Source organism: Calonectris borealis, chromosome 3 (genome assembly GCF_964195595.1).
Source record: "Calonectris borealis chromosome 3, bCalBor7.hap1.2, whole genome shotgun sequence".
NCBI lineage: Eukaryota > Metazoa > Chordata > Aves > Procellariiformes > Procellariidae > Calonectris > Calonectris borealis.
The window spans coordinates 96759804-96828351 of NC_134314.1; the positions used below are offsets into that span (position 1 = coordinate 96759804).

Sequence of the window (68548 nt, forward strand, 5' to 3'; positions counted from 1 at the left end):
ATCAAAGACTTTAAAGACAGAAAAGCCTTACCAGTTTTTATCCACTTCTTCATTTTGTCTCCTGAAAGGATGTTCCTCTTTTTTGTAAGTTCTTTGTTCCAGCATTTCCCAGTTTTCCTCTGACTGACCTTATATGCTCCAAGCGTCTGATTTCAGTATCTTCTTTGCTTCACTTCTACACTAATAGATTTCTTCATAAGGTGCTCCCTGCTATTTGGACTGACTACTCCTTTGCTTACTCTTCACATAGTCTTGTTCCTCTCTCTTCCCAAAAGGTGGGTAACTATCATTACCCTCATCGTACAGATGGGTTGCGGAAGGAAGAGACATTAAGCTAGTGGAGACAGGAACAGATATAACAGCTCCTGTCCACCAGCAGCGGTATTCAGACACAGCTCTGCCACCTCCCAGCCCCAGCCGCATTATTGCAGCTGCAAAGTGCTATGCACAAACCACAGCCCTCTAACAGCGGGCTCCTGCCTCACTTTCCCTAGCAGCTGAGGCTATGTGTTGCCCTCTGCCTCACCGCTGTGGCCACTCTCCCATGCCACAGTCTCACACACCACTCGTGTGCAAGGGGAGCACTCCGTTTTGCATGAACCCTTGTGGCGGATACATCCCCAGCACTGGACTCTGTCTCATAAGTTAGAAGAGAAGATGCATGAGATGTTTGCCTTATTTCTAGCTACACCTCTGCTCAGCTGTGAATGTAGGACATTTACTCTTTCGCTGGGTAAAAAACTGGCTGGACGGCCGAGCCCAGAGAGTTGTGGTCAATGGAGTTAAATCCAGTTGGCGGCCGGTCACGAGCGGTGTTCCCCAGGGCTCAGTACTGGGGCCGGTCCTGCTCAATGTCTTTATCAACAATCTGGACGAGGGATCGAGTGCTCCCTCAGTAAGTTTGCAGACGACACCAAGTTGGGCGGGAGTGTTGATCTGCTCAAGGGTAGGAAGGGTCTGCAGAGGGACCTGGCCAGGCTGGATCGATGGGCTGAGGCCAACTGTATGAGGTTCAACAAGGCCAAGTGCCGGGTCCTGCACTTCAGCCACAACAACCCCAGGCAACGCTACAGGCTTGGGGAAGAGTGGCTGGAAAGCTGCCCAGAGGAAAAGGACCTGGGGGGTGCTGGTTGACAGCCGGCTGAACATGAGCCGGCAGTGTGCCCAGGTGGCCAAGAAGGCCAACGGCATCCTGGCCTGTATCAGAAATAGTGTGGCCAGCAGGAGCAGGGAGGTGATCGTGCCCCTGTACTCGGGCACTGGTGAGGCCGCACCTCGAATCCTGTGTTCAGTTTTGGGCCCCTCACTACAAGAAGGACATGGAGGTGCTGGAGCGTGTCCAGAGAAGGGCAACGAAGCTGGTGAAGGGCCTGGAGCACAAGTCTTATGAGGAGCGGCTGAGGCAACTGGGGTTGTTTAGCCTGGAGAAGAGGAGGCTGAGGGGAGACCTCATCGCGCTCTACAACTTCCTGAAAGGAGGTTGTAGTGAGGTGGGTGTTGGTCTCTTCTCCCAAGTAACTAGAGATAAGACGAGAGGAAATGGCCTCAAGTTGCGCCAAGGGAGGTTTAGATTGGACATTAGGAGAAATTTCTTTACTGAAAGAGTGGTCAGGCCTTGGAACAGGCTGCCCAGGGAAGTGGTTGAGTCACCATCCCTGGAAGTATTTAAAAGACGTGTAGATGAGGCCCTTAGGGACATGGTGTAGTGGGCATGGTGGTGTTGGGTTGACGGTTGGACACGATGATCTTAGAGGTCTTTTCCAACTTTAATGATTCTATGATTCTATGTCCTGACCCCCATTTATCCCCCCCTCATCCCCAGTACTGCTGGAGCACTGCTGCGGGCTAGAATTGGACTGCATGGACAGATGGAGAGACTTTCCATCTTACAGCCTGATGTAGTTTCTGCAAGACCTGACTGAAAGAATACACCAGCATTAAAGGGCTTGTTTTATCCCAGCCCAGAGTTCATGGGAGGCTCTTCTTGCCCTCAACATCTCCTGTGGCACCTTTACCTTTTTCTGAAAGTAAAGAGTGAGATTATTAAGACAGAGCTGTGATACAACTGCATTGCAATGAAAATGCATGAGCAAACCGACACCCCTTGTAGTGCTACTCTGCAAAGCTCTCTAAGGAGGATAACAGGTTCAGAGTCCTGCTGCGTGAGATCTATCTCCTTGCATGATCTGTCCTTCAGGGCACAAAAGTCGCCACTAGCTACTCATGGAAGGAGAAATAATATTCAAAATGAAACTTTCCGTGGGACTTGCAGCACCTGCACCTCGCTGCCAATCTCTCCATGCACCTTGAGTTCTGTTCTGTCTCAAGAAAAACAGTGGTTAAACAAAATCCATGAAAGCAAACATTTTCCCAATTTTGCTTTGTCTGTGTGCTTGCGTTGATGAATCATTCATAAACTAGTCAATCATTCAATATTCATAAGCAGGGAGTGAAGATAGGAAAATCAAGTGAAGGAAACATTCCCAAGCTTCACTCGTCTTGCAGGCTGATCCTACTTGTAAATTGCTGCTTGCTCCAGGTTTTGCTAGTCTTTCAAATGTGGCCATCTCCCATGCATACCTTTTCTGCAGGCTTTAATAAACATTGAAATAGTAATGCTAATATTTCAGTCATTATCATTCTCAAGCTCATTAAGTTTCAGATACGAGGTTCAGCTGAGATGAATGAGGCAGTTCATGCATCTTGCAGGGACTGGGTTATTTGTGGGTTAAGGAAGACATTACTGTATTGGTTATATCCTGCTCATATTTTGAAGATTTTTCTCCCAATGGCACAGGCAAGAGACTAAAATTTTATGTGTTTATATATCATGTATCTTAATGGAAAATGAGATTCTTGGACAGAAGAAGAAAGCATCAGGGAAAAGTACTGACTTGCTCCAAACGTGCACAATTCAACTTCTGTTTATAAATCTTGCCAGTTAGTACAGATAAATAATCTCCAAAATGTAATTTGTTCACAAATGGCTCACTTTCATTCCCAGTCACTCATGAGGTGCGAATAGTCACATGGCATAATTTTTGTTCTTGGACTCAGTGACTGAAACTTATATGTGAGATATACCTCCAACCAGGAGACCAGTGAATGACAAATAACAAATAACTCATTTCCAGAATGTATTCTTGAAACATTTACAATTTGCAGACATTTTCATAAATTCCCAGCAGCCAGTGGGATATTGGGGAATAATTGCAGTTGCAGTGCCTCCGCAAATAGCCATGAATCTCATTCAGGAGGACAGAGTAATACCAGTTTTCTCATTATTCAACCAGCTGTACCACACAATAACTCTGGAGCGATCCACTAAATTCCAGAGGCAGGTTGATCGTCGTTGGCAACGATGTGTAAAACAGTCTGGGTTAAATTATCAGATGCTGGTTCAATTTGCAGAGGTTGAGCCCAGTTCCCTGTGTTTGGAAGATTAACTAGCAAAGCCAAATTCAAACACTGCCAGATGAAGCCTAGAGCATTTCACACTCTCAAGGGAAAAGGAGGTAGCAAGGCCCTTCAGAGTTGAGCCTGCACAAACTGGGAGTAGAAATCATTAGGAGTTGGGTTTGGAAGTCTTTTTCTGCATACATCTCCACTTACATGATGATAGAAGCCCATCATTTTTCAGAGACATTCTTTATTCTATAGAAACACAGAATATATATTTTGCTTTTTAGCCCTCCTACATAGGGGGAAAGAGTCCCTAATATGCTCTCCTGCTGAGCAACATTAACACAGAAAATACAGACCCTTAGGAAATAAGAAAGGTTTGAACAGCAACAAAGAACAGATGTCCAACGGAAATGAAAAAGAAAAAAAAAAAAAAGAAAAAGAAAACCTTCACTTACAGAAGTGATTGTAAAAATATGAATGTGTTATTATAAAAACATACACACACCAAATCCTACTCCCACATCTATCCCACAAGAGGTAGAGGCAGCAGGATGCTCCCAGTGTTCGTATAGCGCTTCCAGAAATTCACCAGAGGCTGATACAACAGCAGTGTTTATTTAATAACAGAAGCACTCAACCAACGGAGCTAGGCAGGGTAATTAGCACAGAAACAGCTGCAGTCACAAGGGGAAGGTGGATTCATGGGAGAATGTGATGCTGTGGCTGTAGTGCTCCATGGGACCCCAGGAAGTGACAAGATAAGAATTACACCTTATGAATGTAGAAAAAAAAGTGGCTGGGTCTTTATTTACTTGGTACATCAAAAGTCACTTTCCTAAAGCAAGTGGAGCAGGTGAGTGGACTAACACCACCATGACATCTTTTGGGCACTAAAGATAGGTGATGAAGATGGAGAAAATGGCCTGTTCCCCCAGCTATTCCAGCTCAACTCTGCTGTAAAAACGGCACAGGAAAGAGGATGGGATGCTGAGAGGCACTTCTCCTGAGGAGATAAAACAGAGGGCGTGGGCTGTCTCTGCAGGTGAAGGTGAAAGCAGGGAAGCCCAGAGGGTATCTCACACCAGCTGGATTAGACTTCAGAGGGTGCCTGTGCCTTTCCCAGCACACTGCATAATTCTCCATTTGCTGAAGACTCTGCACCAAGCTGGCCTAGGGGGAGCACTGAGGTGATCTCGGAAATACTCCAGGCTTTTCTCTGCTCTCATCACCACCAGCAAACACAGCCCTCCCTCCAGACCCATCCGTCTTTGTTAGTGGAGAAGTAAGAGATACCTCAGGCCACCCAACCATGTATGCACATTTTCCAAGCCAAAATTTTCAGAAGGGGCTCATGAATTTTGTGTTTCATCTTATGAACACTTTTATTGTAATTGTCTGAGATCCCTCCAATGCCCAGTAACTGTGATCTGCAAGTTCAAGAGGTGCTTGCCCTCTTGCAGGTTTGCCTATAGAGCCTGGAGAACTGACGCAGCAGTGGCAGATTTGGGGCCAGATACTTGGCTGTTTTGAGCTGACATTAAGCTTTTTAAACCAATGGCACTCCCCAGTTTACATCTTATTAATGGATGCAACCTTGTTAATTTTCTCAGTTTTCTCCAGCAAGTGCATCTATTATACTGTGACAAGGGGTAGTAGTAAAAGCAGACTACGTAAAACGCCGCTGCATCTTTAGATGTTGATATAGTTGCAGCTCTCTTGTCCTTATAAAAGCAAGCTGCTAAAAATGGTTTGACACTGTATATAGTTCAGCTATACAGTAGGATACATCCCTGGGGGGACTCTCATTCTGGCTGCTCTCACCCAAATAACTGTTTTCACCTCCAAGAAAGAGCCATTCTCTCCACTCGGTAAGGACACTCGTTAGCGGCCACTCGGTGAGGACAGTCACTAATATGGCTGTGTATCCTGCCTGCCCTCCTGCCGCAGAGCTGACCTGCAGACAGCAGGTTTCATATTAAGTACCCCAATGTATTCAAGCCCAGGGGATCATATAGTCCATACAGCATGCAAGGCTCAGATGGTCTTAAGATCTGGGATGGACCCACCCACTGGGACCATGGGGCTTGCAGAGAGCCAGAGAGCAAGGTCAGAGAGCGGTGTTTGTTTAGCTTAATCTTTGGCGTTTATTTAAGAGAAGATAAATTCTTTTACAAGCAAAACCAGGGGAAACAGAGAATGAACCCATGCTGCTGTGCAAAGCATACTACGTAATACAACAGCTACCTTTTCAGGTCTTTCCTTTAAGCTGTCAAGATAAGGATGCCATGAAATAGTATTAGTGCCTTCAAAAAGTAGCCTGCATTTCCAGTGGGGTGTGGATCTCTTTCATTATGCATTAAGGAAGAAAAGAGAGTGGAAGATTGTTGTAACTGAAGTCACCTTGCTTTGGGATTAATTTGCAAGTTATTATTTACCCCTACTCTGTGGCACTGCCTGCAGCTTCCTCTTGTGGTTCAGCAAGAGAAACAGGGACTGTGAAGAGAGCAGGAACTTTATTATGGAAGGTAAAGCAGTACGAAAGCAGAAGAACCTGAGAACTCATCATGGCTCACACTACGCTCTATAACCAAAAAAAAAAAAAAAGCTTAAAAAGGTTCAGAACAGTACAAGGAAGGAGCTGATCTGGCTTGAAACAAGTGTGTGCCCATGTAATAGACCACCAGCTTGTGGGACACAATGCAGCTAGCGATGGACATCACAGCCATGCCAAAAGCTCCAAGCTCTGAGCATCCTACCACACTCCCAGAAAGAATTCGTTCCCTCCCAGAGGACACCACCACCTAAACCAACTGGAAGCAAAGGCGCGCAGTTACGGGCTTGTGAAGGGGCTAGCAACACAGCAGGCGTGTCCAGCTCCAGTGATCTACTGCTCACACCACTGCTACCCAAAACTTTATAGAAGCTCGAAACTAGCTTTGCTCTGAGGCGCTCCATTTAACAGATAACAACACACTTTGACCCCTTTAGTCTGGACATGGTGTGGACAAAACCATTAAAAAGATGTTGAAAGCAGTTCAGAAACCGTATGCAGAACAAGAACTGAATGGGCACAACAGACAATTTTTTGAGGTGATTTGTCTGCATCAGGGAAAGGGCCCATCAGTGAGGCGGGGAGGAGGAGGTTTAAACTGCTATTGCTCATACTGTGGAGAAAGGGGCTATTTTTCCAAGCTTTTCATGCTGCTGTCTTCCGTCCTGGAAATCTTTCTGAGATATTGTCTTAAGCATTGCGTTTCTTAGAGATGAAGGGGAATACTGAGGGAAGGAATGGTGACTGAAGAAATTTTTCTAAAGTCCATTGAGCAAAGCAGCACTAGGAAAAAGCAGCAACAAAACCCCTCTGCCTTCTAGCTTCTTCCTTAATAATTCTTATATATATTTACAAAGGGGGAGAAACAGCAGTCCAAGGAAGATTAGCCTGAATTCTAATCATAGAATAGATAAGGGTTTTTATTTTATTTTTCCCTAAAGAAAAAATAGAGCTTGGTACTTTAAAAAAAAAAAAACAAAACCAACCAGCAAGCTGAATCTGCTTTGGTCTGAAGAATAGAGAAGTGCCACTGTGCCACTGCAAACTTGAGCAAGGAGGATATTATTTGGGGCACCATAATAAAAATGGGCAACTTAATTAAAGCATTGCATGTCCCAATACAGGTATCCATGCCTGTAGCTCGCCACCCAGAACTACAACACGCGTCTGAATGTACCAGCTCCAAAGGGTTATTCAGCAATTCTTCCTCACTTCTCCCTTCAGTTTTCATTTCCATGTTCCTCAGTTTTTGTTCGAGGGGCTTTCATTTCTCTCTCCATTGTTATGTGCTGCGTGCTGCTTTGGAAGTTGTCAAAGGGCACCTGGATTTGCCATCGCCCCTGGCAGGCAAGCAGGAAGCACTATACCGCTGGTGTATCTGAAGTAGGTTTTTTCCTCCGGTGGTTTCTCTCCTCTTCCTTTGCACATCCCCAGAGCGCCCTGGCCCCGCTGTTTTCAGACAGTCCCCAGCAACGTGCCTGCCCTGGTTTCAGCTGGGACAGAGTTAAATTTCTTCCTAGTGCTGTGTTTTGGATTTGGTATGAGAAGAATGTTGATAACACACTGATGTTTTCCGTTGTTGTTAAGTACCTTGCCAGTCAAAGACATTCAGCTTAAAAGAAAAAAAAAAAAGAAAAGCGAAGCATTAGGAGGGAGCACAGCCAGGACAGCTGGCCCAGATGGCCAATGGGGTATTCCATACCATGTGGCGTCATGTTTGGTACATGAATGGCAGGCGTGTTCTAGGAAGCAGCGATCGCTACTTGGTTATCGGTCAGCACAGGTGGTGAGCAATTGCACTGTGCACCATTCTTTTTGTATATTCTATCATTATTATTATTATTTTCCCTTTTCTGTTCTGTTAAACTGTCTTTATCTCAACCCATGAGTTTTTCTCACTCTTACTCTTCCGATTCTCTCCCCGTCCCACTGGCGGGTGAGAGAGTGAACGAGCGGCTGCGTGGTATTTGGCTGCCTGCCAGGTTAAACCACGAGAGTGCCCTACACCATAGTACAATACCTCGAGTGCTCACACTCCTTTGGGAGAGCTGAGATGCATCTCCTCCTCTGAGCAAGTTACAGGGCAGGGCTCTGCTCCTTTTAGGTACCCACGCTGTCCAGTTCAAGCCACATACGTGCACTCTACTGCAGCATAAACCTACCCTTTATTACCTGCCAACTACAGGATGCTCTGCCTGATGCTCCCTTCTTCGGTAGGCTACCCCTGCTTCGGTAGCCCGTAGAGCCTGGTAGCCCCTAACACGCATGTCATTGATCACTCTTTCCCTGGGGGAGAGCACAACTGGATGGCTGTATTTGCTTGTCTGTCCTAGGCTGACTTGTTAGTTTTTTAATAAACCTACACAGACCATTTGAATTCTGAACCTCGACGAGCATATACATGGACTTCTCCTTCCAGTGATTGAAATGCAGGTGTTTATTCCACCTTGCAGGTGTCAGCAAAGTCTTATAACTTGCACTCAGACAACACAAGGCAATGGCCTTCATTTTTTTCTTTCTTTGTTATTAATGAGATAGCTTCCTCTCTGGATATTGTGAGTGGCAGGAAATAGAGACCTGCCAATCAAAACGTTAGAAGGACATTGTCAATGTCACGCTTCATCCTCAGCTCTCCATTGGTTTGAACACAGAAACAATGTCCAAATTACAATCCAACTATTTGCAAGGTGAGAACACAAGGTCTACCCCCTGCACACAGAAGCCTGAAAAACCTCAAGCTGCTGTTCTCATCCAAAAACATCAAAGAATACAAACTATTTAAAGTCTTCTCATGACAGTTTATCTTTGTAAAAGTACCATCTTGAGCATCCTCAGCCAACAGCAGGCCACATCCTGTTCCCAGTTAAATCAGTGTTCAACTTCTCATCAACTTCTCATCAACTTCTTCAGTGGAAACATTTGCTGGTGGTATTCAGCACCTTCTGAAGTTGTAAATATTTGTTCCTAGGGAAAGAGCGGGGTAATCGCCATCACTACGTATGTAGTTCAACAGTCTTTGAGGTTTCTTATGCTTTCTAGATTAATGGTTAAATGGGTCATTTCCGTCGCAGCCTGTTGTGCAGTAAGGCCACCCACATCCATTTTCACAGCTTCATAGACTTGGACACATGGAGAGGAAAGTATTTATTCATGAAAAGAGGGTCAAAAGCCATATTCAGTGTAATGCTCTGGAAACATGGATGTTATGTGGCATGCTCTGACTCTGGAGCAACCAACACACTCAAAGACTTGGATTTTCTCCCAGGGGCAGAGACTCATGTTAGGGCCATGACATTACCGGCTACCTCACTCCCTCAAGGGGAACCACTGGAAAAAGAAAAGAACAGAGCGCTGCAAATGAAACGGGCCAAAGGAGATGTGCATGCATTCTCCAAAAGCAACAGCATCTGATCACGTGCAGGCTTTTACAAGTATGTTCAGAAGCAGCATCCCCCTTTGCCTCTTGATAGCAGTTGCTGTCATCACTACAAGATTGTGGCAATAGGACTAGTGAGTCTCTGATGATTCCCAAGCATCCTGTAGGTTTAGATATAGAAAGGAAAGTCTGGGAGTCCCTGATTTGAGCACAGCTGAGGAGAACAACATTTTCTGTGGAGTTTTTGTGCAGTAAGGTAGAAAAGGTACAGCTCAACCATTATGTGCTCTGGCTTAGTCATATAGACACTCCTCTTTTTCAGCCTATGCTGAATAGTTGCTTCTGTGTTGGCATTCAGGAAATAAAATTGTTCTTTTAATGAGTCCTGGCTTTGCAAAGTTGTGGTGCTGCCATGTTTTTGGTGTTCAGTTTACACACCATAGTCAGTTTTGCAGCCAGTCCTGCTATCCCCCAGTAGTTTCCACAGGCCCTACTGGGGACATGCAGAATTTCTCAACTGCCAGCCTGAGTTATCATATGCTATAGTGTAGCCATGAGTACCCTGAGATGGTTGAAGTGACCTGTGAGGTAGCAGCTTTAGGATATGAAACATTATTAAAAGTAATGATATTTTTCTTAGCATCTACATTGTTCAGATCATGTGAGTCTCAGAGAGGTGCAATTATGACCTTCTTCACACCTGAGTTAAGTCTTGTATGGCTCTTGAGAACAGATTGCAATTCCTAACACGAATGCAATCTTTTCCATCCTGCTGCTGTACACCCAAGCCTCCACAGCTAATGCCCCCCGGGGGGTATGGGCAGGATCCTGTCAGAATCACCCTTGTTCCTGTGGGGTTTAGTTTGTTAGCTTTTTCCTGAAGAAGAGGCACAACATTTTTTAAGTCTTTATTCTATTTTTTTAGAATTCCCTCTTTAAAAAAGTGACTCAGCATGTCACCATCCTGCAGGCGTGAGTTGGTAAACTGTTCATCTCTGCTTTGGCTCTGGGAAGCTCTTAAGACCATTCTTCCTTTTTCTCCCTGACCATCATCTCCTCCCCTAAAGGGATTTTAGGCCGCTCTCTGTTCTCTTGTCAGTCAAAGGTGCTGCACAATGTGGTGCTGTTTACTGTCAAGCAATATCTCCCCTCTCTTCGATGAGGCCCATGTCTCTCCTCTGTCCGAGCTTTTATGATTTTTTGTCTTCGGCAAATCACTAGCAAAAAGCACAGGCACTGTTGTAAGTGAAAACTGGAAAGAATTTGAACAAGTCATTTGGGCTGCAGCAAAAGACACAGATCTTGAAAACAAGCATCTGACCAAACATGTAGGGATTTTAACTGCTTTGCATCCTGCTTTCTGTCAAATCCCAGTTACACTTCCTTAAAACAAAAAGGTGAACTAGAAAAATACAGCACCCTGGCTTTCTGCAACAACAAACAGAACAAATGGCATTAGCAATTAAGTTAAATTTATCTCTAGGTCAAGGACTCTTATTTCCCGTGTAAATCATATCTCCTCCAGCAGCAGGACAATGCTCCTCTGAAATAATATTATCAATATTATTACTGATAATAACATTGCACTTATTGATCAACCTCAGAGAATTTTCACTGCACCCAGTTCCTCTATCAGAAAACCACAAGCAAGGAAAAAGCATGTTAGAAGGATTGTATCATCAAAGCAAACACTGGCAGCTTGTTTCCTGACATCTTTGTGTTTTTAGGTAGCAACTGCTAGCTTTTACAGTATCCTGACTGGTGTGGCACAATTGTCCTTTCACTCGCACCGCAAATGGGCGCTAGAAGAATTCGGGCAGAGCGCACCCAGCCTGACCACTGTGTTGGCTGGCGATTCCTGCCCCGCACTACCCAGAGAGCATTTCACAGAGGAAATAAAGCAGGAGTGATGAAGGAAATGCAAGGGTTGGCTAGGCTGGATATATCTGAGTCGGAGAGAACCAGAATGTTCTGAGTTTCAATTGAACTGCAATGGAGCAGGGACTTCCCGCATTATTTCTTCAATGAAGTCACTAGTACTTACTGCTGGGCACTGAGAACATAAGTGCAAAAATGTACCATCTCACCTCCCCTGCTCCTATGCCTGTCACCTTCCTGGATTCTCAAAGACAGAGACAAAAAGCAGTACAGCAGCCCTGCAAGGCTCACAAAGCAGAAAGGAGCATTTTACCCCAATTCTGTGCATGGAGCACTACTTTCATTGCACTGGGCTTTCATACTGTTTTTCACCTAACACCACCTTGGGAGAGAGGGCCGTGCAGAAGATGCATGTAGGTCCAAGCCTGACCAGGATTTTGGGTCAGTGAGTCAAGTTCACACTAGTTTTATGGAGCCAAGCTCTGATCCAGAGTGCCTGGCAGTTTTGGTTGTTCTATCAATTTATCTACAGTATCAATAAGCGTCTTCTTCTCATGCTTGCTATTTCCATCTCTGAGCACCTCATGCCATAGCGTATTCCTCCTCAGCTCATGGGAAAGGACAATGAACACTACCCACTTCACCGAAAGGCAACAGAGGCACAGAGAGTAGGAGTACTTCCTTTAAAGTTAGACATTTACAGGTTAAACATGGTAGATACTTACACGTGATCTAGACATCCTCATCTTCTTTTCTGGAAAAAAAGAACACAAGTACTTTTAGGGCACTGTAGATCTCTAAAAGCTCAAAAGTTTGACTGATTTTTCCAATTCTATCAAATGGTCTGATACAAGATATTATCTTCCTAAAAATCCTGCCTCATTGTGTGGGTATCTGATAGAAGATGTTTACCAGGTGAGACAGGGGTCTTGAGTGGAGCAGAAAAACGTTGCCCCTGGTGATTTTCCAATGACACCGAATAGCCTTCAAGCAGTCTGGGAATAAGCCAGTTCCTCCTGGTTTCCACAACAGCTCTAGATACAAGCAGGACCTTACACTTCTTCTAGACTTTCTGGGTTAATTCTTCATTGCTTGGCACCAGAGATGGTCTTTTAGAGCAATGCAAAGTGACACAGCCCCACATACACTGCATCTGTGGTTCTGGGAGAAAGACAATCTTGCCCTGACTTATAAAGGAAGTCAGGAAGGATGCAAGTTGAGCCTAGAGAAAATCAAGGGTGAAAACATACAATATGGAATTTGGAGTGGAGGTTGATGGCACCATGTTTCCACTCATTTTACACACTGAGAAAGAAAATACAGAATGACTTTGTGCTTGCCTCATACGTTGATCAGAACATCATGAGTAACCACTGTGCATGATGATAAATTTTGTTGCCTCCACTCTGACCAGTCACTTGTAAAGCTGTGGACTCATTGTGAAAGAAACATTAGATCAAGCTGCTAAAAAGTGAGACAGTTTAAGGGCAATTCAGAGTCTATTTCGGCAATGAATATTCATGATCTATCTGGACAATTTTACATTCATGCTTAGATAATGCAGATTTATGCTCACACACAACAATGATTTGTGAATATTTATAGGTGAACACCTGGACAGTATTTGACACAGCTGTGAATATTCATTACATCTGAAAGAAGAGAAAAGCTCTACCTGAAGTTTGAACTACAGACACAAGAAGCTAATCTTCAATATCCATTGTGCTTTAACGACAATATATAACAGCCAAAAATAGCATAAAGGAAAGAATTAGAGGTAGGGATCTGATCACTCAAAGATCAGTAAAAAGCCAGGAAGCTTCTCTGAGCTGCTCAAAAAATTCCCATTGGATTAGTCTTCTGACACAAATTAGGTTTCTGGTGCAGCACTTTTTCTATATGAAAAATAGCTGGGCTTTTTTGTTTGGGTTTGGGGTTTTTTGGTTGGTGGTGGGTTTTTTTTTTGCCTAAGACAGTGTTTTTCAGACAAAAAGACTAAAATATTTGTCAGGATTAAAAAACACATGTGTATGTGATTGGATGTGTGTGCCCACACATGTGTGTCCACGTTTAAGGGGCCTTTATGCCAAGCTAGCATGTGCCTTCAAGGTTCATGTTTAAGCCTATGCTGCTCCAAGCCAGATCCACTGTGCTTGGTCCTCACCAAGAGGTTCTCAAAGCCAGCTGAGATAAGACCCCGGATGATTGCCTGAGGCATGTGTGAGTCCTAAGAGCCTTGGTTTAGCTTGAGACAGGAGAATCACAGGAAAAGTTTTTGTAATAAGGGGATTTCAAGGCAGAGATATAGATGGGGACTCCAGGAAAGAAAAGGTGGTAGCAGAGAGGCTCAGGTCAGGGGAAAGGCAGCTGCTAGATTCATACGTGCTTATTCAGATGAATTGTCCTCTTAGGAGATGAGAGGAACCTGATACTGGAGCTCCCTCTAAGGGAAGGAAGAGCCTCTAGCTGAGTGTTCTCCCAGGCAGGGGGAAGACAGAGAGACCTTACCATCCACCAGGCATGACAGCAGCCAGTGATTTTGTCTCTGCTGACAAGCCTCTTGTGTAAATTCCCAGTCTTAATGCCAACTTCTAAATTCCTCTATATCCAAGCTCTAAAACTAACCATGATGTCCCCATTTATAAGATCACCAAATTTTTCCTCTCTATGTTATTTCCACTGCTGTTTAGCTCCTTCTATGTTAGCTCATGAATGCAGGAGGAATTAAACTCTGTCTCTCCATGCCCACTGGAAGCAAACAAAGCAGTGATGGCCAATTCAGAAGCTCGCTAGCAGCCAGAGCACAGAGCTTGGGCTGTGACTGGTCACATTTGGCCATGCTTTGTCACATTTCATCCTGCCTTGGAGAGGGACTGCACACAAGATATTGGGCAGCAGAAATACCGTAAATGCCATCACCCTTACCTTGATGCTACCCAACAAGTGTTTTCTACAGCCTGATGTTGTCTGGACTAAGCTGCATAGCAGACTCTTTGACCTAAATTCATTGAGACATCTGAAAATTATAGCAGTTGAAAATAAAAGCATCTCCAGGCCAGTAAATAGCCCACTTCTTCCCATTTCTTCAAATTGTCTCAGCATCTGGCAATTTTCTGCTGAGACCGCCTCGCTGTGAGAGGAAAATTCAGCTCTGCTGGGACACTCAAATGGATGGCACGCAGCAGTCAGATGTCAATGTTGGGGACTCATTTCTGTCCCAGGCAGAGATGAGCTGCCTTGGCTCCCCTCTGCACCTTCCTCAGGTTTCAACTCTCATGCTCCCTACTCACTCCAGTGTTATCTCTGCTTGCAATGAAATCAGACAACCTGAAGAACTACCCCTTACAAGTGTCTGTTCTCAGCTTGCGTTGAACAGATAGCCTTTGTGAGACATACTCTGATGGACAGTATCCCCGCGGTGGGCTGTGGCTAGCTCTGAAGTCTAAAAATGGATGGGTGAACAGCTTTGCCTTCCTCGGCTCCAAAAAGGGTTCCTCTCAGCAGCAACTGGAAATGGAGCAACGGTTGGTGCTCTCCCAGCGCCGGTGGGACTGACTCTCTCCTGAGGCTGCGGCACAGCCATTCCCCACACAGGGCATTGATATGGTGGGGGCTGCAAAGGAAGGCTGGGTCGGCTGCACCAAGATTTTACTCAGAGTGTGAGTAAAATCCTTCAGGGCGTGAACCCTAAAGGATTAAACAACTGAAAACAAATCAAGCGAACATTTATCATTTCAAAGCCTCCTGATTTTTTAAACGCAGTCTCATGATTACAGAGGGATGGTCTCATAATGTCTGATTAGTCAGCATTGGAAATAAAACACAGTTTGATGAATACGACCTTTTCTGGCCAGTTTCTCCAGTTTTTGCCTATGTTGTAGTTTCTATCAACAGAAACAGAAGAATTTCTCTATCGGACAACAGTTCCTTTTGCCCAGTTTCTAGCAACCACCACCTGAAACTTCAAAGGAAAAGTAATGTCCTTCCCCTACTTCCTAATTTCTGAATACCCATTGGATATGTTATTTGCCTATTCTCTTTCCAAGCCCCTTTTTGCTTTAAAAAAAAGCACAAACAAAAATACAGAAAAGGTGAAACTACAGTGATGTTTGGTTACCAATACTCCTATCCCTTCTTTGAATTTGTGTGTAGGTTTTTAATACCTCAGAGCTGAGACTGACTTTTTCCGTGCATCAGTATAGCATCTGCTGCAGTGAAGCTCCAGATAAGGACAGAAGTTGCTCATTGAAAAATAATTAATAAACAGCCTACCTCTGGCAAATAGACTGTTTTTCACAAATGGCTCTACCCATCCTTTGAACCCTATTGCCTATCTATCCCGTGGCAGTTAATTCCATGGGTCTGTTACGTACTGCGGAACAAAAGTATAGGCTTTTGTTGCTTCAATAAGTGCTGGCCTTTAGTTTTACTGTACATTTTCAGTACTTCCTGCCATGAAGCTTACAATGGGAGTCTTCATGTTGCTTCTGTTAAGGCATTTTCTTCAATAAAGCCCTTCACCTGACACCTTGCAAACACTGCTTCCTCCTGATCACTCAGGGTCAAGCCTTCAGCTAGGCGTAGAGTCCAAGGCTTGGTGGAAACCTTCTGTTGAGATGCTGCATTCGACTGTGCAGTGCTGTGTGCTAGTCGTGTGGGTGAAATACAACAAACACCGGCAAGCAGTGAATACTGCTATGCTTAAATGCTAAGAGTTCGCACCTGGCAGCTCTTTTTCTATTTATTTTTCTGCTGTTCTTCTGTCCATCTGAAATGCAAAGAATTAGCAACAACATGCAATAAGCACAATATCTTTAGAAATAAGTGTAAGGGAGGCGAAGGGTGAATTCTCACCCATGATCTTATCTTTTATACAAGCTTGCATTGATCTCTGGGGATTCCTGAAGACCAAAGGGAGAGCCAATCCTTGCCCATTACCTTCATCTTTACTAGGAAAACCTGCAGAAATAAGTGTCAACCTGCAACATTTTTCGGTTCACAGCAGCTGCCAGCTATCACAGTAGCAGCTGCACTCACCTCTGGCAGATAAAGGCATGGAGAGACAGAACCATCCCTGCTCAAAGCAGGATGCACCATCCCTTCACAGCCTGCAGTCCCCACACCCGGTGCCACTGGAAGCAGCAGCAATTCCAGCATGTGTTTGACCAAGAGTAACAGTGACTATCAGCCTCCTCCAGCTACTGAGCTCCTGCCTGGATCTCCACAATCACATTTTGTCTCAATTCCTACGCAGCTCTGCTGGAATTGTAAAGGAGCACATCACCTGAAGCGGGAGAAACTTTAGAGCATTTATCTTCCTATGACACCTGAAACAAAGCAGGCTCAAAGGCATATATTAATGAATGTATCCTCACTACAGCTGGTCTGGAAATGTTTCAGTGCAATCAGATTTTCATTGGAAAACACTGATTTGTCAAAACCACTATTTTTCTTGGGATAGGCTTGAATTCAACAAAGTGTTGGGCTGGAAATGTTTTTGAAATCTAGAATTAGAGTGTCTGGGAGGCAAAGAGGAGGAAGGATGGAGCAGGCACAATTATCATCCTATTGACTTCACAAGGCCAAGCCCATTCTGTGGGTAAATGTCTTTGTCCCGGGATGCTGATGGGGCTCATTAGAGGGACAGCAGCGGCGGTGAGGGTGGTATTGGAACATCATGAATAAACAGAATTCAGCCTCCATCTCTGCCAACACACTCTGCAAGCATTAAATTCATGTGCACACCAGGAGGGAGATAAAGTACCACATTTACTCACAGACTCTTAATAAAAATGCCATTCAGGCTTTAATTAACATACTTTTTTTACAAAATTACCCCACAGCTGCAGCAAAATCTGGTTTGCTACAGCCTTCCAGGGCCAAATTCTGCAGTAAGTTGTGCCCAGGTGCATCTGCAGGGTGGCTCATTCAGGCCAAGCCAGTATTTACACCAGCACAAAGCAGAGCAGACTCTGTCCCCTTAAAGTTCATCAGATATCCTTTCCCTCCCACGGTTGGGTTTTTATTTTTAGCTTGTCAGCAGCAGAGGAAAACAATAAAAGTCTCATATTGCTCCAGCCAGATGGCGATTCTCTTTCCTCCCATCTAGCTGGCTGCGTGGGTGAGCTGTGCTTGTGCATGCATGTATGTGTCTGTATCTGTGTCTCTTCTTCTCTTGCTTTTACCATGCTTCTGCCTGCCCCACGCACTCTGATACAGAGAAATGGTTTTGAAGAGGGGTTCTGGAGGCTGCAAGTACAATGGGGCCAAACCTCTTCCTGGGGGCAGGATCCACTGGGAGCTCAGTAGGACCATAACCAGACATCTACTATCTTGAAGTTCTCTCTACTGAGATACCCAGCTGGGGCAGATCTCAGCTTCTTCAGCTCCATGATCTGCTCTGTCTGGAGGAGCAACAGGAATTCAGGGAGGGGAAAAAGGGATGCTCAGAAGAGGAGCCTAGATGCAGGTTGATCTTTTTATCCGCATTGTCTAGGTGCTATCAGAATACATTAACTCCTTCATTTATCATGGCACTATCATTAGAAATCTCAATTATTTCTGAATGCCACACTGACAAAATGTTTAATTAGCTACCTTGTTGCGTTAATCACTTCTCTGATACAAGGAAGAACTAGATGCACCAGTGCGGGGCCCCATTATTTTTTATAGAAATGTGTGGAGGGTGAAGGAAGCTGTAATAAATGTCCCCATCATTACAGAGATAAAGGTCAGACATTAACACAGCATTCATATATCTTAAGCCTTTCAGAGGGAGCACATACCTGCCAGCTACAGCCTTCTCTACTAGTGACAGGAGAACAATGTGAGCTGCCTGGAGAGCAATGCGCAAAAACAGCTGAGGGGTTTCCATCTCCCCTCAGAGGGTGATGCTGCTCCGGCACACCAGGGGATGAGTAAGCTGAGCAGTTAAGCAGTTCGGATATTACCATCAGGAACCTTTTACAGCTAGATTCTCCCAGGCTTTTCATTAAATCTGACCGCAACTGCAGGTGCCATTTTACTTTACATTATAAAATCAATTGAGCATGGGCCTGATGATATTAGGAGTCAGAAGGGCTGGGTTTCCTTTCTGCCTTGAAGTCACTCGATCTACTACTGCAAAGCCAGCGACCATGGAGAAGCCTGACCAATATTTCCACATGCCCCAGAACAGGCACGGCAAGAAGAACAGCGCATGGATGCCCCACCAGCTCCTGCAGAGGTAGAGCACCACAATGGAGACGAGTTTGCTTCAGTGCCCTAATTTCCAGAGCCTTTGCCCTGGTTTCCATCCAGAGGCAACAGGCATTGCAAACAGTCTGTCCGTTTATGTTACATCTGTCTATCGAGAATAAGACACAAGGTCACCTCTTATCATGGAAACACATGCCTCTGGATGGAGTGAGGTTATCATTTCGTATAAATCACAGCCATTGAGTGACTTCAGATTATGATAGATTACCTCAGGGCAAGATCATCTGGCCTACAACCCAGTTTGGGTGGACATTTGGCATTCAAGGCTCAGAGAGCAACACAGACAACATTCTTTCCAACGCTTAAAATCAATCAGCACACTCATTTTGGATGACCAGAGCTTCCTAGTGGCCTAATTGCAGGGGTTCTCTGACGTGCCCTGTCCAGGGCTAACAGGCACCAAATATCTGTTTACATCCCCCAAGGGCCCCAATCCATCAGGTGTCCTCCTCTCCCGCCTTCAGTTACGATGGGCACCTCCACAAAGCACAGCAGCCACTGTGAAAAACAGGGGAGGAGGAGATGGTGGTAACAGCGGCCAAGTTTTGGATCAAAGCCTCATGAGAAAATTCACTTCTAGTTCTCCTCGCTCAGCCTAAGAGCTGCAGAACCTCACCTCCCCCTTGCTCGGTCCCTGTCCTTGCCAGGGTCCTCCTCCGCTCTCACCGAGGGGGGGAGGCAGCCAGACTCCGCAGCCTGTTTCTGAGACACTTCCCTACCAAAGAGGTGTCCCAAGTGCCAGACCCTTCCCCAGTGCTGTTCATGCATTCATCCAATGAGTTTTTAATTAAAAAATGAATGGGCCTAAGGTGAGAGCGTTTCAAATCCAGCAGTGGCTAGTTACGAACTGCCTAGCTTTTTTTCAAGCCCTGGTCACCCACACACATCTCTGAGGCATTTGTAAATTACTCACATTCGTGTTGCACACAAAATCCTTCCTGGTGCCAACAACCCTCTTTCCACTGAGGCACCAAGGCCTAACAAACTGGGAAAGGATTTCTGGATGGAAACGGTGTGTCTAGCTCAGGATGCTGCTGAGTATCTGAGATGACATCTTCTGCAACGTGCTTCACTGCCAGTCTTCCTGGCTAACTGCTTTTACAAAGTCCTAAAGTCCATAGGTCTGAGTCGTATATTCATTTCAGGAGTGGTCTTCACAACAGTTTGCAGACAGGGAAGAAGAAAGGTGAGGTGGTGTAGCTGAGGTCACACAAAAAATAAGAAGCATCTAACTCAATCTTTGTTTCAGAAGGACAAAGTAATGCAAAATGGAGAAAGAACATGCATGGGGAAAATGGGTTAAATTTTGACTTCTCAGTCATTTCTGCATTTCTTTCTTTAAAGCACTTTCCCACACACAACCTCAGAGCAAAGCCATCGAAAGCATCTCATTTCTGCAGCAGACATATTTAATGGAGGGAGATGTTCTGGCTCACAAACTCCAATTAGTTCTGATATTAGGCCTGCCCATAAAACATACAGTCTGCCTCGTTTTCCACAACCACATCGATAAACATTATTGTACAGGGATATAAATATAACTCATTAGTTTGTTGACACTCAATGGCTTATCTATATATGTAATGCCATTCTGCCATTATTGATGCTTTTTTAATGGCACAGTATCATTAAGCAGTAATGTTTTACTTCTATTAATATCATTTGGGCTGGTTCTTAATAACTATGCCAGAGTGACTGCAGCATCATCCGCAGGACGTAGATGAGTGCATAATATATTTCTCAGCACATCATCCATAATGTTCAGCATCCTCCATGACCAGAAAATCACAAAGTTCTTCCAACTTCAGCTGCTCACTTTAGGAGACATGGAGCTCTGTAAATAAATGTCCTGCCCCAAAACTTGACTGTTTGTTTCCCAAAATCCATGATGCGAAAATGTAGTGGCAGATTACCATTGTTCAGTGGCTTGGTGGTCTGCTGTACCACAGTCAGATGTATGCAGGAACTAGCTGAATGGCTGACAGGGTGCCACTGTACAGAAGATTTTCCCTGTGGCCCGGAAACAGGGTAGGAGTTCAGCGTTTCTCCAGGGGTATCTTGATTGCAACGTTATGACTCCCTCAGTGGCCTTTGAAAAGCTTCCTTAATTTCTTCCTGACTCCTCTTTCCTGTTTGTCTCTTGATGAGTTCACATTTTCTTTTGAAAAATCTCTCATTTAGCAAATCTCTGTTTTGCCCCATGTTGTTGTGTTAATGCTCAACAAAAGCCAAAAAAATTGGACAGGCAACATACTTAGCCCCTGTCCTGTCACGAGTCAGATTGCAGAGGACCAACTTCTAAGGACAAGACACCTTCCTGCCCTTAAGTGGCCTGACCCCTTTGTTTTCTTGGCTCCAACCCCATTCTTTGCCAGCTCAGTCAGAGGAAATTTGGAGATTGCTCCAAAGGCCTGGGAAAAATATACCTTCTTGTAAGTCCAGCTCCTCCACTAAATGCAGGAGCTGAAGGAACCTCCATCTGGGTTTGAACTTCCAGGAGCAAATCTTTGCACCCGGCTGCTGGCAAGGATCTGGCTGTGCACCATGGGCTGTGCAGGAGCTCTGGTGGGAGCCGGTGGACAGCATGGCCAGGAAGCCCACTCAGCTGCAAGCAGAGCATTTGCTTCAGGACATGTTTCTCAACGTCCAACAGGAAGACAAATTGAAAGGCTGAGAGCAAAAGACAATCTCCCCCACAATAACACTTCAAATTACGGGAACACAGATTAAATGCAATTGCCTGCTAACCATTAGCTATTTAATTACATGCTCTGGGCAGTGTACAAAGAAGTTGATTGCTGATATCACTTGCCCTGCTGAGCCCAGTGAGTCATTCCTGACCTATACCAGCTTAAATGAAAAGAATTGCAGGTTTCTTTTGCTTTTTTCCAGGCACCAAAAAAGAGCAAGTGCATTTTTGTGTACATGGGACTGATCAGAAAGGGCTCCAGGCAGCCTCTTCTCCCAACGCCCATCCTTGGCCAAGCAGTGCTGAGAAAAAGCCCAGCACCAACTGCCAGACAGTGCATGTGGGTGCTGTGGGGTTGTCCTGGTTTCGGCTGGGATAGGGTTAAATTTCTTCCTAGTGCTGTGTTTTGGATTTAGTATGAGAAGAATGTTGATAACACACTGATGTTTTCAGTTGTTGCTAAGTGCCCTCCTAGTCCAAGGACAGCTCCCGTGCCTACTGACTGAGCTAGGTACACAAGATGGGAGGGAACATAATCAGGACAGCCAGCCCAGCTGGCCAATGGGGTATTCCATACCATGTGACGTCATGCTCAGTATATGAAGGGTAGGCGTGATCCAGGAAGGGCCGATCGCTACTTGGTTATCGGTCAGCGCGGGTGGTGAGCAATTGCATTGTACATCACTCATTTTGTATATTCTATCATTATTTATTATCATTATTCTCCCTTTTCTGTTCTATTAAACTGTCTTTATCTTAACCCACGAGTTTTTCTCACTCTTACCCTTCCGATTCTCTCCCCGTCCCACTGGGGGGGCGGGGGGAGTGAGTGAGCGGCTGCGTGGTATTTGGCTGCCTGCCAGGTTAAACCACGACAGTCCTTTTTGGCGCCCAACGTGGGGCACGAAGGGTTGAGATAACGATAGATCTGACCAAAGTGTGTTAAGGAAAAATGCTGCTCCAGTTTTCAGGAAAACCCTGTCTCACGACGGTCCAGTTTCCAGTGAACAGTTCCCCAGACAGAGTAGAAGGGCTGATCTTACTTTGGACTGTAATGAAGGAATTCTTGACTCACGTTTGCAAGAAGTGAGAAGCGGATACTATGACCAGAACTAGAGGGGCCCTGCCTCCGGCCAGGTGGAGGAAAGGGACAACCGGGTTTACTGGACTGTGTGGATTCGATGGCCTGGCACATCAGAGCCACAGGAGTATAAGGCTCTCGTAGACACCGGTGCGCAGTGTACCCTGATGCCATCAAGCTATAAAGGGGCAGAACCCATCTGTATTTCTGGAGTGACAGGGGGATCCCAAGAGTTAACTGTATTGGAAGTCGAAGTGAGCCTGACCGGGAACGAGTGGCAGAAGCACCCCATTGTGACTGGCCCAGAGGCTCCGTGCATCCTTGGCATAGACTACCTCAGGAGAGGGTATTTTAAGGACCCAAAAGGGTATCGGTGGGCTTTTGGTATAGCTGCCCTGGAGACGGAGGAAATTAAACAGCTGTCCACCTTGCCTGGTCTCTCAGAGGACCCTTCTGTTGTGGGGTTGTTGAGGGTTGAAGAACAACAAGTACCAATCGCTACCACAACAGTGCATCGGCGACAATACCGCACCAACCGAGATTCCCTGATCCCCATCCATGAGCTGATTCGTCGACTGGAGAGCCAAGGAGTGATCAGCAAGACTCGCTCACCCTTCAACAGTCCCATATGGCCAGTGCGAAAGTCTAATGGAGAGTGGAGACTAACAGTAGACTACCGTGGCCTGAACGAAGTCACACCGCCACTGAGTGCTGCCGTGCCGGACATGCTAGAACTTCAGTACGAACTGGAGTCAAAGGCAGCCAAGTGGTACGCCACAATTGACATTGCTAATGCCTTCTTCTCCATCCCTTTGGCTGCAGAGTGCAGGCCACAGTTTGCTTTCACTTGGAGGGGCGTCCAGTACACCTGGAACCGACTGCCCCAGGGGTGGAAACACAGCCCTACCATTTGCCATGGACTGATCCACACCGCACTGGAACAGGGTGAGGCTCCAGAACACCTGCAATACATTGATGACATCATCGTGTGGGGCAACACAGCAGAAGAAGTTTTTGAGAAAGGGGAGAGAATAATTCAAATCCTTCTGAAAGCTGGTTTTGCCATAAAACAAAGTAAGGTCAAGGGACCTGCACAGGAGATCCAGTTTTTAGGAATAAAATGGCAAGATGGACGTCGTCAGATCCCAATGGATGTGATCAACAAAATAACAGCCATGTCCCCACCGACTAGCAAAAGGGAAACACAAGCTTTCTTAGGCGTTGTGGGCTTTTGGAGAATGCATATTCCAAATTACAGTCAGATCGTAAGCCCTCTCTATCAAGTGACCAGGAAGAAGAACGACTTCAAATGGGGCCCTGAGCAACGACAAGCCTTTGAACAAATTAAACAGGAGATAGTTCACGCAGTAGCCCTTGGGCCAGTCCGGGCAGGACAAGATGTGAAGAATGTGCTCTACACCGCAGCCGGGGAGAATGGTCCTACCTGGAGCCTCTGGCAGAAAGCACCAGGGGAGACTCGAGGTCGACCCTTAGGGTTCTGGAGTCGGGGATACAGAGGATCCGAGGCCCGCTACACTCCAACTGAGAAGGAGATATTGGCAGCATATGAAGGGATTCGAGCTGCTTCGGAAGTGGTTGGTACTGAAGCACAGCTCCTCCTGGCACCCCGACTGCCGGTACTGGGCTGGATGTTCAAAGGGAGCGTCCCCTCTACACATCATGCAACTGATGCTACGTGGAGTAAGTGGGTCGCACTGATCACACAACGGGCCCGAATAGGAAACCCCAGTCGCCCAGGAATCTTGGAGGTGATCACGAACTGGCCAGAAGGCAAAGATTTTGGAATATCCCCAGAGGAGGAGGTGATACGTGCTGAAGAAGCCCCACTGTATAATAAACTACCAGAAAATGAGAAGCAATATGCCCTGTTCACTGATGGGTCCTGTCGCCTTGTGGGAAAGCATCGGAGGTGGAAAGCTGCTGTATGGAGTCCTATACGCCAAGTTGCAGAAACTGCTGAAGGAGAAGGTGAATCGAGCCAGTTTGCAGAGGTGAAAGCCATCCAGCTGGCCTTGGACATTGCTGAACGAGAAAAATGGCCAGTACTCTATCTCTATACTGACTCATGGATGGTGGCAAATGCCCTGTGGGGGTGGTTGCAGCAGTGGAAGCAGAACAACTGGCAGCGCAGAGGTAAACCCATCTGGGCTGCTGCGTTGTGGCAAGATATTGCTGCCCGAGTAGAGAACCTGGTTGTAAAAGTACGTCATGTAGATGCTCACGTGCCCAAGAGTCGGGCCAGTGAAGAACATCAAAACAACCAGCAGGTGGACCGGGCTGCTAAGATTGAAGTGGCTCAGGTGGATCTGGACTGGCAACATAAGGGTGAATTATTTATAGCTCGGTGGGCCCATGATGCCTCAGGCCATCAAGGAAGAGATGCAACATATAGATGGGCTCGTGATCGAGGGGTGGACTTAACCATGGACGCTATTGCACAGGTTATCCATGAATGTGAAACGTGCGCTGCAATCAAACAAGCCAAGCGAGTAAAGCCTCTTTGGTATGGGGGACGATGGTTGAAATACAAATATGGGGAGGCCTGGCAGATTGATTATATCACACTCCCACAAACCCGCCACGGCAAACGCTATGTGCTCACCATGGTGGAAGCAACCACCGGCTGGCTAGAAACATACCCTGTGCCTCATGCCACTGCCCGGAACACCATCCTGGGTCTTGAAAAGCAAGTCCTATGGCGACATGGCACCCCAGAAAGAATTGAGTCAGACAACGGGACTCATTTCCGAAACACCCTCATAGACACCTGGGCCAAAGAGCATGGCATTGAGTGGGTCTATCACATCCCCTACCACGCACCAGCCTCCGGGAAAATCGAACGATACAACGGGCTGTTAAAGACAACGCTGAGGGCAATGGGTGGTGGGACATTCAAGCATTGGGATACACATTTAGCAAAAGCCACCTGGTTAGTCAACACTAGGGGGTCTGTTAATCGAGCTGGCCCTGCCCAATCAAGACTTTTACGTACTGTAGATGGAGATAAAGTCCCTGTCGTGCATATAAGAAATATGTTGGGGAAGACAGTCTGGGTTACTCCTGCCTCTGGCAAGGGAAAACCCATCCATGGGATTGCTTTTGCTCAAGGACCTGGGTGCACTTGGTGGGTGATGCGAAAGGATGGGCAAGTCCGGTGTGTACCTCAAGGGGATTTGATTTTGGGTGAAAATAGCCAATGAACTGAATTTTATGATGTCAATTGTTATATGATATTGTATATCATTATTTCTATGGTTGCTATCAATGGTATAGCAGTGAAAATCACCCAGATTAATGAAGAATGAACTAACTCCGATGAAACCGAGCAAAGTGCAACGATGATAGAACTGGACGAGCGCAGCAGTACCGAAATGAGAACTGGCTTCAGGATGCAACAGCCCAACACCACACACCATCTTTCTGGCCCTGAAAGACTGTTATGACAGATAGAGCCCAAAGTTGTGGACTAAAAGAACTCAATGGACATTTATATATATTTATGTGTATATATGTATGTATATGTATTATATGTATAATGTATGTATATGTATTATATATGTATATATATAAAAAAGATAGTGGTGATTAATTGAAAGGTATCGAAAAATGTGAGACCTAAGCATAACGTAAATGGTATGGAATAAGGGGTGGATACTGTCCTGGTTTCGGCTGGGATAGGGTTAAATTTCTTCCTAGTGCTGTGTTTTGGATTTAGTATGAGAAGAATGTTGATAACACACTGATGTTTTCAGTTGTTGCTAAGTGCCCTCCTAGTCCAAGGACAGCTCCCGTGCCTACTGACTGAGCTAGGTACACAAGATGGGAGGGAACATAATCAGGACAGCCAGCCCAGCTGGCCAATGGGGTATTCCATACCATGTGACGTCATGCTCAGTATATGAAGGGTAGGCGTGATCCAGGAAGGGCCGATCGCTACTTGGTTATCGGTCAGCGCGGGTGGTGAGCAATTGCATTGTACATCACTCATTTTGTATATTCTATCATTATTTATTATCATTATTCTCTCTTTTCTGTTCTATTAAACTGTCTTTATCTTAACCCACGAGTTTTTCTCACTCTTACCCTTCCGATTCTCTCCCCGTCCCACTGGGGGGGCGGGGGGAGTGAGTGAGCGGCTGCGTGGTATTTGGCTGCCTGCCAGGTTAAACCACGACAGGGGTTAATGCCCCAGACCCCGGGTACAAGGCTGACACTTTACAATCTCTGCCTAGGAGCAAAGGCTACCTCATAGTGACTTTTAAACCCACCGCTGTAATGGCTCTGCCAAATCTAACATGGTACTGCAATTACTGCAGCTAGTAATTACGTGGTGTTCTCCAGTAATCCCCTCACAGCAGCTCTGTAGGTGAGTATGTTTGCATGGTATTTGTGCTCAGCAGCTGAGAAAGATGCTGTCTGGTCATTTCGGTCTACCATTTTTCAGTGCAATGGCAGGGACAGATGATAAAATAGCCTTCGTTTTTAAATAAAGCTTCTTTTTAATAGAAATGTCATAGCTTTGTATGCCATGTCATGTTTCTTTTAAACTGCACGGGATATAATAGTCTGCTTCTGCTACCAGCTGAAGGAATTGCTCTTCAGCTCAAGCTGTAGAAAGCTGTGCTTTGGCATTACAGGTCCCTGTTTTAAAACCTGTTGCTCTGCAAGGCAGTGTGGGATGGCGTTAAATAAATCATTTGCTCTGCCTGAAAGCCAGATATCCAAGCTGATGTAAAGTAAAAGCTACAAGTATTAAATAAAATGGCCAAAAAGCAGAGCTGATATTTTCAAAATTGATGGCTTTTCCTATAGCAAAGCATGTTCACAATGGTGGCAGGCTGTACACAACTGCAGGCTCAGTGGAGTCAGGAGTGAATCAGGAGAGACTGAAACAGCCCAGTCTGGCTGTGGGAAATGAAGATTGCACAAGGCTGGGGGGGGATGCTGTCATACACCTCCTGCACAGTGTTCCTGCAGGGACTGGGACCCTCTGCTGCCACTGGAGGTTTCTTCACTCGTACTAAGACAGCCTAGTTTTGCTTGCCCCCATTCTTCTGAAACCAGTCTGAACCCTCCCTCTCCAGGCAGGACGGAGGTTCCTGATCATGGGAAAATCAGACTCTTGCCTCCTCTGTTTTATCTCTTCAGATAAACATTAAGCAGGGAAATGAAACAGCCAAGCGATCCAACAAAAAGACCTTTTTGGTTGTTTGAGGTGGCACAGCCCTGAAATGATTGAATGGTTAACAACAGATTTGGCCTTGTGTGGTTTTCATCTCACCAACACCATAACAAATGGCTTTGTAACACCCAAACAATCATTTGCGTCCTCGCCTGAAGCAGAAGACTTAGGAGCTCCTTTTCCTCCATTTCCTTCCAGCTGCCATTGCTGCCATCTGATTGGCACATCACATCATTTATTTACTTTACTGATAGAACCTAATTGGGTATAATTGCTGAAGCATCTTAAATAATTCTAAATACAAGAATTGATTTGGGGATTAAATGGAATATGATAATTGCGTAATTGAACAAAGTAGCTGGAGTCCTCACCCAGCTAAGTGGATTTCATGATTGTGGCTGATTGCATCAGAATATAAATCAGCCTGATTTGCATGGTTGAAGTCAGCTCCCCCTCCTCCTCTCTAGAGCTGGCTTTAAATACGTCGCATCCAGCAGAGCAGAGAGAGGGAGTAGAGACCTTGGAGAGAAGCTGCTTGGATTTGGTGCTAGATGATGGAGCGCTCCATGGTCTCTGCTCAGCAGGAACTGATGTTCCTCTGGGGCGTGGGTGTTCTGTCACTGGCCAGGAGCTGTCCAAGACCTGCCTGGGCCTGGGGAAATTTATGATGCAGCTTTTTTAATTCTTAAGTCTCTCGGTTTGGGCCATGGTTTCCTGGGAGATCTCTCTTGAGATCACTCTGTCAAGGTACTTTTTAACAGAAGTGACGAAATTTAAGCAACCTCACCCCGAGGGAAGTTGAGCAGTTAGCAAGGCACTTCGTGAAAGAGTCTCTGTCTCTCAGATGTGCTTCTAGTCCCAGCTGAGTTAATCCACAGCTTGGATGTTACCTTTCTTGTTTTGTTGGAGGACTCCAATTTTCCAGTGGGAGTTGGCCAAAAAAGCTGGCTGAGGCTGGAGTAGGGCTCTTCAGGAGGATTAGCTCTGTGGCCATATGCCAGTCTAATTAGGAAGGCTGTAAAGCGCGAGTCCTTACAAGTGGCTCTACAGGAGCTGCTGGTGCTCTGTGGATTTTTTTAAATTCAGAAAAAACACACGTAGTTCTAGGATAGGAGCTTTACATTGTCAACATCATCATTTACATTTTATAAGTAATAACACATGCACACTAACATTAATTCCATTTGGAAAAGCAATATAATTCCCAACTCTTTTCATTTTCATTTTGTCTTTGTGTACGTGTGTGTGTGTGCAATCTACGCTCCAGCTATTGGTTCACTACCTTTTCATGGCAGTTTATATCTATAACATTCCACATAAATGTTTATAACTATGTTACTGTATGACTGCACTGGCTGTTAATCGTTTGTTAACACTATAAAATCAGGTACATCAGTTGTGTACCTGCATTAGAAGGAACATGAGGAATAGAATGTCACCTCTATAAATAAGTTGTTTCTAATATTAAGAATGGCACTAAATTCTATTAACTTTATTAATTATGTGCATGCATATCACTTTGTTCTCAATGAAGCAAGACGACATTTAGAGGAAGATGGAAGTTTCTTCTGTTGGATCAATCAGTCTGAACTTGTCATCACTCATTTCAGTCTTTTTGAAGAGAAAATTGTCCTTCTTTTCCCCCCAAACTGGCATATTGATTGCTTCAGTGCAATGAAGACGTTAATCAAAGGAAATGAAAAGAAGTCTGAGACTCTGAAGTACTCCTGGCTTTCTCTTTGAAACGTTTCTGCTCCCCTTTGTGTTCATACGTGACTGCAGTCCTGCCCATACCAAAGGTGCATTAGTAGAAAGACTGGGTCACCCTCCTGGGACCATCAGACCTGGTTTCAAATCATAGGAAGGACCTGTTGTTCTTCACTCTGTGGGGCAGGATGTTAAGTCCCTAGGCTGCTCCCTGGCATTTGAAGCTAGAAGTCAGCAAAAGTCCCATAATATACACCTGCAAAACTAATAGATTACAAAATCTCAGCCAGGCTAAAAACAGGGACATGGACGTATGCACAAATTAGAAAAAAAAAACAACTTATTTTGGTGCAGCTAATAGCTATTTCAATTTTTTAGGCTACACTGTAGTTTGGACTTTGAAACAAGGTTTTGAAAAAGAAGAGGAAATGATGGCTAATTGGACATCTCATGGTGTGCTAAGCTAAAAGGAGGACTGATGTCAGCGAGAATGTTCACCACGTTTACCTTTGGCACGGGCACAGGTAACCTACCTGTAGTTACAGCACAAGCAAAGAATGAGCTCCATGGCAGGTGCACAAAAAGCAAGCTTGAGTAGCTCAGGCTTCACCTCGCACTTTCAGAACCCGCTTCCCCGAAGCAGGGATTGCTGCCAGCAAGGACCAGTATTTTACACTTAGAGAAGGCACTGGTCATTTACTTTCAGCCATCGCTAAGCTCAGAGATCATGTTGAAATCTGGGGAATGTTTCTTCCTGCTGGGCAGACTACCTCTCAGTGTTTTTTAACATCTTGGAACATATCCATACATATGCATACAGTAACGTGTAATGTTTCTATTGCAAATTTTTATTCACTTGCTGAATTCCACAGCTAACCTCTTTGACTAAAGGTCTTTCAAAACTATTTTTTTGGAGTACTTGTTTTGGGGGATAAAATTTGTTTTACTTCTCTCCATTCAAAATTCATGTCAAGGTCAGTATATTCAGTGAAGCTATCAGCCACCGAGGTGTCATTTTTAGTTTAATTAAGGATGGGGGATTGGAGGAGGAGGACACAGAAGGGTAAATAAAGCCAAAAACAAAGGTTATTGTCAGATTTTCTGTGGTGCCTACTGTCATCCATCAAACATGATTAATTACACATTTGATGTATTGTGAGACACTGTAGAGCAGCTAGTATCACCTGTTTCACACTTTCAGCTCCTAATGGTGCCAGTGCTCACGTAAGGGGATAGAAAAATAAGGTTTGAGGGATTCCAGATTTCTGCTTGTTAGCCTGTGGTACACAATGACCATTGTTAGCAAGAGCTTAAGGATTACTGAATTTCAGCTGACTATACCAACGTTGCTGTTATATCCAAGACTATAGTTAGTGTAGAAACTAAGTTTATAGTTTGAAAATGAAAGGGCAATTAATTTGGCTTATTGATGTATCTTCTTGATTCCAATGGACTAGGATGAACACTTGTATCTGAAGGGCCTAAGTGGTACTTTGCAATTTTGGTGTTTATTCCAAAATTACAAATCCTAGGCTAAGGACTGGAGCTTTTGAAACTACAAAATGAGGAGTCCAGTTTCATGTTGCATCTTTTTCAGAACATGCACCAAGAACAAGGGATGATGTTTGCAAAGGCTAAAAGATTAAGAGGATTTTCGTCTTTCTATTGTTCTCTGCCCTTAAGTAAACCTTAAACCTAATCTCCACATTTGCTTAAGATGTATCAATGGTCAGATGATCAATATGGACTAACTAAAAAAAATCCCTTGATGGATGAAATGCCCTATACCTCAGCCTGTTGGACTTGAAGATCCAGCAAGAAACTAGCTGGTTTTAACCTTTTACTTCCAAAGCCTTGACACTAAGTCAAAACAGCACGTAGCCAAAAGAGCATTAGCAAAATGAAAATTAATGTAGGTCCCTTCCTGTCTCCTAACATGTTGCTAGTCTTGCTGGAGCATTGATCAGTCTCTATATTGCTCAGATAGAGGCTTTGCTAAGGCATTAAACACTACAGGCCTTACAGAAGCTTTAACGATAGATGGGATGCAGTTCTGAGCTAACACCTTAATGCAGATATCTATGTGTTGCCATCTCAAAAGAGCAAGCATTTGCAATGCTAGCTGTCATTATTGAGGTCTGTGAGGCTACAGCATGCATTCAGATTAAGGCTTTAGAAACCTGGAGTTAAAAAGGTTTGTTTATGACCACAGATCAGGTTACTGTTGCAATTAGAGTACTGAAAATGAATGACTGAAGGCGTATTATTGCTCCATCTGCAAGGACCCCTGGGCTACTATGAAGGCAGCTGAGAGCTAAACACATCTCAGAAATGCATGGCAACTTCTTTCATGCTTACAGATTTCCAGTGCAGTCCCATCCCACTGTCTGACCAATTTTTAGTCTCAGACAATGTTATAAGCAATTAATTTACAGTCCTGCGTCAAGGGGCACAACATCTTATGCATGAAAGGTGGTATAGCAAGTCCTGAGAGCTCGGGCTGGATGTTTCCAGGCACTGGACTTTGACAGTATTTCCCCCACACAATTCCTGTTGGAGAGATACCTGCTTTTTCCAAATGGAGGTGGGTTTCAGAGTTTTAAGAATTACTTTTGGCACCAGGAGGTGTTGACACTGCAGACACAACTCCAATCTTCAGTTAGTGATGACTAAAACCTCACGTTATCTGGCCACTGCATTTTTGAAGGAATTGTTTAAGGATGTGTTTTCTCTGTCCACACAAACACTCAGGTAGGCATTGTCTATATATAAATGAGACGAACACTCATAGAATCATAGAATCATTAAGGTTGGAAAAGACCTCTAAGATCATCGAGTCCAACCACCAACCCAACACCACCATGCCCACTACACCATGTCCCTAAGGGCCTCATCTACACATCTTTTAAATACCTCCAGGGATGGTGACTCAACCACTTCCCTGGGCAGCCTGTTCCAAGGCCTGACCACTCTTTCAGTAAAGAAATTTCTCCTAATGTCCAGCCTAAACCTCCCTTGGTGCAACTTGAGGCCATTTCCTCTCGTCCTATCGCTAGTTACTTGGCAGAAGAGACCAACACCCACCTTGCTACAACCTCCTTTCAGGTAGTTGTAGAGCGCAATGAGGTCTCCCCTCAGCCTCCTCTTCTCCAGGCTAAACAACCCCAGTTGCCTCAGCCGCTCCTCATAAGACTTGTGCTCCAGGCCCTTCACCAACTTTGTTGCCCTTCTCTGGACACGCTCCAGCACCTCAATATCTTTCTTGTAGTGAGGGGCCCAGAACTGAACACAGGATTCGAGGTGCAGCCTCACCGATGTGAGTGCCGAGTACAGGGGCACGATCACCTCCCTGCTCCTGCTGGCCACACTATTTCTGATACAGGCCAGGATGCCGTTGGCCTTCTTGGCCACCTGGGTACACTGCCGGCTCATGTTCAGCCGGCTGTCAACCAGCACCCCCAGGTCCTTTTCCTCTGGGCAGCTTTCCAGCCACTCTTCCCCAAGCCTGTATCGTTGCCTGGGGTTGTTGTGGCTGAAGTGCAGGACCCGGCACTTGGCCTTGTTGAACCTCATACAGTTGGCCTCAGCCCATCGATCCAGTCTGTCCAGGTCCCTCTGCAGAGCCTTCCTACCCTTGAGCAGATCAACACTCCCGCCCAACTCATTCATGGCATTTTCTTTTTGCTTGATGGCTTTTTTATCATTCATTTATGTCTTGCCCTAAGGAATATTTGGAGGCCACTGAACCCAGAATGGATGCCTCCCCTTTCCCACTCAGTACAAACACATCTCTAAGCTCCAGCAGGGTCAAGAATTGGAAATACTCAGATTGCTACTAGGGTAGCCACTGGTGGGAACGTGCTCATTCTGCATCCACGTCTGTTCTCATCACAACTCCCCTAAGTCTCAGGCTGAGAAGAGCACCTAATGAGAAGAGACCAGGCCTTGAGATTTTGTGACAACTCATTTTCTTGACAAAGACGGCAACAAAAACTGAAACCGACACAGCCTTAATCTCTTCTTCTGCCAACTTTAAGGCTGTAATGAGAACAGACAACTGCAGAACATGTTTCCCTTTGCTTCTGAAACTGAAGCCTTGTGTCCCTGCTACGGACCACTGGTGGCAAGCAAGAAGAAGGAAAATATTAATGTCAAAACCACCACTGGCCTAGGCACTTCATGAAGAGGGCCACTGGCGCTTCTTCATTATGTATAGCCTCAAGCACAGGCTTTGTACTCACAAAGTAAAGCTAAAGTCCCTGCCTTCAGATGGAGGTTCCCCATTCTCTGCATCTCAGCTGAGTAATGAATGTTTTTCTGCCAAGAGCACTTGCCAGGTCAAGGAAGATGATGGAGCCACAAGGAACTGCATTCAGCATAGCTACAATCCAATACTGCTTGCATTATTGTGGCCTGTGAATATAAAATTAAAAGACAAAGAGGCCCACAAAGAGCACACTAAAGCAGACAAGTTAATTGTCTACAGCAGATGGTGTTAGACAGGGCGATAAAAGCCAAAGAAGCTAAAATATTGGGTATAATGTTTGGCAGGTAGGCAGGTTCTGTGAGGAAAGAAGTGTGCAAATTAACAGCCTGATTTGGAAGCATACTTAGCCATGGAAAGGAGGGGAGGGTTCAGAGAAAAGATTCAGTCTGGGAGGAGAAGGCTGAAATGGTACACTGTGATAGCACGACAGGACTCAGGGTAACAGAGAGCTTCTCTGGGATTTATGAGGGAGCAGTTTTGCACCAGGCTTTTTTTTTTTTGCACATCTTCAGGATAAGACCGTTTACACAATACCATGAGCAAAAGAGACCTATATGTATATGCATAGATGAATACTTACGTATATGTTTAGATACATGTACACACACAGTAGGTAATAAATAATTCAATACAGTATTCTGAAAGCTTCTTACATCGAGAGTGGACATTTTTCCAAGCTATCCAAGACAGCAAACAATGGGTCAAGCCCAAGTGAGCTCAAGCAAATAATGAGGTAACACTGGTCAGTATGAGAGGTGGAAGACCTCTGCAAATCTGGCAGCCTAACCTTTCTGTAGGCTGCACAAAGGGGAGCTATAATGAGAGCCCTAGCAGAGGATAATGAGGTATTTGTGCGTGTTTACATGAAGTCCTCCCAAAATGCAAAGAATAACATGGAAAAAAGGGCTTGCTGAATACCTTGACCAGCAACAGGAGGAGAGACTGTCTTTGAGGGCTGATCAGAGACAAGATGCAAATTCTCAGCTTGAAAGAGGAGACAAGCTCATGTTTGATGCAAGAGGGAAGGAGGGTATCATTGCTGCCCCGCCGTTCTCTGGTGATTTCCAGTGTCTGGACCCCACTCTTTTCTCTTGTTTCACACCCAGAGTGAAATTTTTCTTGTGTTTGATCTTTGCTTTTGCTACTCATCAGGGCTCTGATCTGTGGGCAGAATTTCTGGCAGTTCTGATGATTTGAACTATTATTGCACATTTCCCTCAGTCAAATTCTGTGTTTCAGCCCACATGCATACATGATGCCATGCAGGAGGAAAGCACAGAGAGACAACAAATACCAGTGCATTCCCTCAAGCCTGAAGGTGCTGGGGCAGGACATGTCTCCCAGCATGCATGAGAATCTAATTCATGTCAGCTCCCGAAATACTGAAGAAAACAGTTTCCCAGTCCCATCCACTTTTCTCTGCAAACACGTTCAGACAGTCCAGACTGCTGCATCACTTCTTACTAGTATTTGCTGTTTGCTGACCCACAGTTTTGTTGGGAAGCCATGTAAATTTGGATGGTTACTGAGTTTCACTTTGAGGATTGATGTCTTTTCACAGGAACTGTCAGCACAAGGATTCATTTGGCCTGAAAGCTCCATCCAAATAATCTAAGCTGGCCTCTTATTTACCACCAACCAGAAGACTTCTTCAGATTCACTGTCACCGCTGAAAGATAAACATCCTGCCTAGATTTTCCAATATACAATGGAACAGAATTCACTATACGCCTTTCACATCATTCTGATTTTTAATTACTCTCATTGTAATAAACCTGCTTAATATTTCCAGCATAAACCAGACCCAGCTTTAACTCCCAGTCCTTGACTCTTTTAGTCTTGTGGACTGAACATCCGACTGAAGGGGGACTAGACCACAGGTGTGCATCTGCTTGAGCCACCTTTATGGTCAGGATGAGAAATAGGCCCTCCTTCAGTGTGGTTCAGTTCAGCTCAGAGATAGACACCTGTGTGGACGAATGAACTACAGAGACTGAAAATTAAATGAATGACATGATCAGACTGCTCAAGCCAAACTGTAACCTCCTCTCTTGAGAAACAAAACAGCTTAAGCTCCCGGAGGGGCTGTTTTCTCTAATCATCCCCTTGGCTCTTCTCAGAACCCTTTCCCAACTTTTATCCCTGTGTTATCTGAATACCTTTCTTACAAAACACATTGATCACAGAATGCACTCTCTCAAATTTTATGCAACCTGGTTCCTTTCCTTCTGGGCAACATAGATAGCTCACTAAGAGACAGGATTTAAAGTGAAGGCAAAAAAAAAAAATTGCTGTAGCAAAGGCAGTTGTGGTGAGAGGTCTTGGCATGGCTGAAGAAATAACACGGAAACTAGCAAGGAACGTGAGCCAGGCTCCATGTGCTCAGGGCAACATATTGTTGTACTGTACATGATGCATTCTGCACCAACAGATTTTTATTCCATTTTAAAAAACAAGCAATCAGTGCTGTTAAGGTTAGAAAGGCAAGTGAAGTACCCAGAAATCCTTGCGGGCTTTTTGCAACAAGGCAGCTAAGGAAATCACCTCTCCGAAAGACATCCATAATGGGAAAAGCAGGATTGGGATAGCACTTGTTCAGCTTTCCTTCCAACTGCCCCCTCTTCTGTGCTCCTTTCAGCTCAGTGGTCTGGCTGCAAATGAAAAAAACAAGGCAGTGAAGATCAAAGGGAAACAGTCAGACTTCAAACATCTAGTTTTGCAGAGGTAACAAAATTATTCTTTCATTTTAAAAAAATAAAATCTCACTTCCAAGAAAACACCACGTGCATCCCCCACAGGCTCCCCATTTGCTCCATTGGAGGAGCACAGGATCACTCCCCGTACCAGCCTCAGCAGCAGGGGTGAAGGATGGAGCACCAGCCATCTGGAGTGCTCCCCTGGGATCTGGCTTGTATCAGGTAATTATAAGATGTAGCAGGTTTCCTCTTCAAAGCACGTTACAGATATTCATTAATTAGCCCACACTGCTCCCCTTTAGGGAAAGAACTGGTGCAGTCTCCATATGTACAGAGGGGAGGAACAGATGTAGATTAGATGACTTTCTTAAGACCTTCTGAGGAGTCAGTAACAGGGCATGTGTTTGCTCCAGTCCTGTGTTTCCTCATGTTTAAAAAGTGCCTTCAACCCTACATGTTATAATCCCTACTCTACAATAAAGGGGACAGGCAGGTTTTGCTCTGCTGCATCAACAGTACAGAAGATGTTGTGGTAATCCCGAATCTGACTTTGCACTACAAACAGAGCAACGGCAGCAAACCTGCGTGTGCGGTGGCATATACACTTTTAATTAACAGAGCAGAAATAGTGTCACTGGCTTCACAGAGAAGTAAAAGAAGAGCCTCAAGTCCTGAAGGCATCTATCAATATCTAGTATAGTGTTGTTTCCACACAAGCAGCACCACAGGTTGGGGTTACCAATGGCCGGCTGGAGGACTTGGCGAGTGTATCGGAGCAAGAGCTCTCTGAAGTGCCCTGGTTGGCAGGATGAGTCTCCGTCTTGTTTATATTCTACTTAGCAGTAACAGAGCGGTGTCATTCACCGGTGAGTGTATCTCTGGGGAGGGAGCAGGACCTGCAGGAACCTGGGAAGAGGTGAATTTTAATGAAGGGCTTGAAAAGAAAACTTGGTGGCCTGCAGTCTTTGGAGCCAATATAATGGCTGGAGACCAGAGTCTCAGGGAAGGTAAATCAGATTGCACCAGCTCACGCTGACTGACAGTCTGTACATACATGTAAGAGTGCTACATTTGCATTAAAATGCAGCTGCCTCGGCCAATTTGCTGTACGAACAGCATTATGCACTGGCACATTTTCAGAGGAAGAACTAAGGATAACAATTTTGTTTGAAAACCATAGGTGAAATTTTAAATAAGAAGAGAGTATGATTAATCAGCTTGCAGCTTGAAAATAACCAGAGTTAAGTATAGTATTAATAAAAAGTGAAATTTGATACTTGGCCAGTCACAGATTCATTTTGCTATCGCTCCTGTCGGATGGCAGCACCAGTGCCACAGCAATCTCCGGCCATCTCCTCAGGCATCTTTTCCTCCCTGAGATGGCATCATCCTTGCAACCAGCCCTCAACTCCACAGCTCCGCTTGGAGGACCTTTATTCATGAACTGACCCTGCGTCTCCTTAGGTTCGGAGCGCTAGTGGGATCACCACTCTGATAGCGGTGCACCAAGAAGCAGGGGCAGGTGTAACCCCGGCGGTGCCGCAGGAGGGCTCCGCTTCGAGGCAGGAGCACAAAGGGGCATAGAGCCAGCACCGGTAGGACCAGAGGTCCCCCAGAGCCTCCCCTCCCTTCCTCTCGCTCCTCCAAGAGGAGCACCATGCCCACAGCTCTCTCGTCCCCAAGATTAACTTTAAAAATCTTTCTGTCGCAAGGCTTGTCCTGCGTATTTATCACTACTACTGTAGCCGGGGATTTCTTCTTTTATGGCACCTTTGCTTTTAAATGAAATGTCACAGGTAATTTGAGGGGTAAAAGAAGCTGCAGTATCATCACGATGTTTGCAAAGCTGTGTCCATCCTCTTGATTGACACCCCTCCTTGCCATGGATCATGAGCAATGAGGTTGTACCTCAAAGAGAAGAAAAGATATTTCACTGACACACAAGACAGTACTGGCTGATCAGCTGTCTCTGAAACAATCAGACAAAATAACCGAGGTGTAATTCAGAAAAAAATAATGGCTCACACCTTCCCAAAATATTTTTAACTTACACAGCAAGTCCCTTGTGGTAACTAGCAGAAGGCTCATCAACTGAACTGTCCATCGGGTTAAATTGATTGAATTATGCAATGAAACAAGATTTATCTCTGCCATCCAGACTCCCATTTTGTTGCACTAGTACTATTAAGAAGGGAAAATCAGAATTTCTTTGTCTCCTTCGTTCAGGCACAGTTGCAATCCAGTAAATATCACAGATAGTCTCTAGATGTAAATGGTGTGTGTCTGTGCATGTGTTAAATTTTTTTGATTATACTAAATCTCCCCACACACACCGACTTTTTCTGAGGCACCTGCAAATGTTGTCTCTCAAGAACCGTCCTAAAAGAAATGTCAGGCTCACTCAATTATTGCATTTGCAAACAAAAATGGCAGTGCTTACCAGTCCAATAATGAAAGACTAAATCATGCATACACTGTCCAAGACCGTCCTTCTGATCTTAAGAAGAAAACCTCACACTCAAATGTTTTCCCTGAATCTTGAATGACAAGGTCAGATAATAATATCCTACTCTGAAATATCAATGTCACCACAAAGAACTCCCGACTTGCTCCACAAACGTGCTATACACACAAGAGAGTGAAAGGCAACTTCTTAGGCAATAAAGAGCAGCAGCCTGCAGATGAATTGCGTGCTGGTAATCCGCTCAAATCCCTTGGAGAAAGGGAAGGCAGAGTCGCCCCGTGCTGGGATCTCTGAACTGTTTGAACAGCTGAAGTATCCCCTTCAACACAGTGTGGGTCTGCTTCCCCTTTCCCCTACACCACTGTCATGCCCTGGGTATTGCAATCACTGCAACAGTTAGTAATCAAAATTTATATATTCAGTTAATGCTTTGCAGCTTGTGGATCTTGGCGTGATAGCTCTTAAAAATAAACACCCATTGACTGGCAGACCCCACAGTTTAGAGGTTTATTTCATTTTAAGAGAATGTTTTACATTTTATTTTACATTTTCCATTCAATTCTGTTTTCACTTCAGCTGACAAGTGCTTTTGCTTAAATTAATAACAAGAATACTAAGTGGTCACTGGATGTTCTCCCCACCCAGGTCTTCTTCTACAGAGGAAGTTGGTATTCTCACGCCTGTTTCAAAAATCCTTATCCCAATCATACATATGGTCAGAGTCCACAAAGTCACAGTTGTTTAAAGGGACATCATCAAATAAATACAAACACATTGGCACAGGTTTCAGTGTTAGCCACTAAGCGAAATGGTTTATTTCCAGTCATGAAGAGTCCCAGTAAGGCTTCTGCTAAAGCAAAGATGTCTGTAGGGAGCTTGCTTTGTGCCATTTTAGCCTTGCACAGTTCATGCCCTCAATAAAATTACTCCTGGTTTACACCTACATAAGCTATAGTGGAATCAAGAGTAAGATGCTTGGATTGATGTTTATTGGGAAATCTTTGAAGTGTAAATCACTTGTACCTGTTTCTTTAGCCTTGACACTACACTCAGATTTCCTGCAATCAACTGCAAATGTTTGCACACAAAGCTGCCACCGTAATACAAGCTTTTGTAAAATCATAGTCAGTGTTTAACCTTGAAGTATGCCACTTTTGAAAATATATAGGTGCTATTACTAGGTGGAAAAGCCAGCTTTCTTGAAATATCAGGTTTAATAACCGCTCCTTGTAATAGAATTTCTTTGCTCAGTGCAAGGGAGAAGAGTCGGACTGAGTGCAGTGAGGGCCAAGAGTAGGTTTCTCGCCTGGCACAAATCAAATTATCACTCCTGAGTTTGGTTTGGAGATGAGCTAATTTGTACCAGAGGTGTTCTTCTTGCTTTTCTTTTTTTTCTCTTTTTTTTTCCCCATCCTGTATATAGGTAGAATTGCTGCCTTTGCCACGCAAATACAACCCTCCTGAAGTTCCTGGGTTAAAAAGTATAAATGGATACCATGTGGTTAAGACTTGGACTGAGATCTCTTATTCCGTTTTGCTTTGCCTAATGTCCTTTTGCAAAGGACATTAGCAGCCTAGTTTGGAAGAGCACCCTGACCGAAATGTTGAATAAATCTTGAGGGTGCCAGTTTGAGGAACTCAAAAATCAGAAGTCAAATACCCAAGAATCACAATTGTAAAAACAATGAGACTTATGAAGCAATGCTGGTCTCTTTTTGTCCCTCTTCTGAACTGTGAGAATTAGCACATGGCTGTATCAGACTTTCAAGCTTACTCTTACCACCTGAGAATTTCAAACCTTAATTTTTGTTTTATTTTATTTTTAAGGAGAGCAAAGGCTCTCATGTAATGGCTTGTCTCCAGGAGCTGTGGCTTGGAGAGGCACCCTGCTGATCACGACTCCCAATAAGCTCACCAGTGATTTAAAAACTAATCCATGGAGCAATCCAGTTCCTGAACAATTATCATTAATTAATTAGGTGGCAGGTGGTGAGTTCCAAGGGTTTTATTAGTATTAATTCAAATTGGAAATTAGAAATAAAAATGAAGGGTCAAAATAACTACAAATCCAGAAGAGGGGTTTTCATTAATCCTTTCAGTTCAGTGCCACAGAAGGTTAATGAGTTCTGCTCAAGCTGAGATAGGCATCCCATACAGAACCTTCCAAAACATGTATTTCAGAGCTAGGCTGAGGAGAAACAGCTAACAGAAAAAAGCGAAAAATTTCAACTCAAACACAAAGTAAAATTGAAAATGAGACCAATGCTGCTTCAAATGTGCACCTGTATTTTCATATGCATATCCAGTGATTATCATTAAAATCATAGAAAGAAGATTCTTCTCCCCATGATTCAGCATCATGGTGGGTTATGTATGTGTGGAGGAAACACTTGCGAAGTTTACCCCAAAGTTCACCCAGCCTCCTCCCTTTTCTCTGATTTCTTGACCTCGGATGAGCTCGGTAGCCAGCTGTGGTTGTCAGGCTTGTTGTAAAGCTCAAAGGAAGCTTTGGATGCTTTTTCCTGCCCAACTTCAAAACTCTCTAGCTGAAAATGAGCAAACCTGACAATCCCATTGAGATTCAAGGTCTTCTGTTCTGTAGCATCCTATTCATTACTGGTAGCACAGTGGTCCCCTTCTTCCCGCTTGTCAGGTCTATGTTATGATTAGTGTACTAAACGGTTTTCATGGGTGCTAGATATTTTCAAGGGAAGAGCAGAAGCCTCACAGAGGACAATTCTGGAATCAATTTTCTTCCTTTCACCTGTCCCCTTTGCGTGTCTCAGTTATGACTTGTTATTATTATCACAGGTTGGAGGCTACTCAGTTCTGTACAGAAGTAATGGCAAGAGCAGCCGAGAGATGACTTCTTGTAGGAGACAAAGTCACTGTGCAAAACACTAAAGGGTTCCTGGGGGCTTGTGGTGGCTCCCTTGAAAAAAATTTTCTTTGCAGTTTTGCTTTCCACAATACGCATGTCTCCAAGAAATAGAAGATACATAATGAGATTCACAAACCACGAAATAATAAGTCTCAAACAGCAGAGACAGAGTGAAGATGGAGTAAACAGGAAGGCAAAGCCTGGTGTGTTGCAATGGAGTCAGGTGTTCACAAGAAGAACTTGGATGACCTCAGGCAAAAAAACACCTGAGAATTCATAACACAACAGGAAGAGGATTTATTTAATACCATGCAGCAAACCTCTTCACATCAAACAATGCTGTCCTCATCTCCGAAAGCGACATAGTTTTCCATAATGAAGTCAAGATACAAAGAGAAAAAGAGCCCCTGCTTGCATTTCTGCTCAAGCCTCCTGCCATCTCAGTCCCTTTCTCACTTATCATACTTCTCTTACTTGCGGTACCATCTCAGTGATTTGATCATGCACACTTCTTGCAACTGCCCCTTGTCCTTGTTTCCCCACCTCTGTGTGTATGTCCTCTAAGCAGCAGCTGCCTTCTTGGTCGAACATGCTCCTTCAATGATGCCTCCTGGAAGATACCCAGTGGTCCCCCAGGAGCCAGCAGGATGGTCCCATGAAAGACAATGTGACCAGAAAGTCCCACTGCTTGTGTCCTTGTCCTCTCTCACTTTTTTCTGCTTCCTTCCATCTCTCCATCTCCATAACTAGACTTCCAGCTCCAGTTGCTGTTACTTCTGAACAGAACTAAGAGTAGCCTCCAACCAGTGATAATAAAAACAAATAATAACTGAGACACACAAAGGGGACAGGCGAAAGGAAGAAAAGTGATTCCAGAATTGTCCTCTGTGAGGCTTCTACTCTTCCCTTGAAAACATCTAGCACCCATTTAGCACACTAACCATAACATAGGCCTGACAAAGTCTGGCAACTTCTGTTTTACTTAATGAACAGATTAGATTATTTGAAAAGCTCACTCACAAACACTTCATTGTTGAATACCCCTAAATGTTTTCATCAAGATGCAGGGCCCTCTCCCCATTCTCTAGCAAGGACTGAAAAGCAGGACTGGGATCTCAAGTTTTCAGATTCCCCTTGCATTATAACAGGTGCTTCAGGGGGTTCACTAATTCACTGTCAAGGATTATCAAAAATAAGTTAAACAAAAAAACTTTTCAAATCAATTCCAAATATAATACATCAGCTTCAGGTACAATTTTGTTTAAGGATCACTGTATTTTTTCCTGTGTATATTTGATTAACTAGTTCACGAATCTGTCAATCTGCCTTGGGACTTCCAGTCATCAGTGCAATTTAATGAGGCTCTTCTCTACATAAAAATAACATTCAAGTCTACAACAACATGTATTTAAATCAAACCTCCAGCACAGCATGGTTTTGGCAAGTATTCAGGAAGTCCCACACAGAGAATAAAGCAGTTGAAACAACAGATCACTTGCCATATTCAGCTGCACTTAGAAAATTCCTGTTGAACGCTCAGGTATTTTCTGTCTTTCCTATTGGCTTTTTTTGGCTTTCTTTCTTTTTTCCTGCCATGGCAGACAAAGTGGATGTAACAAATTCTGTCCTTCACTGGCAGAAGAGTTTGCAGCCAGCAGAACACCCAACGTTGAGAACCTCGAAGAGGTTCCGACTGTCGCTAGTCTTCTGCTGAAGGCAAGGAGCTGTGAATAGATGTTGGCAAAGTGGGTGTCTCTTCTCCCCCTACAGAGAATTAAAGCTGATGATGACAACCTTCTTCTGCTATCAGACAGTCCTTCCAACTCAAGGGGCGGAGGTCCATGCTGTGCAACTGAAATGTTCCAAACCTTGTGACAGTTCATACCCAGTCCTGCATTGCTACATCATGAAAATCTTGTTTTCGGCTACTTTGCTTTTAGATTTAGGAAATCGCACACATACATTCAGGCACATGTGCACACCCACTTGCAAAGAATGTTCTTGTGGCTTCAAATTCAGCAAAAGCATGCAAAGGACAGAAATGTTAGAATTGAAGATGTGCGTGCAATCTTTTTGTGCAATTATAATACAGTCCCTAGCTGGCTAATTTAATTTCATTTTTTCAACTCCCTAAGGATTTTTTACACGGTCTCTTATGCTCCTTCGTTCTTACTTTTTATCCTAGAGTCTTGTCTCTTTTTTTTTTTCAAGTTGAAAGGTTTGCAGAGAATGAAGACAGTGATTGCAAACACAAAAAGGTGTTGAACATTGCACAAGCAACTTAAAGTAATTTTTATTCATGTGGGTATTTTCTGGCTCCCTGATATGTTATCTGGGGGTCTGGTTGCAGAAGTACACAAAAAGCAGCTGCAGGCAACAATGGTGCCGCACTGTCAACAGAGCTTGTCTCACATTACAGGGTGTTCTCGGTATCACGTATGGGTATCCAAAACTAACAGCCCCTTTCAAATAACTTATTCCCTCAGCTCCCTTGCTCCAAAGAGTGGAAAACAGCATCCCAGTTCAATTCACCACGTCACCTGAAGACAAATTAAAGGGGCCAAATCAGTGGCAAGCACCACAGAAAAAAACAAGTGGAAATGATTCATGCTGTCTTCAGAGCACGGTTTGATTAGCTCCCAGTAATAAGGAAAGGGGATGTGTCTTCATCAGTGATGGTAAAACAAAGTATTGAACAGCTGCTCATTAAATGGACGTTGTGTATCCTGAGCCCTGAAAGAAGGCATAAAACATACGAGATAATGTAATTAAAGACTAGACCAGAGCACAGGTGCACAAACCGCTAAAGGAAGTCACCTGGGCAGTGTTAATTAGGGCATTGCTTCCATTTTGAACGCCTGCTTTTGTGACCCTGTCAATATTCTCTAACCATAGGTATGATTGCGCATAAGCACACGTGTGCGTGTGTGGATTTTATCTACAAATGTAGCAATAATGCTGTCTTCGTGAGGTTCCTAATGATAGATGAATGATGAACATAGTTAAGAAACAATTTCATAGCTTCTATATCCAAATGGGGCAATTATGATCACTGGCCAAATAAAACAGACCGAAGAGTTGTACTTAAATGAGTGTGATTATTTGCAATTACAGTCATCCCCTCTTGTCCTCGGCTAGGGGCTTTGAGTTTTCGTCACCGCAGTTTCGATGGCTACTAGTTACCAGTTCATATGCTGCTTGGCCCCTTTCAAAGGGAAGCAGGACAGTCTCATGGGACTGGGAGCCACAGGCTCAGGCTTCAAACCCTCCACACACACACTCCAGGATCACCTTTTCCAAAGCCAAAATTCAGCTTCCCTGCCTGCTGCTACCTAACCAGACTACCATTCCTCCAGACATTAAATTAAATCATAAAACACTTCCCGCTGCAGCACGAGGCTCATGCTGGTTCACTGTCACGGCTGCATAATGCAGACAATTTCCTCTTCTCCAGCTCACTGACTCCCATCGCAGACAGGGAGAAATCGAGGCTGTCTGAACGTCAAAGCGAATTTACACGGCTGTAACAAATAGCTGAGATCCATGATGCCTCCCAAGGTTGTTTCTCTAATTAGTTGGTGGAGAGATCAGAAGAAATGACTTGAAAGAGAGCACAGCAGTGAGGGCAGGTAAGGGAGTATGTCTGGAAAGAAGGGAAGATGGTGCAGGGAGAAATGCAAATACATAAGGTTTTTTGGATACCATGCTTCAGTTAGATGCTAAATACACAATTGCAAGTCATTGGGTTGTTTTATTAGGTAAGGAATTCATATTTGACATTAAGGGAGCCCCAGACTTTGGTGTAACAGGGAAAGTATGTTCTCAAATAGCAGGTAAAAGGTAAAAGGAGATCTCATTGCACAGAGTATCACAGGTTTGCAGTTATCCGGCTTGTACCCACAGACAGCCACTGTCCAAAGTGGTACGGATTGTGGGGGCTAATACCAGCCCTGCACTTTGTGTCATTTAAGCCCTGCATTTAAGTCAGGCAGCAAGCTACCAGCTCAGAGCATCCGTACCTGACTCACACTGTGCCTTGTTGCAAATCACTGCACAACATACCAAGTCATTCAACTAAGCCATTCATCGAAGCCTAACTATCAAGTCCAGCAGAAAACAAGGAAGAACTCATGTCTCCCAACTCTGTATTTCACAGCCACAGAAAGATTTTGAGTTTCCCTTGCTGAGAGCACGGTCCAGACGTTAAAGCCAATATGATGGTGACAAAGCAGGTGAGAGGAAAACTGTACTCTGGCACTGGCTTGCCAGCCCCAGAGTCCTCCTCTTCCCCTGCACAGCTTCTGCTGCTGCTGTTTCTGCCATGAGCTGAAGAAAAGGTCGGGCTCGCACCCCATTTTCAAGCTCCTCATCCCGTCATCCAGGTTTCTGCCTAGCTGCTCCAGTACTCTGGAGAAGCGGCAGCGTTACAAGTTATATACCTGGTACCGAAGAGAGGCTGCCTTTGGGGACAAACGGTGGTTTGGCCCATGAAGTAGGTCCCACGTTCCCTGGTCAACACTTACCAATTTAAGTTGGCAAGACCAGAGGAGGTAGGAGCAGCCTACCTGCAGCAGTGCTGTAGGACCATTTGTTGACATTTCAATGCATCTGGCATGCACCAGTAATGAGCCCTAGGAATGGGCATGTTTAAAACCAAAGTTTAAAACCAAAACCATAATGGCAATAAAAGGCAATGGGGAAAAGGAGAAATAGGAAGCAGTGTGGAAGAAAAAGGATCAGGAGCACCTACTAAATCAGCTTTTCCATCAGAGAAGTTGCAATGTGAACACCTACTCTGAGATGTTAACTCCTCTGGGTTGCACCAGTGAGAAGGACACCTCCAGAGTTAAAGAGTTGTTGGGACCAGCCAGGTTTCCCTCCTGCCACCCTGTGAGCAATGGCACGTCTGGCCACTCCCAACACCTCAGTGTAATGCATGTTATCTCTCTGAGCCTCTCTTCCCCTGTCCTGGCTGCACCGTGGGGAGTAGCTCACCAGGAACAGGACAGGTGAGAGGTGCCTCTCACTGAAATGAAATACAAATGATCCCATGAAAGCCCAGCCCACAGCTAATGAAAGCACCTTGTGCTGACAGCAGCTGCTGCAGAGGGAAATGTCGACGGGACTATTACTGCCAGCGATTTCGCTTAGCTGATGGCAACCCTGACCTTTGCTGTGCTCAGAGGCAATTTGTTTTCCTGGCTGCTGGAAAGCTGGAAAGTACCAAGAGACATTACAAAAATGATGCACGCCCTGACCCTGTCTCATCGTCATTTGCTATGAGATGGCTCCCTCCTGCAGGCTGCGGCTGCCAGCAGCTGTGGCACAGCTTCCCGCTGGCTCCATATGGTGACTCACGACGTGGTGTTTGGTGGGGGCTGCTTCTGCTGGAGCATCTCACTACTGAGCAAGGAGCAGGGGGACTGCAGGCAGCAAGGTTCACAGATCTCTACTGTTCCCTTGCTGTTCAGCTCACGCAACTTTTCTTTAAACTCTGGATACATTTGCAGTAATGAACAGTGAAACATCACTTCTAAATGGCAGCTTAGAGACACTTGCAGCAGACAAAGTAATAGCCATAGGAAACAAATTTCGGTCCAGAGAACAGCTTCTGAAGCCCTGTCGCTTTGACTACTGAAATCTTCAGGTACCTAGAAACCAAAGCATAAAAATACATGTAGACAAAAATCATCACCTTGACCTGAACTGACCATCCGTGCAGTCTGGGGAGCTCAGAGGGCTCTCACTATCTGGGCAAACAGCTAGACAAACACCTCCCTTCTACTGTTCCCAGAGAGCTGGAAGCACGCTCACTGCAGTCACCCAGTGAGGGGATTATATAGGTGTGGGTCAGCGAGAATATCCTGCATACGAGAAAAAACACGACTCCCGGCAGACCAGATGAAGGGGTGTGAGATGGTGCTGTGGCAAAGGAGAGGGAGAGGTCCTAGTCATCCCATACTGTTCACTCAGGGAGAGGTTCCCACCCATCCATCACACCAGCGACACTGGAAAGCCATGAATTAGTTGCAGTGAAACACAGGAAATTCTCCTAGCTAAGGAGCGTCATGGACGGCAACAAGGGCTCCGTGGCTCCTGGCAAGGTGCAGAGCAGGGAGGGCAATAGGAGTATGAGGAGACATAGGAGAACAGGGGCACCTGGCAGTACCACTCAGCTCCATGGCTGTCCTCTGTCACAGGACTGCCCTGGTCTGTATAGCAAAGGCTTTGCCTCTTGGCTTTCCTGCCCTGACCGCACACCTTTCCCAGAAGACCTCTCACTGTTGACCAGGAAGGATCATTATAACTGAGCCAGCTTATTGCTCACAGGCATTAGGTCTCCAGCATCTTCCTGCTACAGAGTGTTTCTGGAAAGCAGAGGCTCTCCCCTGACTCAGTTGCCACCATCATCCGCAGTCTCGTGTTGCCTATCGGCACGCACAGGATTGCATGAGAACAGTCATGTTAAAAGCTCACCTAACAGAAAAGATTTAAGGAGAAAAGAGTGAAGTGAAGTCAGTTTGATCAAGGTCAACTTTTTGTTCTATCTTCCCATGAAAGATGCATAGGGTTTATTTGTTCCGTCTTTGGAAATCATAATATTCTGTATGTTTTACAACAAAATTTCCCTTCCTATATTCCTTCTGCCTACATGAATGTTACTAAAGACAACAACAACTGAATAAATACAACTTTTACAGGGTTTTTGGGAAGCCAAGCTCCAACACTAGCACTTGTCTCAAGTTTTCTACCAGCAGTCACAGATCTTCCTTAAGAGACTAATCCAGATGCCTCAAGCAGCAGAGGAGACTACTGTTAATCTTAATTTTATGCCAGATCTGGCATATAATGAACACAGCCTTTCCATCCTCTGGCCAGCCACAAAGAAATGCTTGCATATTTTTCCCAATAGCAGCATTTAGAGGATAGGACAATAGACTACTGTTCAGATACCTGGTTTCATTCCCAGCTATGTCATCATCATTTCCCTTTCCTAGGTCTTCTCTTCTTTTGTCTCGCTAGGGGATGTAGGCAATCAGCTTTGTAAAGCAGAAAGCTTCTTGCTATGTGTACAGGAAGTGGCTGGTACAAAGGGACTGGGATCCCAACTGCAATCTCTGATTCTGATATAAACATAGTTAATTCAGTGTCAGTATATGGTGTTATTGATACTGTTTCATGAAAGAGAGAAGTAAACTCCTTTTGGGTTCTTGGTATGATTGGATCTCTGAACCATCAGAGATTTAATGCCAATCCTCATTATCTTCAAACAAAACGTATTTATAAACTTTGCCTCTGAGTCCAGTGACCCTCGTGGTGTGCACCTGCCCTCAGAGAAGCTGCCAGTTTGCACTCAAGTCCAGATTTATTCAGAATGATGCTCAGGCAGGAATTATACAAAAATCATCTGGGAGATTGGCCCTTTCAGTGGCATAAATCAGCAGCATTAGATCTGGCTTAAAGATGCTACATCATTTATAGCTGTTGCAGAGCTGGGTCCTTCATATTCAGCTCTAGCTTCTAAAATATGGATGTGAAAAAAAGCTGTAGAAGCAGAAGGTCTATCTGGGCAGGCAGGAGCACCAACAGCCACAACCACACTCAGAGAAATGTTTGGTTAATCTTCACCTCTCCTAAAGGAAGTCTGAGTCCCACAAGCCTCTTTTTAAATGTTTTTTTTCTGATACATCGGTTTTGATTGCAGCTATTGGACAGGCTGCTCAGCTGCCAGATCTATGTCAATCAGACCTTCCATGCTAAGTCAGCCTTCATCCCACTTACCAATGAGAAACACAGTTCTGCTAGAATTACTTTTTAGTGTTTTTGCTTATGGGAGCAGGACTCCAGCAGTATATGAACAGCAAACCCTGCAAACACTTCCTTTCAGTTCTGCTGATGCCCTTCAGTGCAGTGACCATTACGACGTCTGAGATAACTCGGCACCCTCCCCAACTCATGAGGCGGATTCCCTGCTATGTCAGATCATACTCCTTTCCTGTGTGACCAAGGCAGCTTTCGAAATGAGGTCTCCGGAGAAAAATATGTAGACCCTTCCCTTGCCTCCCACATCACCCCACTGTTATATTACATTCAGAGAGGACAAAGGAGCATCCTTTCCCAGGAACTCAACTAGATTTACACATCCTAAGAACAATTATAAGCCACTCTAGATTTACACATCTAAGAACAATTACAAGCCATTCCCTAAGAGATAGCAGTTAGTCCTCTGCAGCAGCTGAAAAAAAGGAAGGATGGGAGAAAAGGTTTAGCCTGAAAAATGAGCCTGTTCAGGGCTATTTGCTCATGTGCCACCTCCCTTCCAGTCCCTCTGGCAATGGGCTCCCTCCTGCTGAACACGTCCCACACTGCTTCTGACATGGGGCAGCAGAGCCCCTGAGAGCTCCTCCATTGCATTTCCCAAACCTTTGCTCACAGGCCCTCGTCCCTGCAGCAACAGGGGAGATGAACACCACCTCCCTCCACGCAGCTTTGTAAGAGGGCACTAAAATCTCTCTGGCAGAGCTGAGGTGGACTTGCCATTTCCCCCTCAGGATTAAGAGCTGGAAGTTCTCCAGGATGCATAGTCTTTTGTCTTTAAGCTGTCTCACTCATTGCACAGTAGATCCACACAGATCAAACACCATCTGCATTTACAGAGGGCACTGGCGTACCTTTTATGTCTGCTATAAAAGCCAATTCTCTGTGGCCTTTTTTTGCTTAGACATCGTCTAGGAAAGAACACGTTTGCTTTACGTAGGGGTGCGGATAATGGAAAAGTGTTGCATCATTTTCTCTTGTTCATATTTTTTTATAGAAAAAAGATGAAAGAGGTGTTTTTTGGGGGGGTGAATGTGTCACATTTTCTTGGATCTTTAGCAAATGTCAAGGCTAACCTTGGTTGAGGTTTAAAAAAAAAAATCCAGTCTACTACCCCCTGCTGCTGACAGCCTCCTCACCCGGGGAGAGCAGGGCAGGCAGAACTGGCATCCATATTGATCCGCTCTGTGATTAAGTACTTGAGCGCTACAGAATACAGAAACAGAAAATGGGGCTGCTGTTTCATTGCTTCTAATAGTGGTGCCTGTTGGGATGGGGAACGGGATAGGGAGTGACAGGTGAGAAAAGATTTATTAAATGAAAAAATAATGCCTGCAATGTGGCACACCAGGATGAGACTCACAAACTTTGGACCTAAGGTGGAACCAATAGGACTTTAATTCAAGCCCAGAGAAATGAACTCCTGAGCTACTCCGTAAGAAACATTTGTTACCTTCCCATCAGGGAGATTTCTTTGCATACATCATATTCAAGGCCATGTCTTGCCAAACTCTGCCGTGGCAATGCTCCCTGTACCACTCCTTTCAAAAGATCCTGAGGGTCTCTCTGGATCGCGGTCTGCCCTGCGGTACCTGACCAAGACACAGCTCACTCTCCAACATCAAGGCAAAGAAATGACACAGGGGAAAGGGATTTCTAAATTTCTATGCATGAATGGGGCCACATATCTTTACAGAATAGCTGAGGCTCAACAGAAGAGCATAGTACCTCCTAGAGCGAGCGAGGTAAGAGTGTGTGTCTTCAAGCCTCAGAAGAAGGAGGACACATGCAGGCTCAGATGCTCACCTAGCTACCTCACTGCATCGAAGTGCATCAGACTCCCGCTGAAGCTAACAGAAGCCTGCTATCAATATCATTTTGTTTTTCACTGGTGGAGAGGAGCATACCAGCTAGAGGTCCCTTTAAAAAAGAAATGAATAAAGTATCACCAGCAAAAAATACCAGCCTTCTGCTACTCAGAGTTTGGCTTTCTCAGTACTGATTTCAGTGCAACCTACATGAGAAAAGAAAAACCTCCCTCATCTGACAGCCTAAGGGCCAGCGCTTCTGCACAAGCACTTTATTCTTCCCTGGGAACAAGATTGTCACGCAAACACAACTGCCTCCTGGAAGCTCCCAGAGCTGAGAGGGCATAAGTATTCAGCAAATAAGCACACACCTATACATAACAAATCTGCATCTATTCAAGATGAAGCCAGGCTGCTGGCTATCCACATAATACAGAATTCATGCCTACGCAAACCACTGTCATATTGCTGGCACTTTAATGCGATCTCAGAGCCATGTAGAACTAAATCTGTATAAAATCAGATAATCCGCTCCAATGGAAAAGCATAGAAATTGGATGCAGCTTGGTGGCGGAAAGGAAAAGAAGGTTGGAGAAAAAATGAACATAAAACAAATGTGAGTGTATCCAAAAGATTGTGGCATTTTTATGGACCTACAGCAGGAGAAAAAGGAAGAAATAACACCTCCCGTTTACAGTGTCTAGCCGTCTATGGTAACTTATACTGCCTGTCACTAATTTCCCCCTTTTCCCCTTGGTCAATTAAATGCTGCAACATTCCCCGTTAGACCTACATTGAAGTGGGACTGCTCTCTGCACTGATATCTTCAATATTTTGACCAGCTTGCTCCTGGGGACACCTAGCCATGTCTATCCTACCCACCGCGCAGGGCAGCTCCCACCTAGGTAGGGGGGTTCCCACAGTGATCCAGTGCTTTGCTTCGACAGAAGCAGCCAGGACCACGTGGATGCCTAAAGCTTAGTTTCTCATTTTCTCAGTGTCTGATTGATCTGCAAGTTGCAAATTTCTTTGGGAAAGGTGCATGGGATACTTTAAGTGGGCATCAGAGATTTATGTTTGATATATCATTTCCACCAAGATCTTTGGACTGTCCTGAACCTGCAGCAGGTGCAAAAATGACTATTCTAATTCAGGCCAAAGATGAAACTGCTCCAGTGCCTTGTGTCTAATAATTGTCAATAACTAACACCGAGGTGAACAGCATAAGAAGAGGATGGAAATAGAGTGACCCTTTCCCAGTTAACTCTCCTACCTTCTGGCAAGCTTCTGTTCAGAAGTTTTCTGTGACGTTATCGTTCTGCGCTTAAGAACAGCCTGTGACAGAATTTCTTCCATAACTTTTTCTAACTGCATTTGATCATTTGACTGCATGCAGTTTAGTGGCAGCATAGACAGACGGTGGTAGAAACAGCAGGAGGCTGTTTCTGTACTTGAGACTTTATTCTGCGTGAGACTGAGCAGCATGTGACACGTGCTATGTTGGCATTGGGCGTTTTGGAGGTGAGTGGATACCTGGCAACTTCTAAGTGAGGTAAAAACTGAAATTCAGTTGAACTACCCAGACTGCAGATGCATTCAATTAATCTCATTAGACAAGAGATCTCCCCCAGGCTAAAAGACTTCAAAGTGGCTGAGGAGATAAATTATCCTTCCAATTCAGACTCGTGTCCATCCGCCACCTGGGAGCCTGCTTGGATTATTATTAATTTTCGCCCCCCCCTCAGTAGCAGCAGAAAATATCTGTAAGTAGATTCAGGAAGAGGGGACATTTCCAGAATATAAACTCCAAGCTTTCCCCTGATTGCTTTCAAACTTACTCTTGCAACATCCTCAATTCCCCCCTCTCTGTCCAAGCCTATCAGGTTTTTCCTGATGTTTCTGAGGACTTGTTTAAAAAGACTGCCAGACATAATACTACCTCATCACTTCCTCCACTAGATGGATTACTTTTGGGGGGCCAGAGTACAGTGATTTTCACTGACCTTACAAAGGGACATAGATAAATAGCCTTTAACGGGAAAAGTTAGCTTTCTGTCATAAGATGACATCAAAGAGCTTGGTAAAGCACAAATTGATTTGAAGTTAGGAGGACAGCATAGATGTGGAATGACAATCAATAGCTGTAGGAAGGTATTGTTCCATTTTTCAAGACACAGAAAAATTCACCTGCACTGATACACAAGCTATTTCTAAAGATATTTCTTCTGCAGATGGCTTGAGATCAAAACAGTGGGAAGGAAAAAACAAGAGGAGATATTTTTTCAGAAGCTTCATAAATTTCTTCTCATGTATTTCATGATGAGACAAATCTTGGGGAAAAAAGAGAGTGAAATTCTCATCCTATTCTGGCCCCCTGACCTTAAGAGAAAAGGCCAGGCTAGAGCTAAATGACCTGACATGTTTACATCTACTCCCAGCACTGCACAAGACAGTAGGAAAGAGCTCCTTGTAAGAGGGATGTGAAGAAAGACCAGGACATCAAGCGAGGGCTGTGTCCTCGGCCTCTGTAGGACTGCGATGACCCCAGCAAGTGGTGCTGGAGCCCAGAAGGCAGCCCGAGACGGCAGCTGTGTCTTACAAAAGCCGCTAATATTGCACTGCAGAGGAGTTCTGCTCCCAGATCAGCAGAAGACGAGGCAAAGTATTGACGTTAGGGTTCATACTGCAGTGTAGAAACCCCAAGGTGCTGGCCAGGACTGGAATACCTTGGTGCTGCTCAGTATCGTACAAAGCACTGTATGGGAGAGTTTTGCTCTTAAACATCTTGCAAATTAGGCAGGTGCAGAGGAATAAAAGGGTGTCTGTATAAACAAAGTACGCTGGGGACAGCAGACGCGTTCCACCTTTTCTCCCTCTTGCTAGGATAAATCTAAATACATTAGACTGTCCAGATACTGGAGAGGTGAGAAGGGTGGACACACACGCACACTTCTGCTGTTTGCCTCAACAAGTGTTTAAAGACTCCAGTCAAGCGGAGGGCTTAGGGGCAGGGCTGCTGCAAGTTCTCTCCCTGCCTTACATCATAAACAAAATGAAAGCAGCCACCCTCCCTTCTTCTCAGGACTGGCGATACCTTACTTGCCTGCTGGGCAGGAGCTGCCCCAGGCCACTGGGCTGCAGGAGGTGAGCAGGGCAGCCTGCCCCGGGGCAGCCGAGCTGCCCGTCCCTGCCCACTCAGTGCCTGGGAGGAGATTAGCTATGTCCCTACATTTCCTATGTAGGGAAAAGGGACACAAAACCCAACGGTTCTGGCTTGCAGTCCCCCTAATCCCATGCCCCCCTTCCTCTCAAGGCTGTGTGTGTATGGTCTCCAGGGAACTTTGAAATAGGGATCAATTTTGCACTAGTCACATGCATGTCATATCAATGTCTTTTACATTATGATAGCACCACAAGAATTTTGTTTCATTTATTAATCCTATGAGCCAAATTGCTGCTGAGGACATGGGAAAGCAAAGCAGTTCCACCCTCCATGATTTGGTCAGCCCTGTACCTGCTTTAGACTGTGCCTGGGAGGAGGTCTAACACATAGGCGAATTCCAGAAATTGAATTGTTTGGCTGCAGGCTAAAGTGTAAAGACCAGGAGAGAAGGGGAGCAGAGCTGAAGTGAGGATGAAAAATAGGAGGGACCAGGAATCAGTTTCCCAATAGACTACGCAGTAAAGGAGGATGCCACAGCACCAGAGATCAGCATCTTTCCCATCAGTCAACTCCTGCTTCTGCTCCCAGGAGAGGTAGAGCCAGGTCTTCCCCTGCCAGACTCACTGCGGCTGTCGGTGTGGTCTCCCACCGGGAGGAAGGGAAAGGTGACAGCAGTGGCTGCTGCATTCTGCCAACAGATTTGTTGTCTCCGTCCCTGCCTCCCACTGGGCATCCACGTACACCCACACATATATGTGCGCACACACGCGCACAAATGACAAGGATAAGCTGCCATACATTAATAGCACTATTAGTAATATGTAATGGAATTGTCAAAGCCACCCAACGCTGGCATAATAGGTAATTCTTCATCATTAATGAAAACTGCCAGCAGAACAGCTACCAGCATCCAAACGTTTAATTTTCAGACTGAGGAAGCACAAACCTTTCTGTGGGCTGCTCGACAGGGAGGTGACTCCGTGGCCGGTATCTCTGAGAGGCATTAAGGAAGTGTCATTGGTAGAGACAATGGCAAGCTGATATCGACCAGATCAGAGCTAATCACCAGACCCCAAAATGAAACTTTACTAACCTATGAAGAAGTTAAACCAGCAATAAAAATGAAAAATAATAAGCACTTTCATTGTCACATCTGTGTCCCCTGGTCCCAGTCAGGACAGCAGCGTGGCAGCACTGGGACGCCTGCAGTGTCAGCTCAGCTGCTTTGAATTTTCCATCCACTTCCAGGGAGAGTCCATGCTCCCTGCAGTTATCATTAACATTGCAACTGCCCTGGCCAGGGCCCCATTTAGCCCATTTCATGGACAGCACCTCAGCCAATATGCTGGAGACCCAACCAGAAGCCTCAGTAGCCAAAAACACAGCCTGCTTCTGCTTGAGCTCACGCAAGCCCCGGGAGCCTGCTCTCAGGCTGCAGCCCTGTAGCCCCGTCCACGGGGTGCCTGGCATGCAGGGTGGCTCCCTGTTGCAATGTGTCCTGTGGCGAACGCTGTGGTGAAGCCTGGCAAAAGGACATCTGTTTGACCATCAGGCATGGGGGCTATCCTCACCGGAGATGGATCTGACGTACCCAGTAGTGTCAGATTTGGGGCAGGAGTGCTGTCAGGTAACAGCTGGCAGATGGGATCAGATCAAAACGAGGACCTCTTAGCAAGACGGGCAGCAGTCTCGGGGCCATGTAGCAATATGGCTCTGAAAATTGAGGTTATCAATCAACACAAACGGTTGGAGTCCCTTAGCTGCCCAGCAAACAGTCACACAATTGTTTCCAGTGCCCGGCTGATGTCATCAATCCACCATGACATATCACGGGCTCGTCTCTCTTTCTTGTCTGAAAAACCTCTAGGAATTATGTTATCCAGAGGCACGTAACACACGACAGGATGCACTGGGTGCCCCGGTGTTTCCCAACGAGCAGCAGTTCACCACAGCACCATGACCCCCCTCTCTGTCCTGCCCTCCGCCAGCCTCTCTAGCAGCTGTACCACCACTGTAGACATTTGTCGTGTGAAATCAGAAATCAGCTGAACAGCAAGAGGGTAAAAAAACATCAGCTGCAGTCTCCTGGGCTGTACTACATGAACTTTAAAAAGCAGCACGTGACAGGGGGCAGGGCATGCCCCTGCCCCGCGTTCAGTGACCTTCCTCCCCTTTTACAGCACCAGCGCGTCTCCCCCAGTCTTCCTCATGGGCACCGCTCGGCCTCGCCATGCACTGCGGGGCTGCAGTCCCCGAGCCTTCTGTCCTCTCTTCCTAAACGCTTTCTGCCTGTGATTTTCTCAGATGCCTTCTCACCCTCAGCCACACAGTCCCGAGCCAAAGCACGAGGAAAGTACTGTGTTACCTCCAATGTCTTCTCCTGTCTTTCCTCAGACTGCTTGGCAAGATCATTCCCTCTCTCTTTGGGGCTTCTCTTGACACCTTCCAATGATTTTTTTTTCCCCTCATCCCTCTCTGCACTCTTTCTTCTCACTTTTTGTACTCTTTTCCTCTCCCCTATCCTTATTTTGCATTCTTTCCATCTTTCTCTTCACTTCACTTCCTTCCCTTCCTTCCCACTTTTCAGCTGGGAACAGAGTGGATTTCCTCTGCTCTGTTTAAATCTCTCCTGGATATGCACCAGGAAGACAGGAGACAAGGAGAGGAGAAGGTAATGCGCCTGCTTAGCAGGGTTTTTTGGTAAGGATTTTTATTTCTTCTTTTCTTAGTTCCTTCCTCCAACCCCAGATAAAGAGAGCTGCTCATATTAATACAAGCAGGGATAAAATTAAACTAAGAATGAAAAGGGCAAATATATTTACCTGACTTTTTGTAAACGCAGCTGATATAGCATGACAGGATCTACCGGATGGATTCCCAGCACCTCTGGGGAAGCTGGGGAAAGAAGATTAAAAAAAAAAAAAAAAGGGGGGTAAGTTGTACTTCGCAGAGGGAAATCACTAAATTACAGAGCCAGCTAAATACCTTCTATAAAAAGAAAAATAGATGTTTGTCCAGAGAAATGTCCTTTTCTTTATGTTTTAAGGGTGTTGTTGTAAAGAGGAAAAAAAACCAAAAACAACAATAAAAACAAAAAAAAAAACCTACTGGACAATTTCCAGAAGAAGAGAAGGAAAAATGAAAAGGAGAAAGCAGTTGTTTTGTAAAACAAAACATTTCCAGTTTATTGGAAAACAACAATTTTCATGGCAGACACTAAAACGCTGGGGGTTTTTTATGTTGTGTGTGAGAAACAGTTAACAGTTTTGACTCATATGCTGTCCTTTAGCTATCCACAGGACCCGCTTTTGCTCCCAGGACCGTGCGGGTGGATGCAGGAAGGGTGCATCCATCAGGTAAGCAGCAAAAGCACGCTCCCGCATGCTCGCCTGCCCACTTCTGGGTGCTGGTGGCTTTTCACTGAGTCTGTAAGACACGGGATCAAAGCCTACTGGTGAGGAAAAGGAGGAGGACCTGCTGCTTGGAAGGCGTGAAATGTTAGATGAGGGGGGCGCGAGGGCAGCCTGCGGGGCAGGTGAGTGGCCTCTACGCGCTCGGGGAGCGTAAGCGATAGCTAGGAAGAACAGGAGCTCCTAGTAGGCAATCACACCACAGGTCACTGATGATGGGGTACTGCCGGGATGTTGGGATGGGAAAGTACAGTCTGCCCAGGAAAAGACCGGCAGAATGAAAACAGATGGAGGATTGCACATAACTTGACTCTGAAGTAAAAAAAAAAAAAAAAAGTAATTTCCTTAAGTGAAGCAAAGACAAGACTAAGGCTGAGATCAAGAGACAATGCTACTGCACCCCATCTCACCAAGGAGAAGCTAAAGCTTGGCTTTTTTTGTGTTTACAAATTAACAGAGGCAGCAAAAAGGAAGAACTGTGGCTGGCAGTGGGCAACAATATTAATCTGGCACTAGAAGCGTTAGAAAAGGAATAGAGCAGGGACAGACAGCTGGGTTGCTCAAATGTTTGGGGGATTTGTTTCAAACAGTGAAGGAAGATGCTGGTGGAACAACTTTTCTAGGCTTGATTGCAATCAGTAGGTAGCTACTAGTTAAAAATCTCAGCTGGGGAGTCATTTGGGTGCAGTCATTCTGACATGATGGCACCCTCTGTTCTTTAGAAGAAAGGCAGAATTAGCAGGAGCCCAAGGAAAATCCCTCCCAGACTCCAACAAACTCAGCAGCATGACAGATAAGGTCTCCTGAGAAGGGAATTTAAGTACAGAGGAGAGCAAGACAATTGGCAGTTACTGAGAAAGACCATGTTAAAGCACAATGGCAACCTATCCTATTGTAATAGAAAGATAGGAAGCAGAATAAGAGACCGTTATAGCTGTGTCAAGAGCTCTTTAGGGACCTGAAAAATCAAAAAGAAATTACAGAAAAAGTGAGAACTAGACCACAAAGCTAAGGACCAGCATAACAGAACAGCATAAAAATCAGAAATGCTAAAGCACAAAATTAATTACAATTAGTAACGGACATAAAGCCTCAAGTAAAAGCGCTAGAGTATCAGCAGAAGCAGAAAAAGGGAACATATAGGCTATTATTTAATAGGAAAAGAGGAAACAATGGCTGATACAGAGAAGGATGAAGTAGCCTAATCCATCTCTGTTTCAAGCTTCATAACATACTTCAAAAATTAATTCAAATGAGGGGAGAGAAATGCAAGCCAGAGTACAGAAAGAAAAAAATCTTGAGATAAATGACATATGGTCAAATCATCAGTGCCTTCTGAAATCCACCCTCAAGCTTTGAAGGTACCACCTGTAGAAATCTCTGATCTGTTCAGAAATCGTTCCTGAAATTCATGGTATGGGAGAGATCCCAGGAGATGCAGGAAGGGCAAATACAGTATCTTTATTTAAAATAAGGGAAAAGGAGAACATGGGAAAATGTACACTAGTCAGTCTCCCTGGAAAAACACTAGAACAGACTATTACCTGATCAATATATATAAAAACCCAAAGGAAAACCAGTTGATAAAAAACAGCTCAGCATAATGAATTTATCAAGAAAAAAATCATTTCAGTTGTTCATTTCATTGAAAAGTATGTCAAATCAGTTGTTCATTCCAGAGAAAACTAATTTTCCTCTTTGACACAGTAACTAGCTTTGTGGGTAAGGAAGAAGTAGTTGAAATATATGTTTTAGGAAAGCTCTCAATATTGTCCCATGTGGCCATAAGCAAATGAAGGAAATACAGTCTAGCTTAGCAGTTCTTTAGCTTTTTGGACCTTTGAGCATAGCTGGCCATAAATTCCCTTGCTGTCTGGCCTTACCATCAAACTTTTAATAGGAAAATATTCATAAGGAAGAATGCTTCCTCAGATCGACTACAGACCGTGTGCTGTGGCTTTGCGGCTCATCAGCAATTCAGAGATGATGGTGTGGGAGTCACTGGCCCATGTAAAATTGCCTCTGAGTGCAACTAGGTAGGAAAAAAACCAAACAGACAAAGTGTCAATGATTAACTACCAGTCTGAGATTTCAGCTGGATCCCAAAAGAATCTGTCCCAGTCCTGGATCTGCTCCGGTTCTTCATCAGTATCTTGAACAACTGAGGAGGGTGTGCATTATAAAATCTGCAGATGACTCCGAGCTAAGAGCACATTTGTAGAAGGGGACCTGAATTCAAAATAATCTCAATAAATTGGAGAAATGGTCTGAAATCAACAAGTCACAATTCAATAAAGCCTTCAACAAAATATGAAACTAGGAGAAAAGAAAGCAAATGCTGAGACATCAGACAGGGAATAACTGATAAGTTAGAAGCATGTATTTCAGGATACAGTGAAATGCAAACTCAAGGTGAATCTGGTCTCATTTTGGCAACTCTTACTCAGTGTCATCTGCAAAAATCATGAGGAAATCTCTCTGTGCTATACCACCCCATGAGAGCTGGGCTGGTGTCTGGTATCCAGGTCTGTGCACCAGACGTGAAAATCAAAGCAGATGAAAATGTAGAAGACAGCTGCAAGAAAGACAGAGGCTGGGGAAGCATGGCACCAGAGGAGATGGTGAAGGACACAGCATCGTTTGGCCTGGAAAACAGGAAAGGTATTTTTTAGAAAAAGCTGTTATAAAAAGATTTCCAATGGAAATGGATCTTTTTTTCCCCTTTGGGGGGTTTTGATGTTTAATAAATAAATAAATTACATACACATTCTTTTATCATATCTGTTTTGAAGCTTAGTGGAGGATTAGATTCACTCCTCTATTATTTTCCCTTCACTCTACTGAGGAAAAAAAATAGGATGATGAAAAAGAAAAGAGCAGGTGAACAGGAAAGAGAAAAGTCAAAAAGTTAAAACTAAAAACTTGTTATCTTGTCAATTTTCAAAGATGGCCGTTAAACAATAAAAGATAAAATCAAAATAATTTATGTTATTTCCTCATTCTTAATTAAAAAAATATTAAAGAAATGGGAATACTTCCTATTATTTTCTATGAAAACATAGCTGGATATTTTTCACCAACTCTGGATGTTTTAGCCCTTCAGCTGCCTCAAGAGCTGAGATTATCCACCTCTGCCACCAAAGACAAGTGCAGATATCACAGGTCCCTCTCCATGACACTCTCCTCTTGGCTTCCTCCCAACGCAGTCTGGGACTTTATCGGCAGTACCACAGCAGGGATTTTTTTTCTGTCACTCTGTGTTGGTTTGGCCACCCTATTAACAACAATATAGTTCCTCATCAGAGCTAATGCATCATCTTTGATCATCCTCCTAGTTTACATTTCTCATGTCTTGTATTCATATCTCACAACACTCATTATTATACACATTTCCAAACTTTCATCTCCCAAAGGGCAGAGAGAGAATAACAGGAAAGTTGGAATTTAACAGGATTTGGCACTAAGCTTTGATTTATTGAATCAAAGGCCAGGGGGAAGGAGCACAGAGAAAGGAAAGGGCAGGAGAGGAGTAGCGCACAACAATAATTTGCAAAGACTTAGGTGCCAGCCAAACCTTGATTGTTAATGACCGTCTGCTTTCTGCAGCGCTGATGGCGAGGCGAAATTTCTCCAGGCTCCCGGCCCCGCAACTTCCCCCGGCATGCGGAGTCAGGCAGGCAGCTGGGATGGAGCCCAGCCTGCAGCTTGAGGGTTGTCACCCTCCGTGCAGCTACGGACACCCCCGGGAAGGTGCCCCCCCGGGGCTCAGCAAGGCTGGACTCTTGCCCATCCCACCACCACCTCTCTCTGCGGGGTGAGACCGCAGGCACAGCCCGGCTCGCTCTCCCTCTCGTCCCACCTCTCTGCTCAGCTGACCTCCCGACCCTCCTGCCTTGTGGGGAAGAGTGGCTGGAAAGCTGCCTGGTGGAGAAGGACCTGGGGTGCTGGTTGACAGCCGGCTGAACATGAGCCGGCAGTGTGCCCAGGTGGCCAAGAAGGCCAACAGCATCCTGGCCTGTATCAGAAATAGTGTGGCCAGCAGGAGTAGGGAGGTGATCGTGCCCCTGTACTCGGCACTCGTGAGGCCACACCTCGAATCCTGTGTTCAGTTTTGGGCCCCTCACTACAAGACAGACATGGAGGTGCTGGAGCGTGTCCAGAGAAGGGCAACGAAGCTGGTGAAGGGCCTGGAGCACAAGTCTTATGAGGAGCGGCTGAGGGAACTGGGGTTGTTTAGTCTGGAGAAGAGGAGGCTGAGGGGAGACCTCAGCGCGCTCTACAACTACCTGAAAGGAGGTTGTAGCGAGGTGGGTGTTGGTCTCTTCTCCCAAGTAACTAGCGATAGGATGAGAGGAAATGGCCTCAAGTTGCGCCAAGGGAGGTTTAGGCTGGACATTAGGAGAAATTTCTTTACTGAAAGAGTGGTCAGGCCTTGGAACAGGCTGCCCAGGGAAGTGGTTGAGTCACCAACCCTGGAAGTATTTAGAAGACTGTAGTGTAGATGAGGCGCTCGGGGACATGGTGTAGTGGGCATGGTGGTGTTGGGTTGGTGGTTGGACTCGATGATCTTAGAGGTCTTTTCCAACCTTAACGATTCTATGATTCTATGTCTCCCTCTGCCTAACAAAGCCGCTCCACTGGTTAGAGAGAACAAGGTCAGCCCAAGGGGAGGGAGCCCTGGAGCACCCCAACACCAGCTGCATCCCTACGGCAGCAAAATGGGGCTGCACAAGGGGTGCTCAGATGGGACCAGAGAGGGTAGCTGGTCTCCACCACCCTCTTACTGCCCAGCAAGGTTGCTGCTTGCCCTGAAGAGCTGAAGATGGTGTTTTTGACACAAGTCCATCCTCCAGAAGCATGCCAGAAGAACAGCAATGTTTAAGGCCCCATGCAAACCTCCTGCTCCTGTCCTGATAGGAGCTGCTGCTCCCCACAACAGCTTATCTCCAGCATCGCTGACTTTTCAGTCACCCCTTCCACTGATTAAGGATGCGAAAACTGAGCTGCACTTGGAAATGCCGCCTGCTCCCGCTAAACGAACCACAAAACTGCCCCAAGAGTTTGCAGTTGTCAGGACAGAGGGGGCAGCGACCGGGAGCCCGCTGTGGGGTGACAGAGGGAGACAACGCTGTTGCTCCCTGTTGCACAGCTATCTGGCACATAAAAATAATACCGGCTCCATCTGCAAGAGCCCTCTAGCTGTTGACACCTGCAGATACAAAAATGCTTTGCAAAAGACAGAGAGACACATTTCCCAATTTACAAATCATTACCCAGGACACCGGAGGTACGGGCAACCAGCCTGCATGGTCAAAGACGACAGAAGTCAGCATAAATTTATCAGAAGCTTTGAGATCCTCTGTGCAAATACACTAACCATGTGCAAAACAGAAAGGATAGGCTGAGCACGGGAAGAGACGGCATTACTGCTGCTGTGTGTTGTCCCTGTTTACTGGATAAACAAAGGACTCCTGTAGATAAACAAAGATTGTGAGTCTAGCACTTTTCCCACTGCCAGATTTAGAGATAAACACACAGATGTAAAGGATTTCTTAGAATAAGCTGGACTGTTTTGGCTTTTGGCACTGGAAATGACAGAGATTTGTGTCAGTGGGGCTCTGGAGTACATTAATCCTTTATAAATGTTTTTTAAATAATACATGTGCCCTGAAAGAACATGTGAGGACTGCCTTATTAAACTGAGATCTAAATTTGAAAGGATATTTAGGGAAAGGCATCATTTATTAAACTGTTGCCAACACCTTCCAGTCTCGCAGGAGGCCCGCAGCACAAACGTCCCCTTCCTGCCTTGCTGGATCCCTCACCAGCCCCAGCGAAGCCCGCGCTACCCTGCCGAAGCAGAAGGGCAGGGAGCTGCATGGCCCTGGGGCACTGGGACGGTCTTCCCGTGGCCACTGCCAGGCCAGACCAGTACCCCCAGCACAAGGAGCACTTGCCGAGCCTCCCTGCCCAAGGGGTTGGTGCAGAGCCCAGCAAGGGAGACAGCAAGCAGCAAGTTGCGAAGTCCTTGCTTCCCCCAACAGAAAGCCGGTATCTGATGCAGTGCATGTTAAGACATCCCTGTGACTTTTGCCATGGCTTTTATATGCATCAGCTTTGGCTTCTGAACATCTGAGCCAGCAAACTCTGTAAAACATGCTTTTTTTAAGCAACTGGGCAATTTCCATGCTTAAGGTAAAGCTCATAGTACATGTTTTGTTCTGTTAGGGACCTGTTGACCTACCTTCAGAAGCAGAAAAGTGTACATCCAGAAGATGAGTTCTCCAGACAGACCTTACCATCCGTCCCGGGCCCTGAGTAGGTGCTAGGCTGGTCTCTTGTAGGTGACTCCAAACCCAAAGTTTGGTCCTGACAGCACTGTGCTGCCCAGATGAGTTCATTGATGCCTGATTTCATCTCTTCCAGGGTACGCGTACGTACACCTGCAACGTTGCTTGCGCACCTCAGGTTTGATCTGCAACAACATCTGCTTTTCAGATATGAGGTCTTCCTGTTCCTCACTGTGGTTGTAGGGTCCTTTAGCAGTGGGCAAATGGGGATGTGGACTATCTGCAAACACCTTTAATCCACTTCTGCTTTAAAGAAGCCCCAGCAGAGATTAAGATCTGGTACCCCTGGGAATTAATCTAAATGGAGACGTAGCATGGATGGATCTTCTAGCCACCGCTAAGCCATGCTGGTGATTCCCCTTTATTTCTAGCATGACCAGCAGGAACACCAGCCTCCTTTTCCTAGGGAAGAAGCCTCTGGGCAGAGGGTGCATTTGAGGATCTCCAAATGCTTGGGCTTTAACCTCACCATACTGGAGGAAGCACTATCCCCGTTTTATTCTCCAGAGGCAATCAGAGCAGTTAGCACCCAACCTCCCTCCACGAGTCCATGGCAGGGTGGGGAGTAGAGCATCAGAGAGGGGAACTGCAGACCTGAGCCTCTCCCTCCTCCCCTTGGACCACCACAAGGTCCACTTGGCCCGGGGCTTGCTGCCAGCACCAGGCATCCTAATTTACCTGCTCAGCGACAACACTTTCGACAGCCTTTATTATCAGGTGAACAATCTCAGGCCCAACGAAAGCATCAAGAAACAGAGACAGAAAAAGAGAAATTCCTGACATGGCCTAATTTGAGGTCTAACACCAAACAGGTCTGCAATAAATTGGAAATTTTCTTCACATAGCAGAGATCAATAAATGTAATTATTTGGACTTAAACCTCATGAATTCTGAAGAGCTTCTCGGATTACTTGGAGAATAAGTGTTATTTTATACGATGTCAAAGCTGATCAGAATAACAACACTCACAGCAAAGACCCCATCGGCAGAGATGAAACCTTACAGTATCTCACTATACCTCGCTCTTCTTAAAGGAACATTACCAAGGCAGAAATCATGTTAAAAGAATTGATGTCTCCTCTCCTGAGCTATTAACAAAGCGAGCTGGGCTTGTAAACCTCTCATCTCTGATCTTAAACCTAACACATTCTTAAAATTTCATTTGTTTTCGTCGGTGACACCAGCTGTTCAGGCTTATGCTTTCTTTAAGATAGATGGTGAAGTTAGACAGGACTGGCTGTCAGATATGGGGCCCAAATCCAAAGCATATTTCCACGGACCTGCGTTCTGGGATTTGAGAGAAAATAGGATTGGCATCCAAGTCACCCTTGATACTGGAAAATTAAAACGTGAGCAGCAAGCTAAGTCAGATGCAAAACCTGCCCCAGTTTGGTCTGTTTCCAGGACCTTTACGTATACTGGTATGAATCAGGCGTAATTCCACTAAAGTCAAGGTACTGCTCAGCTGGAAAACTGGCATTAGAGGAGAATTTCTCAGGCCCCAGGGTTGAATCACTTTCACTTCCCATTAATCCTCCCTAGTTTTCCAGCAGTGCACAATGTGGCTGCACTGAGCTCACCGCAGTACAGGACAAAGTCTGAAACAAATTTGTTCCCAGCAGCAGCCTACCAGCCCAGAAGTGTATGTATTTTAACCAAGGCTATGTGCTGGAGCCAAAATGCCATCCTTAGAGATCAGAGTATTTAGGCTGCACTTACCTTGGTTGCAGTAAACAGAATTTTAATCAATTTAGATGGTGCATGACCTCATCTAAGCAGAAAAAACAGGTCAGGCTCTCCTGTGAACCCTGTGGCGGAGCAGCCCCCTCCTTGTTGCCAAACCCATGTGTCCGTCTCTGTGCACCACCCCTGGGCCCTGGCACCCACAACCGGCCTGAATACAACCTGGCAGTCACTGTTAGGGATCTAGTGCAGATTTACGTATATTCCAGGTCAGCATTTGAAACAGTCAAGCAGAGACACACCCCAGACCCTGGCTTTTATAGCTCCTGCAAGACAGGCTTCAAGCCACGCTGTGTGCAGAGAAGGCTGTTCTTTTCCACTTAACTGAAAGGTGGGGGAAAAGTGCATGCCAGTCCTTTGGCTAGAGGCCAAGGAAGCTCTCAGTCCGCACGTCTGAAGGTTGCATGTGCAGTAAAAGGGGCTGGTCAGTATTACAGAGCTGTAATTATCCCAGCAAGTCTTCCTGCTAGAAATACATATTATCTTTGGTTTTTTCAACCTGGTTCACAGCAGTTCCCAGATTAAAATAAGCAGCAAAGTCCAGAAAACTACTTTTTTAACTGGTGGCTTGATTCACCCACCTGACCTTGCTGCAAGGACAGAGCCAATAGGCAAAGAGCAGGTCCCTGTGAGATGATGAAGGAGGATGAAAATAGCTAGAATTCCCCACACTTCAGAAAACAAGCTGGAAAAATCTTCAAAGCAGGAATACACTTGAAGGAGAAGTAAACTAAGCAGTGCCTGCCCTTTGCATTTCCAGCCACTGCAGGACAGGCCACTTTACAAGGCTGCTACTGAAGGTGGACCCATATTGGGACATGAATCCTGCCACTTTACAGTGCCATGGAAATTTTTTATGGAGACAGGAAGAAAAACCAAGCAGGACCAAGACAGGAAGAGGAAAGGGAATTGATTTAGTTTGTGCAGAGCCTTTATCTACCCCAAAAAGTCCAAAACAGGTAAGATATCGGGGTAGCTAATGGTTACCCTAGCCTCCCTTCCTTGGGGCTGGACATGTGCCGTGGGGCTGGCATATTTGTGCATGTGTGTTTTACCCCTTGGAGCCAGCTCTCAAGACATCACCCACTGTTTGTAAAGTACCAAGGCTGTACCCAGGCTGCCAGTGCACAGAGACCCAGCCAGCAGCTCCTGGCAATGAGCTCTGTGAGGTGCCCGTTGTTCTCTGACACTCAGCTCTGGGACACCTGACGCTATATTCAGCTCACCTCAGGTTTCTCATCCAAGCGGTGGAGCAGGGAATGCTTTACGGGGTTAACTGAAAGACTCCTGTTGCCCTTGTCCCTAGGCACAGGGTACAGCACTGACACTCAGCACAGGTGGGGAAGCCCCTCCACGGAGAGACACCAGAATCAGGGATTTTAGAAAAGGGGAAAAAAAAAAAACACAAACAAAACAGATTTAAAAGAAATGTTAAAACAAGCTCAGGAAAGATCAGTGTTTAAGCAGATGATAACATTTCTCCATAAACCACGCTGGCAAAACCATGCTGTGCCTGGTGTCTCTGCTGGTTGCACTAATTGCTCTTATAAGTCATCAGCTTATCACCTACAACTGCATCTGATAAGTCAAGCAGCCTGTATCACTTGGTTACAAAAGCTCTCAGGAAGCAGGAAAACAAATAGGCTAAGGCAAAATTAGTGGAGAGGAAAATGTTGCTGATTTTGTTTGTTTTTAAAACAGGAGTCGAAAAATGCCACAGGTGACTAAGCAAGGAACCTCCAACCTTCTGCATGGCACGAATTTTACCACACTGCTCGTACTCCCTGCAGACATGGGCAAATGTTTCTTGCAATCAGAGAAACGGGAAAGATGATACATGACCTGGCTGCCCAAAGTGAACCAGGTTCTGTCCTTGGCAGCTCCAGAGAAGATACAGAGCAAGGGCCTGACTTCGCTAGAAGACGCTGTGCTAGACTCTGCTGAGACGGGAGCTACCTGTCATTAGGTGTTTATTATTGTTAGATACCCACAAGTGACCATACCCACTGTGTGAAAGGGATCAGCTTTCCAAAAACCTCGGAGATGGTGGGAGGGAAGAAGAACATTCCCCTTCTTCAGCCACATGGTTCTTTGTTTCTCGGTTTTATGGGTTTTTTGATTTTTCATCCGCAAACAAGTAAATTGAGTTTTTCAGCAAATAATGACAGAGGATCGTTGGGGGATAGATGTCAGAAGCATCTCTGTATGTGTGTGTCATGCTCTCATTTCTATTATTCCTCTTCTACATCTTCTGTTTCAACCTGTCTCTATTACAGACAGATATCGCTTTCTGTTCTGTGGAGATCGTTATCTTTGTAATTGGAAACCTCAAGAAATTTTTCTTCCCTCATCCCCTCTCAGGAATGGCTGACAATAGAAACTTTGGTGTCAGGTTGTCATTCAGGTTATGGGAAAGGAGATATAGCTATGGAAACGACCCAGAATTTTTTCCCCTTCTCTCTCTTCCTTCAAGTACAGTTAAGAGCTGATAAAGAGGTTGCATTAAAAACCCTGGATAACTGGAACCAGGGTGAGCACAGCAATGATAGGTAGAGACAGATGCTTTCATTGAGTGTGGTTCAATTTTAAATCCAGACGACTTTTATATGCAGCTGATTATCTCTTCTAGTCCATTATGGGCCGCTTCTGCTCCAGGTTTCAGCTCAGAAGGAGAAATGTCCTTCCTCAGGGGATTCTCTCCTTCCTGCCATGCTGAAACTACACTGACCGCATCTGCTTCATCGTGCCACCCCTCCTCCTGTGTTGTACCACATAGTATAAACTGAGATTTTTTGCACCTG

At 45.2% G+C, this 68548-nt stretch overlaps 1 long non-coding RNA gene across 1 annotated transcript; it reads right to left on the reverse strand.

Annotated features, from left to right (window-relative positions):
* Positions 1–8490: 8490 nt before the first annotated feature.
* On the reverse strand, positions 8491–44246 carry LOC142080807 (uncharacterized). The gene is made up of 4 exons (XR_012673123.1): positions 43996–44246; positions 35911–36065; positions 11936–11964; positions 8491–9493 (listed from the first exon to the last, which is right to left on the reverse strand). It is a non-coding gene; the product is annotated as an uncharacterized LOC142080807 (long non-coding RNA).
* Between the last annotated feature and the right edge of the window lie 24302 nt (positions 44247–68548).